Source organism: Equus caballus, chromosome 13 (genome assembly GCF_041296265.1).
Source record: "Equus caballus isolate H_3958 breed thoroughbred chromosome 13, TB-T2T, whole genome shotgun sequence".
NCBI lineage: Eukaryota > Metazoa > Chordata > Mammalia > Perissodactyla > Equidae > Equus > Equus caballus.
Genome location: NC_091696.1, coordinates 9,085,459 through 9,153,052, shown reverse-complemented (window position 1 = coordinate 9,153,052; position 67,594 = coordinate 9,085,459). Strand labels below are relative to the sequence as shown.

Here is a 67,594-nt window from a genome sequence, read left to right as displayed (position 1 = left end):
AAAAAAAATAATCTAGAGTCCTTAAAAAATAGAGGTGGCATTATGGAGGAAAGAATTAGTGATTTAGAGGATAGAAATATAGAAATGCTTCAGGTGGAGGAGGAGAGAGAACTAAGATTTTAAAAAGAAAGGAATTCTTTGAGAAATATCTGACTCAATTAGGAAAAGCAACATAAGAATTATAGGTATTCAAGAGGGAGAAAAAATGGAGAAAAGAGCAGAGAGCTTGTTCAAAGAAATAATAGCTGAGAACTTCCCAAACCTAAGGAAAGAACTGGACTTAGAAATACATGAAGCCAATAGAACTCCTAATTACATCAATAATAAAAGACCTTCTTCAAGGCATGTAATAGCAAAGCTGGCAAAAGTAAATGATGAAGAAAAAATATTAAGGGCAGCAAGGCAGAAGAAAATAATCTACAAAGGAACCCCTATCAGGCTTTCAGTGGATTTCTCAGTAGAAACCTTACAAGCTAGAAGAGAATGGAATGATAGATTGAAAATACTGAGAAACAAAAACTTTCAGCCAAGAATACTCTATCCAGTGAAACTGTCCTTCAGATATCATGGAGAAATAAAAGCTTTCCCAGATAAACAGAAGCTAAGGGAGATAGCCAGTAGACCTCCCCTACAAGAAATGATTTAGGATGCCCTCATACCTGAAACAAAAGGGCAAAAGTCTACAAAGCTTTGAGCAAGGAGATATATAGGCAGACAAAATCAGAAAACTACAGCTCTCTATCAGAACAGGGTAGCAAATACTAATTATAACTTAAAAGATAAAGGGATGGAAAGCATAAAAAATAACTATAGACACTTCAACTTAGTGACAAACCAACAACATGAAACAGAATGATTTGTGATAACAATAACTCAGAAGGGGAAGAGGAGAGGTATGGAACCTACTTAGGCTAATGGAGATAAGAAGCTCTCAGAAAATGGCCTATCTCATCTATGAGATCTTTTATACAAACTTCACGGTAACCACTAAACAAAAAATCAGAACAGAAATACAAATGATAATGAGAAAACCATCATAGAGAAACATCAAACTGAACTGACAGAAATACACAGGACAAGAAACAAGGGAAATATAGAAAAACCAGAAAACAAGTGATAAAATGGCAGTATTAAGCCCTCATGTACTAATAATCACTCTAAATGTAAATGCATTGAATTCTCCAATCAAAAGACACAGAGTATCTGGATGGATTAGAAAACAGGACCAAACAATATGCTGCCTCCAAGAAACAAATCTCTTCTCTAAAGACAAAAATAGGCTCAGAGAAAAGGGATGGAAGATGATACTCCAAGCAAACGGCAAACAAAAGAAAGCAGGTGTTGCCATACTTATATCAAACAAAGCAGACTTCAAGATAAAAAATGAGAGACAAAGGGGGCAGTATATAATGATATAAGGGACTTTCCACCTAGAGGGCATAATACTTATATATGCAGCTAACACAGGATCACCAAGTATATAAAGCAGCTATTAACAGATATAAAGGGAGAAATTAACAGCAATATGATAATAGTAGGGGACCTCAACACCCCACTTACATCAATGGATAGATTGTCCAGACAGAAAGTCAACAAGGAAATAGTGGATTTAAATGAAATACTTGATCAGATGGACTTAACAGATATATAGATAGCATTCCATCCAAAAACAGCATAATAAACATTCTTCTCAAGTGCACATGGGGCATTCTCAAAGACAGACCATATGTGGGAAACAAGGCAAGCCTCAACACATTTAAGACTGAAATCATGTCAAGCATCTTTTATGACCACAATGCTATGAAACTAGAAATGAGTTACAAGAAAAAGGCTGAAAAAGTCACAAATATATGGAGATCAAACAACATACTACTGAACAACAACTGGATAAATAAAGAAATCAAAGGAGAAATTAAAAAATACCTGGAGACAAATGAAAATTAAAATACAATATACCAACTCCTGGGATGCAGCAAAAGCAGTCTTAAGAGGGAAATTCATGGCAATAAAGGCCCAGCTCTACAAACAAGAAAAATATCAAATAAGTAAGTAATCTTAAACTACACCTAACAGAACTAGAAAAATAAGAACAAATGAAGCCCAAAGTCAGCAGAAGAAGGAAAATAATAAAAATTAGAGCAGAAATAAATGAAATAGAGACTAAAAATCAGTAGAAAGGATCAATGAAACTAAGAGCTGATTGTTTGAGAAGATAAACAAAATTGACAAACTCTTAGCCAGACTCACTAAGAAAAAAAGAGAGAAGGCGCAAATAAATAAAATTAGAAATGAAAGAGGAGAAATTACAATGGATACTGCAGAAATACAAAAGATTCAAGAGAATACTATGAAAAACTATACGCCCATAAATTGGATAACCTAGAATAAATGGATAAATTCTTAGACTCATACAACCTTCCAAAACTGAATCAAGAAAAAATAGAAAATCTGAATAGATCAATCTTAAGTAAAGAGATCAAAACAGTAATCAAAAAACATCAAAAAAAAACAAACATCCAGGACCAGATGGCTTCTCTAGAGAATTCTACCAAACATTCAAAAAAGATTTAACACCTATCCTTCTCAAACTATTCCAAAAACTTGAAGAAGATGGAATGTTTCCTAACTCATTCTATGAGGCCAGCAAAACTAGGCAAGGACAGCCCAAAGAAGGAAAATTACAAGTCAACATCACTAATGAACTTAGACGCAAAAAATGCTCAATAAAATATTGGTAAACCAAATACAGCAATACGTTGAAAGGATCATACACCATAATGAAGTGGGATTTATATGAGGGATGCAGGGATGGTTCAACATCCACAAATCAATTGATGTTATACACAACATCAACAAAATGAGGAATAAAAATCACATGATCACCTCAATAGAGAAAGCATTTGACAAGATCCAACATTCACTTATGATACAAACTCTTTCAATAAAATGGGTATAGAAGGAAAGTATCTCAACGTAATAAAGGCCATAAATGACAAATCCACAGCCAACATCATACTTAATGGTGAAAAACTAAAAGTCATCCCTCTGAGAATAGGAATAAGACAAGGGTGCCCACTCTTGCCGCTCCTATTCAACATAGTACTGGAGGTTTTGGTCAGAGTAAGTAGTCAAGAAAAAGAAATAAGAGGAATCCAAACGGGAAAGGAAGAAATGAACCTTTCATTATTTGCAGATGACATGATTCTACATATAGAAATCCCTAAAGAATCCATCAGAAAACTATTAGAAATAATCAACAACTACAGTAAAGTTGCAGGGTACAAAATCAACTTACAAAAATCATTTGCATTTCTATACACTAATAACGAATTAGCAGAAAGAGAAGTCAAGAATACAATCCCATTTACAATCACAACAAAAAGAATAAAATATCTAGCAATACATTTAACCAAAGAGGTGAAAGACCTATACACTGAAAACTATAAGACATTATTAAACGAAATCAAAAAAGATATAAACAAATGGAAAGATATTCTATGCTCATGGATTGGAAGAATAAACATAGTTAAAATGTCCATATTACCTAAAGCAATCTGAAGATTTAATGCAATCCCAATCAGAATCCCAATGACGTTCTTCACAAAAATAGAACAAAGAATCCTAAAATTTATATGGAACAACAAAAGACCTCGAATAGTCAAAGCAATCTTGAGAAAAAAGAACAATGCTGGAGACATCACAATCCTGGACTTCAAAATATACTACAAAACTATGGTAATCAAAACAGCATGGTATTGGCACAAAAACAGACACACAGATAAATGGAACAGAATTGAAAATCCAGAATCAAAAGCACACATCTATGGTCAGTTAATCTTCAACAAAGGAGCCAAGAATCCACAATGGAGAAAGGAAAGCCTCCTCAATAAATGGAGTTGGGAAAACTGGAAAGCCACATGAAAAGAATGAAAGTAGACCATTGTCTTGCACCATACACAAAAATTAACTCAAAATGGATTAAAGAATTGAATGTAAGATCTGAAACCATAAAACTCCTAGAAGAAAATATAGGCAGTACACTCTTTGATGTCAGTCTCAGCAGCATCTTTTTGAATACTATGTCTGACCAAGCAAGGGAAACAAAAGAAAAAGTTAACAAATGGGACTACATCAGATGAAAAACTTCTGCAAGGCAAAAGAAACCATGAACAAAACAAAAAGACAACCTACCAACTGGGAGAAAATGTTTGCAAATAATATATCCAACAAGGGGGTAATTTCCAAAATATGCATTGATATTTTGATATCACACTGATATTTTATAGCAGCTTTATTCATAATTTGCACTACTCACACAACTTAACAACAACAACACACAAAACAAAACAAACAACCCAATCAAAAAATGGGTAGAGGATATGAGCAGACATTTTTCCAAAGAAGATATACAGATGGCCAACAGGCACATGAAAAGATGTTCAACATCACTAGTCCTTAGGGAAATGCAAATCAAAACTACGATGAGATATCACCTGACACGTGTCAGAATGGCTAACGATTAGCAAGACAAAAAGTACCAAATGTTCTCTTTTCTGTGGAGAAAACCCCATACACTGCTGGTGGGAATGCAAATTGGTGCAGTCACTATGGAAAACAGTATGGAGATTTCTCAAAAAATTAAAAATAGAAATACCATACAATCAGCTACCCCACTACTGGGTATTTATCCAAAGAACTTGGAATCAACAATTCAAAGAGATTTATGCACCCCTATATTCATTGCAGCATTATTCACAATAGCCAAGATATGGAAGCAACCAAAGTGCCCATCAACTGATGAATGGATAATGAAGAGTGGCATATATAAACAGTGGAACACTACTTAGCCACAAAAAAAGACAAAATTGTCCCATTTGCAACAAAATGGATGGACCTTGATGGTATTACATTAAGCAAAATAAGCCATACAGAGAAAGACAAACATTGCATGATTTCACTCATATTTGGAAGATAAACATATACATGGATAAAGAGAACAGATTATGGTTACCAGAGAGGAAGGGAGTTGGGGTGGGCAAAAGGGGCAAAGGGACATATATATATATATATATATATATATATATATATATATATGGTGACAGATAAAAATTAGACTATTGGGGGTAAGCACGATGCAGTCTATATAGTATAGAAACTGATAAATAATAATGTACACCTGAAATTACACAATGTTATAAACCATTATGACCACAATAAAATAATTGGAAAAAATAAAGAAAAACAAATGACACATCTGATAAAGTGACCGTTATCCAAAATATACAAATAATTCTTAAAACTCAGCAATAAGAAAACAATCCAATTTAAAAATGGACCAGGGGCCGGCCTCGTGGCCAAGTGGTTAAATTCACATGCTCCGCTTTGGCGGCCCAGGGTTTCACTGGTTCGACTCCTGGGCATGGACATGGCACCACTCATCAGGCCATGCTAAGTCAGCGTCCCACATGCCACAACTAGAAGGACCTACAACTAAAAATATACAACCATGTACTGGGGTGCTTTGGGGAGAAAAAGGAAAATTTTCTTTTTTACTCTTTAAAAATGGACCAAATAGGTCAGCGAGGTGGTGGACTCTCTCCCTTCCAAACTACAACCAAAACCGGGAACAACTGAATTTCAACCAATAACTCTAAAAATACAGAGATTGTCAGAGACCCACAGCAGCAAAACGACAGAGGGTGGAGAGGCTGGAGCTGCCCTCAGAGGAGTTGGAATGGTGTAAGAGAGAACTTCGCTCCCTCCCCTAGAGACTGGGATCCCGGCCACGGGGGAGGGAAGGAGTGGGGGAGGGGTCGCGCATCCAGGGGATGTCCAGGACTCCCACTGCCAGTGCAGCAGAAACCTGCTAACGAGGGAAAGCTTCTGCATGCAGGGACCCCATCAAGCCAGGGCCCCGGGAAACCAGAGAGTGAGAGCTGATCGGAATCCAGGTTGGCACGCGAGAGAAAGTGCCCCTCCTCCCCAAACCTGCGCTGCACGCCGCCATTGCAGCTGAAGGCGGAGGGCTCAGAACATGTGGCTCTTGATGCCCATCTAGTGGAGACAGGCTGTAACTGCAACCGAATAATACCATCATGCACAAAAACTTTTCCTCTACCATTCAGCAATTTATAAAAGCTCCAGACCAGAAGGAAAACAATAAAAACACATAATTAAGTCCTGAGGACTTGGAAATAGGTAAACTAAGTGAAAATGAGTTCAGAGTAGCTATCATCAAAAAGCTCAATGAGGTAAAGGGAAATATAGAGAAACAAGTCAACGAGCTCTGGAGTTACTTCACAAAAGAGATTGAAACTATAAAGAAGAATCAATCAGAAATACTAGAGATAAAAAATACAATGGATCAGATAAAACAGAATACGGATTCCCTGAATGCCTGTGTAGACACCATAGAGGAGAAAATTAGCATAATCAAAGATAGACAGGCTAAATGGCTCCACACAGAGGAAGAAAAAGAACTAAGAATTTTTAAAAAATGAAAATAATCTCCGTGAAATAGCAGATTCAATGAGGAAATCCAATTTAAGAATTATTGGAATCCCAGAGAGTGTGGAAAAGGAAAATGGAGCAGAAAGTGTGCTTAATGAAATTATGGAAGAGAATTTCCCAAACCTAGGTATTGAGGGAGAAATGTGTGTGGAGGAAGCTTTCAGATCTCCTAGATTTGTCAATGTAAAAAGACCTACTGCAAGGCATATAGTAGTAAAAATGGCAAAAACGAGTAACAAAGAAAGAATACTCAGGGCAGCAGGACAGAAGAAAATAACCTACAAAGGAACTCCTACCGGACTTTCAGTGGATTTCTCTACAGAAACCTTACAAGCTAGGAGAGAATGGAACGACATATTCAAAACTTTAAAAGATAAAAATCTTCGGCCAAGAATACTCTATCCAGCAAAAATATCCTTCAGATATGAGGGAGAAATTAAATCTTTTCCAGACAAACAAAAGTTAAGGGAATTTGTAACCAAAAGTCCTCCACTACAAGAAATCCTCAAGAAGGCTCTCATACCTGAAAAAAGAAAAAAAGGGAGAAAGGGGTCACAAACCACAGAGTAGGGAGACAGATAGAACCAGAATAGGATAGCAAATATTCAGCTACAGCATTAGGATAAAGGGAAGGAAACCACCAAAGCGAGGATGATCTTATCACTCTAAACACAAACTCATAACACAAGTTGGAATAAGAGATGAAAATAATAATTTAGGAGGGGAAGAGGAAAGGGACTAAATCAGTCTAGGCCAAGCAAGTAAGAGACCACCAGAAAATGGACTATGTTATACACGAGATTCTGAATACAAACTTCAGGGTAGACACTAAAATAAAAAACAGAACAGGGACACAAAACATAAATAAGGGAAAATCTAAGAAACCCAGCATAAGAAATTGCAGAAGTCAATGGGTAGACTAAAACACACAGGACGAGAAACAAAGGTAACGCAGGAAAACCAGACAACAAGTGACAGAATGACAGCATTAAGCCCTCATGCATCAATAATCACCCTCAACGTAAACGGATTGAGCTCTCCAATAAAAAGACACAGAGTGGCAAAATGGATTAAAGAACGTGATCCAACAATTTGTTTGCCTCCAGGAAACACACCTCAGCCCCAAGGACAAACACAGGCTCAGAGTGAAGGGATGGAAGACAATACTTCAAGCTAAGAGCAAACAAAAGAAAGCAGGTGTCACAATACTTATATCAGACAAAACGGATTTCAAAATAAGGCAGGTAAAGAGAGACACATAGGGACAATATATAATGATCAAAGGGACACTTCATCAAGAAGAAATAATGCTTATAAATAGCTACGCACCCAACACAGGAGCACCAAAGTTCATAAAGCAACTATTAACAGACCTAAAGGAAGATGTTAAAAACAACGCAATAATAGTAGGGGACCTCAACACCCCACTCACATCCATGGACAGATCATCCAGACAGAAAATCAACAAGGAAATAGTGGAGCTACACAAAAAGCTAAAACAATTGGACTTAATAGACATATATAAAACAATTCATCCCAAAACAGCAGAATACGCATTCTTCTCAAGTGCACATGGAACATTCTCAAGGATAGACCATATGTTGGGAAACAAGGCAAGCCTCTACAAATTTAAAAAAATTGAAATAATAACAAGCATCTTCTCCAATCATAATGCTATAAGGCTAGAAATTAATTACAAGAAAAAAGCTGAGAAAGGCACAAGGATGTGGAGACTAAACAATACACTATTGAACAAGCAATGGATTATTGAAGAAATTAAAGAAGAAATCAAAAAATACCTGGAGACAAATGAAAATGATAACATGCCATACCAACTCATATGGGATACAGCAAAAGCTGTATTAAGAGGAAAATTCATTGCAATACAGACACATCTTAACAAACAAGAAAAATCCCAAATAAGCAATCTTAAACTACACCTAACTGAATTAGAGAAAGAAGAACAAACAAAGCCCAAAGTCACCAGAAGGAGAGAAATAATAAAAATCAGAGCGGAAATAAATGCTATTGAAATGAAAAAGGCAGTAGAAAGGATCAATGAAACAAAGAGCTGGTTCTTTGAGAAGATAAATAAAATTGACAAACCCCTAGCCAGACTTACAAAGAAAAAAAGGGAGAAAGCTCAAATAAACAAAATCAGAAATGAAAGATGAGAAATAACAACAGACTCTGCAGAGGTACGACAAATTATAAGAGAACACTATGAAAAACTATATGCCAACGAAATGGATAAACTAGAGGAAATGGATAAATTCTTGGACTCCTACAATCACCCAAAGCTCACTCAAGAAAAAGCAGACAATTTGAACAGACCAATCACAAGGAAAGAGATTGAAACAGCAATCAAAAACATCCCAAAGAATAAAACCCCAGGACCAGATGGCTTTCCTGGGGAATTCTACCAAACTTTCAGAAAGGATTTAATACCTATCCTTTTCAAGCTATTCCAAAAAATTAGAGAGGATGGAACACTTCCTAACACGTTCTATGAGGCCAGCATCATGCTGATACCAAAGCCTGACAAAGACACCACGAAAAAAGAGAACTACAGGCCAATATCACTGATGAACATAGATGCAAAAATTCTAAACAAAATTTTGGCAACCAGAATTCAGCAATTCATCAAAAGAATCATACATCATGATCAAGTGGGATTCATATCAGGGACACAGGGATGGTTCAACATCTGCAAATCAATCAACGTGATACACCACATCAATAAACTGAGGAATAAAAACCACATGATCATCTCAATAGAGGCAGAGACAGCATTTGACAAGATCCAACAGCCATTTATGATAAAAACTCTGAACAAAATGGGCAGAGAATGGAACTACCTCAACATAATAAAGGCCATATATGACAAACCCACAGCCAACATCGTACTCAATGGGCAAAAACTGAGCGCCATCCCTCTGAAAACAGGAACGAGACAAGAATGCCCTCTATCACCACTCTTATTTAACATAGTACTGGAGGTCCTGGCCAAAGCAATCAGGCAAGAAAAAGGAATAAAAGGAATCCAAATAGGGAGGGAAGAAGTGAAACTCTCGCTGTTTGCAGACGACATGATCTTATATACAGAAAACCCCAAAGAATCCATTGGAAAACTTTTAGAAGCAATCAACAACTACAGCAAAGTTGCAGGGTATAAAATCAATTTGCATAAATCAGTAGCATTTCTATATTCTAATAACGAACTAACAGAAAAAGAACTCAAGAACACAATACCATTCACAATCGCTACAAAAAGAATAAGATACCTCGAGGTGAATTTAACTAAGGAAGTGAAGGACCTATACAAAGAAAATTACAAGGCCTTTCTGAAAGAAATGGATGACGACATCAAGAGGTGGAAAGACATTCCATGCATGTGGATTGGAAGAATAAACATAGTTAAAATGTCCATTCTACCTAAAGCAATCTACAGATTCAACGCTATCCCAATCAGAATCCCAATGACATTCTTTATAGAATTAGAACAAAGAATCCTAAAATTCATATGGGGCAACAAAAGACCCCGGATTGCTAAAGCAATCCTGAGAACAAAGAACAAAACGGGAGGCAACACAATCTCTGACTTCAAAACATACTACAAAGCTACAGTAATCAAAACAGCATGGTACTGGTACAAAAACAGGTGCACAGATCAATGGAACAGAATTGAAAGCCCAGAAATAAAACCACACATCTATGGACAGCTTATCTTCGACAAAGGAGCTGAGGACATACAATGGAGAAAAGAAAGTCTCTTCAACAAATGGTGCTGGGAAAACTGTAAAGCCACATGTAAAAGAATGAAAATTGACCATTCTTTTTCACCATTCACCAAAATAAACTCAAAATGGATCAAAGACCTAAAGGTGAGACTTAAAACCATAAGGCTTCTAGAAGAAAATGTAGGCAGTACACTCTTTGACATCAGTATTAAAAGGATCTTTTTGGACACCATGTCTTCTCAGAGAAGGGAAACAATAGAAAGAATAAACAAATGGGACTTCATCTGACTAAAGAGCTTCTTCAAGGCAAATGAAAACAGGATTGAAACAAAAAAACAACCCACTAACTGGGAAAAAATATTTGCAAGTCATACATCTGAGAAAGGCTTAATACCCATAATACATAAAGAACTCACACAAGTCAACAACAAAAAATCAAACAACCCGATCAAAAAATGGGCTGGAGACATGAACAGACATTTCTCCAAAGAAGATATACTCATGGCCAATAGGCACATGAAAAGATGCTCATCATCGCTGATCATCAGGGAAATGCAAATCAAAACTACACTAAGATATCGCCTTACACCCATTAGAATGACAAAAATATCTAAAACTAATGGTAACAAATGTTGGAGAGGTTGTGGAGAGAAAGGAACCCTCATACACTGCTGGTGGGAATACAAACTGGTGCAGCCACTATGGAAAACACTATGGAGATTCCTCAAAAAATTGAAAATAGAACTACCATACAACCCAGCTATCCCACTACTGGGTATTTATCCAAAGAGCTTGAAGTCAGCAATCCCAAAAGTCCTATGCACCCCAATGTTTATTGCAGCATTATTCACAACAGCCAAGACATGGAAGCAACCTAAGTGCCCATCAACAGATGAGTGGATAAAGAATATGTGGTATATATATACAATGGAATACCACTCACCCTTAAAAAAGAACAAAATCGTCCTATTTGCAACAACATAGATGGACCTTGAGGGAATTATGTTAAGTGAAGCAAGCCAGATAGAGAAGGACAATCTCTGTATGACTCCACTCATATGAGGAATTTAAAAATGTAGACAAAGAGAACAGATTAGTGGCGACCAGGGGAAAGATGGGGTGGGAGGTGGGCACAAAGGGTGAAGGGGTGTACCTACAACACGACTGACAAACAATAATGTACAACTGAAATTTCACAAGATTATAACCTATCATTAACTCAATAAAATTTTTTTTAAATGGACCAAATACTTTAACAGACATCTCAAAGAAGATATAAAGATGGCAAACAAGCATAAGAAATGATGCTCCACATCATAGGTCATCAGAGAAATGCAAAGTAAAACAGCAATGAGACACCACTACACACCTATTAGGATGGCCAAAATCCAGAACACTGATAACACTAAATGCTGGCAAGGATGTGGAGCAACAGGAACTCTCATTCATTGCTGGTGGGAATGCAAAATGGTACAGCCACTTTGGAAGGCAGTTTGATGGTTCTTATAAAACTAAACATACTCTTACCATAAGATCCAGCTATCACACTTCCTAGTATTTACACAAAGGAGTTTAAAGCTTATGTCTACATAAAAACTTGCACACTGATACTTATAGCAGCTTTATTCATAATTTGCAAAACTTGGAGGCAAGCAAGATGTCCTTCAGCAGGTGAATGGGTAGAAAAACTGTGGTACATCCAGACAGCGGAATATTATTCAGCACTAAAAAGAAATGAGGTATTAAGCCGTGAAAAGACATGGAAGAACCTTAAGTGTATATAACTAAGTGAAAGAAGCCAGTCTGAGAAAGCTATATACTGTTTGATTCCAACTTTATGACCTTCTGGAAAACGTAAAACTATGGAGACAATAAAAAGACCACTGGTTGCAGGAGACGGGGTAGCAGTGAGCAGCAATGAATAGGCAGAGTACAGAGGATTTTTAGGAAAGTGCCAATACTCTATATGATATTATAATGATGGATATATATCATTATACATTTGTCCAAACCAATGGAATGCACAACACCAAGAGTAAACCTCAGGTAAACTATGGTCTCTGGGTGATTATGATGTGTCAATATGGGTTCATCTTTGGTAAATGTACCATTCTAGTGAGTGAATCTGATAATGAGTAGGGGGAGCTATGCATGTGTGGGGGCGGGGGGTATATGGGAAACCCTGTACTTCCCTCTCAGTCTTATTATAAATTTAAAACTGCTCTTAAAAAATACAGTCTTTAAAAAAACTATCAGAGAAATTTAAACAGTGAATAGATATTTGACGATATTAAGGAATTATTGGTAAATCCTTTAAGTGTGATAATGGTATTGTGGTTATGTTTTTTTAAGGTTTTCTTAGTGCGCACTGAAGTATATGCTTGTTACACGTGTATATGTAAGTACACACAGTGTATATGTACTCAAATGCTTCCAGATAAAATAATATGGTTTCTGGAATTTGCTTCAAAGTAATATATGCTTCCAGATAAAATATATAAATATTACATGCTTCGGGATAAAATAATCTGATGTTTGGTATTTGCCTCAAAATAATATAGAGAAGAGGGAGAGGAAGTGGGTAGACATATAAATGAACTGAGATTGGCCTCAATTGATAATTATTGAAACCCGTTGATGGTGGCTCATTGAATTATTCTTTCTTTATTTGTATATCATGAAAATTCCATAATAAAATGTTTGGAAAAGAATAGAGCTATGTTTTGTTTACAAGAGACAAACAAACTGCATAAAAAGAGGGAAAGCCTGGAGTAAAAGAAAGAAAAAATATGTCAGGCAGACTGCAACCAAATAAATCTGACTTAACTATAGCAATACAAGAAAAAATTGACTTTAAGACAAAAGGAACCACTAGGAATAGTGTAGGTCATTACAAAATAATAAAAATTCACTTCACTGAGGGTATATTACAATTCTAAAGAATGCATTAATAAAATAGCATCCAAATTTAAAAAGCAAAAAATTTTTAGAATGACAGGGAATAATTTATAAGTCCACTACCATAGTGGTTATTTTTAATATCCTTCTCTTAATTATTAAATTAAATAGACAAAAAAATCCACATAACTATAGAAGATATGAACAACACAAGCTATTTCTCTAATATAAGAGCAAGCTTGCATTTCTGAGATAAACTCGACCTAGTCGGGATGCGCTATCTTTCTATACATTGCTAAATTTAGTTTCCTAATATTTTGTTTAGAATTTGTGCATCTATGATCATAAGGAAAGGTATCCTGTAATTTTCCTATTTCATAATATCCCTGTTAGATTTCACCAGGGCAATGCCAGCCTTATAACAGGACTTGGGGAGTTTACCCATCTTTTTTCTCATCTCTGGGAGATGTTTGCAATTTTGGAATTACTTGTTTCTTAAATTTTAGATGGCACTGACCAGTGAAGCCAAGTGAGCCTATAGTTTTTCCTGTGGGAAATGACTACTGGTTCATTTTTTTTTTTACTGGTTATAATAGGTTTTCTACTTCATTGTGAGTCAGTTTGGGCACAGTTATCTAGAAATTTGTCTACTTTGTTTAAATATTGAAATTTATTGCCACAGACATTATGTTTTTTTATATCTGCACCAGCTACAGTTATGTCTCCTTTCTCATTTCTGACATTGGCCCACTCCTGCTTTCTTTATTTTTTTCTTGATAAATCTTGTCAGAAGTTTGTTAATTGTGTGAGTCTTTTCAAAGAGCCACATTTTGGCTTTGTCTATCCTTTCTATTTTATGTTTGTTTTCTATGAAATTGCTCATTTTGTATTTGTTATTTACTTCTTTCCATTTCCTGTGGATTATTTTGCCCTTTTTTCCCTAACATTTTGAAATAGATATACAGCTCAGTCCATTTCAGCCTTTCTCCTTTTCAAATAGAAGCATTAAGACTACAAAATTTCCTCTAAGCACTGCTTTAACTGCATTCCCCCAAGTTACCATGTGATCATAATGTTATCTAATATCCATTTGTATTTCTTCTTTGATCCACGCATTTTTAGAATTGGGTTTCTCAATTTCCCCAAATGACTTTTTCTTGTTATCTTTTTGTTATTGTTTTTTGCAGGTGAGAGGGAGATATTGGAAAGCAAGAAGGCCATTCTTATAAGAAGGTAGAGATGATACCATTGTTATTTTTCTTTCTTTTATCCAGAAAAAACCTATGGACATAAATTTTTCCTTCATAAAGAACAGCTATGGGCCAGTCCCAGTGGCCTAGTGGTTTAGTTCAACTCACTCTGCTTCAGCAGCCTGGGTTCAGTTCCCAAGTGTAGACCTACACCCTTTGTCTGTCAGTGGTCATAATGTGGCAGCAGCTCCCATACAAAAAGAGGAAGATTGGCAGCGGATGTTAGCTCAGGGCAAATCTTCCTCAGCCAAAGACAAACAAACAAACCCCATAAAGAACAGCTATTACCTTCAAATCAATGAGGTGGTGACTCAGACACAAGGCTGATGAGTGACAGACAGCCTGTGCAGGCAGGACAGGACTTCTGGGTCCTACCTGGTAGGGGGACTAGCTTTGGTAAGGCAAAATCTCCTTCCCAGAAAAAAGTGAGGGAAACACAAACCACTGATAGATTCTTCTTTATCTATGCACAGATCCTCTATTGCAAGTTGTCCTAGCCTGACAGTACTATCCACCAGCCCCCAGGACCTCACTCTTTCTCTAAATCTCTCTCCAAATCCACAGAACCTGCCTCTCTCTTGAATTGTCTCCCCCAAGAGCTCTCAGACTTGACCCATCTTCTTTACTGGCCTCTGACTCTGGGAGATAAGGGTAAACTTCGGACCTCCACCAGCCCCCAGACCTCCACCTAACACCTGAGAGGTCCTGCCCAGGGCAGCAATGCCCTGGGAGGCTACCTGGAGGCCGTACTTGTGACCAGACACCACCAGGACAGACCCAAGATCCACAGTGGGGATCTGTTTTGGGTACAGGTGCTGGGACCTGACCTGCAGGCAGGGATCCCTGGGGATGTCTCGGATCTGGAGAATGGCACATACCTGTTGTCCTTCTCCCAGCTCTGGGCTGCTCAGGCCCAGGTGCAAGTGCCACTGGTCCACTCCAACAAGGCAGTTGGGACTTTTTAGAGAATCTAATGAAAGCAGGATGCCGCAGTAGATTTCAAAGAGTATTTCCAGGAAATTGAAGATAGGTCCCTAAAAAAGTAGCATAACTGAAATACAAGAGGAGAGAGAGAACAGAACATACAAGAGCTGTGGTCAATAATCAAAGGTCTAACATACAGGTAATTGGAATCCCAGAAGGAAAAGAGAGAGAAGAGCAGTGCAGAAGTATTTGAAGAGACAATGGCTAAAAAATTTCCAAAAATAAAAACTATTAACCCACAGATCCAAGAAGCTTAGTAAACTCCAATAATAACACATATAACACAAACACACATATACACCTAAACACATCATACTTAGACCAATGAAAACCAAAGAGAAAGAGAAAAATCTTGAAGATAGCCATAAGAAAAATACGACACCTTACATAAGGAGGGAACAAAGATATGAATTACAACAGAATTACAGCTTCAGGTCAGAAGCTAGAAGAAAAAGGAATAACATCTTTAAAGTGCTGAAAGAGAAAGGTACCAACCCAGAGTTCTATACCCAGTAAAAACGACTTTTCTGACAAACCAATGCTGGCGAGGATGTGGAGTAACTGGAATTCTCAAACATTGTCGATGGGAATGCAAAATGGTACAGCCATTCTGAAACAGTTTGGCAGTTTTTATAAAATTAAATGTACACTTACTATACAACCCAGGAATCACACTCCTGGGTACTTGCACCAAAGACATGAAAACTATGCTCATACATAAAAGCCTGTGCATGAGTGTTTATAGTGACTTTATTCATAATCACTCAAAACTGGGAATGACCCAAATATCCTTCAAATACAACCCCAATATAAACAAACTGATACATCCTTACAATGGAAAACTACTCAGCGATAAAAAGGAACAGATCACTTTTAGATGTAACAACATGGATGAATCTTAAACATATTGTGCTAAGTGAAAAGAAGCTAAACTCAAAAGACCACATTTTCTATGATTCTATTTATATGACATTCTGGAAAAGGTAAAATTCTTTTAAAAGGAAACAGATCAAGTGGTTGCTGGGGGGCTGGAGATGGAGGGGGAGAAATGACTACAAAGGATCATGAGGGAAGTTTTTGGGGTCATGGAAATGTTTTATACCTTGATTGTATTTGCAGTTACATGACTACATGTGACTGTCAAAATATGTAGTTATGACACTAAAAAGAGTAAATTTTACTGTATGCAAATTATACTTCTATAACTCCAAAAACATTTTTTGAAAAAAATATTTTTCATATCTTTAAATGTATTAATAACCTGTCAAATTTTAAAGGAATTATCACAAGGCAAAAACTTAGTGAGACTGGGAACCTAGAGACCAGAGTGGTAATAGACCACTGAAGCTTGCTTTCCCCTTTGGGGGCATTTACCAAACTCAGCAAACTTGAGATGGGTGTTCAGGAAGCCAAGAGCAGGAGACAATGTGGGGAGCCTTGGACAATGTGGGTAGTCCTACAGGAGACGGCACACCGGCATAAAGCCAGAGTCTCCAAATTCTACTCTTTCAAACTGTGTGACCTAGAAACCACCACCCTACACCTAACCAGAAGACAGCAAAGAACCTGACTGTCGTGGACGGACCATGGTCCAGAGTGGTTAGAAAAATGTCTTCCTAGAGAATTGATACCCACGAGCCAGCCCTCAGGTGGATGTGTAGCCCAAATTCACAAATCAGAGTGGTCTGGAAAATCTCAGGCTGTGTTAGTTTAACAGGGTCTAGGAACTTATTGGCCTAGATTTTTGGCAGAAGCAAATACTAATTTTCCTTGGAGAATCCCACTATTGCCTGGGATTCTTTCATGCCAGTTTGGTAACCTCTGAATCCAGTACCAAATTAATAGAAAATTCAATACCAAATTAATGAACAAGGGATCTCGTTTGTGTCACATTTCGATTAACCATAAGGTGTTAGTATTAATAGAGATAACTTACCCAGAACAAAACATGTTTATGACTTAGATCCATTATCTGTTCTTTACATTCTTTGGGGCCTTACAACCATCTTTCCCATAGGTTACTGTTTGGCCTTCTTCTTTCCAATTTCTTCTTTTAGTCTTTTGCTCTTGTTAGCAGCTTTGAGTTGAATTTGTTATTTCAATACCTAATATTAAATAAACTCTGACTTGTGTTTGTTTTTTTATTCTTTTTTCCCCCAGGCATGATTGACAAATGAAAGTTGTGTATATTTGGGTTGCACAACATGATTTCTTTTTTTTTAAGATTTTTTCTTATTTTTCCTTCTTCTCCCCAAAGCACCCCTGGTACATAGTTGTATATCTTTAGTGTGGGTCCTTCTAGTTGTGCTATGTGGGATGCTGTTTCAGCATGGCTTGATGAGTGGTGCCATGTCCGCACTCGGGATCCAAACCAGCGAAACCCTGGGCCCCCAAAGTGGAGCACGCGAATGTAACCACTCGGGCATGGGGCCAGCCCCCAACGTGATTTCTTAAGGTGTACAACATAATGACTTAATATATGTATGCATTGTGAAATGATTACCACAATCAAGCTAATTATCCTATTCATCACCCCACATAGTTACATTTTTGTGTGTGTGGCAAGAACAAAGATCTACTCTCTTAGCAAATTTCAAGTCTGGATAAAGTATTATTAACTATAATCACCATGCTGTACATTAGATCCCCATAAATTACTCATAACTGAAAATTTGTACCCTTTCGCTAACATCTCCTCATTTCCTCCATTCCTCGGCCCCTGGAAGTAACCATTTTACTCTCTGGTTCTATGAATTCGACTTTTCAGATTCCACATATAAATGAGATCATACAGTATTTGTCTTTCTGTGTCTGGCTTATTTCACTTAGCATAATGTCCTCCAGGTTCATCCACGTTGTCACAGATGGCAGGATTTTCTTTTTAAGGCTGAGTAATATTCATGTGTACGTGTACATACACACACATAAACAAACACACATATATCTCACATGTTCATTATCCACTCATCTGTCAATGAACACTTAGGTTGTTTCCACATCTTGGCTACTATGAATAATGCTGAAATGAACATGGGAGTGCAGATATCTCCTTGAGATACCGATTTCATTTCCTTTGGATATATACCCATAAGTGGGATTACTGGATCATATGGTAGCTCTATTTTTAACTTTTTGAGGAAACTTCATACTGTTTCCATAATGGGTGTACCAATTTACATTCCCACAAGCAGTGTACAAGTGTTCCCTTTTCTCCATATTCTCTCCAACACTAGTTACCTCTCGTCTTTTTGATAATAACCATCCTAACAGGTGTGAAGTGATATCTCATTGTGGTTTTGATTGCATTTCCATGATGATCAGTGATGTTGAGCAACTTTCCATGAACCTGGGCCATTTGTATGTTTTCTTTGGAAAAACGTCTATTCATGTCCTTTGCCAATTTTTAAATTGCATTTTTTGGACTTTTCGCTATTGAGTTGTATGAGTTCTTTATAAATTTGGGATATTAAGTGCTCATGAGATACATGGCTTGCAAATGTTTTCACCCATTCCACAGGTTACCTTTTCATTTTGTTGATTGATTCATCTGCTGTACAGAAGCTTTCTAGTTTGATGTAGTCTCACTTATTTATTTCTGCTTTTGTTGCCTTTGCTTTTGGTGTCATATCCAAAAAATCACGACCAAGACCAGTGTCAAGGAACTTTTTCCCTATGCTTACTTCTAGAAGTTTTACAGTTTCAGGTCTTACATTTAAGTCTTTAATCCATTTCAAGTTAATTTTTGTGTATGGTAAGATGAGTCCAATTTCACTCTTTTGCATGTGGATATCCAGTTTTCCCAACACTGTCATTACTCATGAAAGTGAATACTACGCATGCGAAAATAATAAATGAACAAACCTCAGGATCATAATATTGAGTGAAAAAAAGCAAGTTGTAGAAGAATATTTACAATACGATTTCATTTATTTTAAGTTCAAAAACATACAAAAACAATCCTTGTGTAGAAATGCAAATACATATGGTAAGACCACAAAAAAATTCAAGAAAATGATAAACATCCCAGTCAAGATAGTGGTTGCTTCTGAGGGACCAGGAAAGGAATAGGATTGGAGAAAAAAGTAAGGAGACTTCAAAGTAATGACAATATATTTTTCTTAAATTGGGTGGTCTGTTGCATTATGGTTCTCCATACATTTTATTTTATAGATGTTCTTATGACCAATCAACAACAAAAATTTTTATTTAAGGTGCATGAGGAGAAAGAAGAGCCCCCAGTATGGACTGAGAGGGAAGTGGGCAGTAAGTGCAGAACAGAGTAGGGTATGGTCAAGGAAGCCAAGGGGGCATGTAAGTTTCAAGACGGAATGTCAAGTCTGCTGGGCAGTGAAGTAAAATGAGCACTAAGTGTCCTGTGGAGTTGGCAATTATGACGTTCATGAGCAACTTCATCCAGAGCCCTTTCAGTGGAGTGGTCAGGGTCGGAGCCAGACTGAGCGAGCCAGAGAATGGAAAATGCTGAAAAGGAATCAGCGAGGATATAAAGAAAATGTCTGGTAGGAGAGTGGGGGACTGCTCCTCTTCTGGAGTACAGCCTGGGTGCAGATACTGATGAGTTTTCTGGTAAGGTGTCTTAAGCAGAGAAGGCTGAGACAATGGTCTTTGCTTTCTCTGTGAAGTCAGAAGTGCTGCTCTCTTCTGGGGCTGAGGAGGGAATGGTGTGGTGTGATTGACAGGACTGCTTTGGGACATGGGAGAAGGCATAAAAAGATTGCATTTAAGACCTACCTAAAATTGGAGATGGTGAACTTTCAGCATCACCAACTCATGAACAGCCATTAGGGTAGATTGCAACAACGAAAATGGCCACAGAACTTTTGGAGCTCCTTCTGTCAAGAGGTAGAGGCCGTTTCCTTATCCCTGAGTGTGGGCTGGCCTTACGACTTCCTCTGACCAACAGAATGTGAGGTAAGGGATATTGTGCAATTTCTGAGCCTAGACCTCAAGTGGCTTTGTAGCTCCTGCTCTAACACTGGGAGCACCTCTGCCACCATGTGAACAAGCCCAAGCTGGCCTACTGGAGGTTGAGAAACCATGTGGAGAGCAGCCCCAGCCATTCCACCAATTCCAGCTGAGGCACCTGATGCATGGGTGAGGCCGTTATGGACCATTCAGCTCTCACCAAGACAATCCAGATGAACCACAGAATTGTAATAAATAATAAATATTTGTGTTTTTAAGCCACTAGGATTTGCAGTGGTTTGTAACACAATAAAAGCTAATTGATACACCATTCATTCATTGACTTTTTTTTTTTTTTTTTTTTTGCTGAGGAAGCTTAGCCCTGGGCTAACATCAGTTGTCAATCTTCCTCTTTTTTTTTTTTTGCATAACAATGATTAACCCTGAACTAACATCTGTGCCAATCTTCCTCCACTTTACATGGGGGTCACCACCACAGTATGGCTGACAAGTGGTGTAGGTCCATGCCCAGGATCTGAACCCCTGAACCCACACCACTAAGCCCCTGAACCCACACTACTGAAGCAGAGCACACTGACCACCAGCCCTCATCATCTTCATTCTTGTCACAGACACTTGTCTCTTCAGGAATGTGACAAAGCTCTCCTTCAGAGCCTTTCTCTGATCCACAGCCAGATGGCAGCCAAGAGAAGCAGCAACTTGAGTGAGTGCATCTGGGATAGTTAGGGGTGGAGGTTAGCCCACCTGGAGGGTTCTGTCCATAACTGAGATTAGCCTCTCCCTGCAGTGGTTAAGGGATGGGCAGTGGAGTCTGGAAGCCTGCATTCACATGCATGCTCTGACATTTATCAGCTCACCTCACTTAATTTCCCCATCTAATATAAGAGGATGGTTAAAGTACATGCACCTGGCACAGAGTAAACACTCAAAAAATGTTAGTTCTTTTTATTAATTTAGCTGTTCCATTTTTCCCTTTCCTATAGCCCTGTCCCCATGGCTCCCATGCAGCTCTGAGCTGGTCTCAAAACTCTCTGGCTTCTATCACTGAAATCTGTGGTGCTCACTGTCCTGCTCCAGATGCTCCTCCTCCACTGTTGACAGCATCCTGGGCTGCCTGGCTGGCTGCTCAGATCCACATGGTGGGGAACTCCACACTTTGGCAGTGGTGGGAGTATCTGAAGGAGGATGCAGGCGTGTCTGGAAGGCAGCAGGCAGTCCAGCCAAACTGGAGTGGAGAGTCTGCCTTGAAGAGGACTGGGTGAGAGTTTGGGTTATTCTACAGGCCATGTGGAGCCATTGAATATTTGTGAGTAGAGGAATCTAATCATACAGCTCAAGTTTCCCTAAGAGTTTTCCAAAAAAGAAGCTTGAAAGGAACTTCTAAGAGGACAGTCGCTCTGAGCCCAGTCTCCTAATATCTTAAGCACTGCTTTCCCTGTTATCAACCCTTCTCCACAGCATCCTCACTGCCTCCTTGTAATGGATCATTTCCTCCAGTGTTTGCATCCATTCAACTCTTCTTGTTCTAAGTGACTGTCAAAGCAGCTTAGGCAGGAAAGGAGTTAATTGGCCCAAGTGACTAAAGAGTTAAGGAGTGGATCTGGCTTTCAGTGCCCAATCTGGTCATCAGGTCTGTTTCTCTCAACTACTCACTTCTGCCCCCTTCTGTTTAGCTTCATTCCTGGTCTCCATTTGGTGGCCCCAGTAGCAGTGGCTCTTCCAAGGTGGCAATATGACCCATCATCCCATGTCAGTCTTGCAGGAAAGAACTATGCTTTTTTCCACTAGCTCCAGCAAAAACCCTAAGATTACCAAAACTGGACTAACTTAGACGACCTGTCCATCCGGGAGACAATCAGTGTGGCCAAAGGGATGTATTGTTCCAGATGACAAGGCCTGAGTCATGGGCAGAATACCTATGTTCTGGGAAGTAAGTCAAAACTGGAATTTTTGTTTGTACATGTTGAGAGTGCATAGCTCTAAATAACCGATCTCCTCTTCTCTCAGCCTCCCCACAGCCCTGAACCTGGTGGATCCACATGCCACATATCAGCTGAGGCCCCTGACAGCCGTGAAGACCACTCAGGGCATACTGCTGCACTAGCTGGCCCCTCCACACCCCAGTAGCCTCCCTGCACACCATGGCCCAGGAGCTGGGGGGCCTGGCCAGAGGCCTCCACTCCATGACAGTGCACCCACTGCACCACTTCCCCTCCATCCATCTTTGTGCAATGACTGGCAAGGACCCAGGCAGCCGTGGCTGTGCTTCTGGCCCAGGAACCGACACTCCTGTGGTCATCAAACTGGCCAATATCAGCGACCAGTCCATGTACAGCAGTGACTGGTTCACCCTCCAGGTGAACCAGCCCCTCCAAGCTGCCTTTACTGATCTCCGTGCGGCCTTTGTGGATGCCTGGGAAACGCTGGCAGTCTGGCCCTGCCCAACATCCACCCAGGGCAGTTCATCATCCACAATAAGGTGGACTTCCTCCTCTCCTTTGTCTGCCCCACCTGAGTGCTTCTGCAGGTGTGTTTGGAGGGCCTGGGGACTGGGACACAGTTGTGAAGAGGCCACAGCCATAACAGGACTTCTGGAATAAGGGGAGGTGCCATCAACTTCTCTCACCTGGAGGAGTGCAATAGCTTCCCATCTAGTACAGCCAATTCTACTCTTGCCCCATTCCAACCACTTTTCCACTCAGAACAAATGGTAATTTTAAAACATGTGAGATTAGGTCATTAGCCTGCTCAAAAGTCAAAGGCTTCTCAATATAAATGGAAACCCCTCCCCATGGTCCACAAGGCCCTGACTAACTCTGCAGCCTCATCTATTGCCACTCTTCCCTGGCACTCTGCAGTTGAAACCCACGGTCTTCTCGCTGCTCAAGCAGGCCAAGCTGTCCTGCCTCAGGGCCTTTATACCTGCTATTTCTGTGCCTGGAAGGCCTATCTTCCAGATCCTTGTATGGCCTGCTTTCTTCTCGTTCAGTTCTTATCAAACCTCGACTCTGCTTTTCCTGACCACCCTTCCACCCCAGCACACTCTCCCCTTCTCACCCTGCTTTCTTTTTTCATATCTCTAACCACAACCTGTAATTATATGGTTTACTACTGTCACTGTTGTTGTTTACTTGTACATCTCAGTAGAACATAATCTCCATGAGGGACAGGAGTTTCTCCAGCTTGCTCACTCTTTTATCTCCATGACCTAGAGCAGTGCTTGAGACATTACAAGTGTCAAATACTCATTGAATGAAGGAATGTATGAATAAATTAAAGTCAGATGCCTTAGGTGTTAACCTTTTCTCAGCAACAGCATCCTAGGAGAAATAGACAATCGGCCAAAGCGACCCGTTGAAGTGTTGCAGCTGCTGATTACATTTGCATGATTATCGCTATTAATACTTCATATTTACATTAGGGCAGTACGATTTTCCATGCAGTTTCCTGTTTTTATTTTAGACGACCCTCCCAAGAACATTCTCTCACTTTTACTAATGAAGCCCCGAGAGGGGGCACACAGCTGAGCCAGTCCTTGGGGTCAGTTTGGTTGCAGAAACAGTGACATTGGCGACAGCACTGGCAAGAGCACTGTATCCTCGCTGCAAAGCTGGCCTCCTAGAGGAGCTGGAAGTGACCACCTTGAGTCCTCTGATTGGCTGTCCGGGTCCTCTCCGTCTCCGGGACGTCAGGTCCTTGGCTGAGTGGCTTCCCTGACAGGAGTCCAGTCTCTCCCAGGGCTTATCCGTGCATTGTGGGCTCCTTGTCTCCAACCACGGAATCCTGCCGGCTGTTCCCTGGATCCTTTGTCTCTGGCTGCGAGGCTTCCCTGACCACCCTAAAGGGGGCTCCGTGACCAGGCACAACCACATCGGCAGTGTCTAGGACCCTCTTCCGGCTCCGCTCCTGGGCCACCGGGTCCTCGCTCAGCGCCTGCCAGGAGTCCTCGTCCCCTTCGCGTTCAAACACATCGCCCACCACCATCACGGTGCCCAGGGCTGTGCCCGCCACCACAACGCTGACGTCCCGCTGGCCCCCGTGGCCCGGCGTGGCCCACACCTCGAGCCCGGGCCCCAGACGCAGGGGCCGCTCCTCCCCCAGCCCGTGGAGGAGATAGCGGCCCCCGGGGAGGCAGAAGTCGTGCGAGACCAGCAGAGACGCCGCGGGAAACAGCCCCAGGTTCCCGATGTGATCCGAGTGCCCGTGGGTCCCCACCACCAAAGTCACATCTCCAGGGGCCACGCCCTGCCCCGCCAGGGCCCCCAGAAGCGCCTCGCGAGCCCAGGGGCCCCCGGTGTCCACGAGGATGGGGCCACGGGCCGCCTCCTCCAGGGCGCTCTTCGCCTCGCCACCCGTGGGCGGGGGCTCTTCGTGGCTGGAGGCAGGGCCCCAGGCCTGGGGCAGGACAAGAGTCACGGAGCCGTCGGCACGCACGGCGTCACCCTCCTCGGGCTCCGCGTAGCCCTGCAGCAGAACCACCACGGAGTATGGGCCGCCGGGCACCAATAGAGGGGTCTCCCCACGCAGCGGCTTGGTCTGCACTAGACTGCTCATGGCAGGGGAGGGACGGGCTGGGGAAAAGAAATGGTGCTGTGGGCGACTGTGCACTCCCTCTGGATTCCCACACAGGCCCAGCCTCGGCCCAGCGGCACCTTCCAAATCTCAGTTCTTGACCACCCCCCCCCCCGCCTCCTTACGGTGGTATCGCCCTCACCCCCCTTTCGAAGATGGTATCGCCCAACCTTCCCTCCAGCGTGAACGCACGGGGCCCTAGGCGTCTGTGGTCCCCGCCTCGCTCGTCTCGGGTGGTGCGTCCTCACCCGTCACCCTCCAGAAGCTATCGGTTTTGCTTATACCTCACTCTAACAGAAGCTGCTCTTTACCTTGGACCTAGCTTTATCGCCTTAGGTCTTGCCTCACTCCGGAAAAAATAAAAATCGGAAAAGCGCGCGCGATTTTGTCCTCTGCGAGCTCCCGTAAGCTCAAGTATGGCGGCTGAGGAGACGCCAGACGCTGAGTTTTAATTCCGACGCACTTTGTGGCATGCGCAGACGGGCTGTCTGACCCCAACCTGAAGACCGCGGTTCTCAGCCCGCTGGGCCCTGCCAGCCTCCTTGGACTGCAAAATTGGCTTCTTAAAGGACGGCGGCCAACGGCCCTATTCTCAGGGCGCTGCCATATCGGCCTGCTATGATGAATGCACGACACTTCATACTTTGGGCCCAACTGATTTAAAAAAAAATTTACTAGCGATATAGAAAATTTGGCACCTGCGAAATTATGTGGTGGGCCCTCGGTGAAATTAATATGAAGTAGACCAAGTATCTACGCCACGTAAGTTATCAACATCGCCCTGTCCCCATCCACTGTCCCTTCTTGTTCACAGTTTGTGGGCATATAGCCTCCTGGACGCAGGCGGTGTGTCTAAGTCATAGAGAATGTCCTTTCTGGCTTTTTCCCTTGTAAAAGTCTGAAAAACAGACCCCCGAGGGGCAAAGTGACTTTCCCAAGGCCTACAACTCCTGTGCCATCGCTGACCCCCGGGGGGTGTGGGGGGGGGGCGGGATGTAGTAGAGATATTTAAAGGGGAAAGGCTTCAATACTGTCACCACACACACCTGACAATTAAGGGGCTAGACGGCAGGCAGAGGGCTCATCTGTTGGGGCAGGGCTTCCACCTGCTGCTCCCTCCTTTGTCCCCATAGCCATGCCATGCTGTACCCCCGGATCCTGCCTGAGACCAGATGGGAGAGAACAGCTACAAGCTCTGCGGTCACTCACACGTACACACACACTCTTAAAGCTGTGGGGCAGGGAGAGCTCAGACTTCAGAGGCTTCTCTATGACTGCTGCCCCCGTGGGGGCTTCAAAGGCAAGGGTCAAAGATCCTCTGGGTCGTGCTTGGGGTAGCTTGGTGTGTTGGTCAGGTTCTCCTCTTCCTCCTCCTCCTCCTGATCTTGCTCTTCCTCCTCTTCTGTCTTCTCTTGCCCATCTGTGATCTTCTCCTTTCCAGTCCAAGTTTCCCGGAGACATGCTAAGTTGGATGATAGAAAACAATTTAGCCATTGGTCCTGGGGGTAGGGGAGGGTGTGGTCTGGCAGGAAAGGGACCAGCTCACACACTTACCAGTTTCAGCAGCTGGGAGCACATGACCTTCACAGAGAAAATGCTGTAGGGGCTTCTCCTGATGGTGGAAATACCAGTCTCCCACGACATCTTCAAACTCCTCCAGCATCGTCTCACACTGGTCAAGTGGAAGGGTCAGAAGGGTATCTGCTTTGCTGGGTTTTGGAAACCCTCCTCTCTGCTCTTCACTCCCTGTCTCCCCACCCCACCCTGAAGAGGCAGGTAAACCAGGAGGTTAAACTTGGCTTACTAGATGTGTGATCCTCATTCATTCAACAAACATTTACTAGCACCTACTGTGCCAAGTAGGTTATTAAACTCTGAGTCTCAGATCCTTGCCTGTAAAATGAAAAATGGTAATAGTACCTACCACGTCAGGTTGTTGTGAGGGTAAAATGAGGCAGCAGCTGGAAAGTATGTGGCCCTAAATCTAGCACATAGTAGCTGTTCAGTAAGTGACAGTCCATATTATTAGCCTCTGTAATTAGTTCTTAATAGGCTCCTGGCCTCACTTTAATCGATGGCAGTCTTCACTCTGCCCCCTCTCCCTGCTCAGAGGTGGACCTCCCTAGGATCTAGCTCCCTGCTCAGGTTCCCTTCTCTCCTCCCTAAGCAGTGCAGTATCCTTCCTACCTGCTTCTTAAGGAACGTGACCTCCACGCTGGGTTCGTCCCACAGCTCCAGAGGGATCCCCAGATCCACCTTCACCCCCTTCTGCACCAGGCCCTTCAGCGTTGCCATGGTCTGACTCTGCCCCTGAGAGATGGGAATTTGGGATCAGCCCAGCCCACTGCCCCACCTCCTCCTTCCCCATTCTGCCAGATCAGTTTTGTCAACTACTGGAGACTCAGGCGAGTTGCATGAAGGTGACATGAGGGAGTCTACAATAGGGAGAGGATACTCCAGAGCTGGGGCCGGGGTCGGGGGGAATAGGCGTGAGGGGATAGAGGTTGTTGTTTCTGAGAAGTGGGATCCTGCCGTGGGGAAGAGTCTGACCTTAGCATATCTCAGTGAGCCCTTGCGCTCAGCATGAACACTGTAATCCAGGATCCGCTCACATAAGTTCTCCAAGGCCTCTTCTAGCCTTGTCTCTCTGTAGGAAGAGGGGAAACAAAGACACCTTTGGATGCTGTGGGAGCTCCCAGGGCTCCTTCAGGGCTTGGAAGGTGGAGAAGCACCAAGAAGGACTCACGAAACGCTGTAGGGGACGTGTCTCTTCCTCTTGCCTGTGTCCAGCACCTGCCCCAGCTCCAGCACCTCGCGAGATCGGCCAGTGCGACTCAGCTCTTCCTGTAGCTCCAGGCTCAGCAGCTTACACACTAGATGTCCAAGAGGATGTGAAAGACAAACAAACATACCAACAACTCATTCTGCAGATGAGCAAAGGCAGCAGAGCATGATGGTCATAAGTGCAGACTCTGCAGCCAGCATGACTGGGTTGGAATCCTGAGTCAGCCACTTAGTAGCTGACAATCCTGCTGGGCTTTGGTTTCTTCACCTCTAAAATGGAGATAATAATAGTACCTCCTTCTCAGGGGTGTGGTGAGAATTAAATCAGTCAATCTATATAAAACTCCTATCATAGTACCTGGCACCTAGTGAGCAGTGTACAAGTGTGTGCTGCTGTTCTGCAGCTATTTATTGAGCTCCTTCTGGATGCACAGTAACAATACAGAGAGCAGTAAGACCCATGATCCTTATCCACAGGACACTGCCATGTAGTTGGGGACAGCTAAAAAGATGATGACAATATGGTATGAGGGGCCCTACGCTAGGGGTTAAGAACAAGAGACTTAGTCTCACTAGGAAACACAAAATTCATTCAGTGGTCATTTATTGACTTCCTACTAGCCTGCGATTTCCTTAAGGGTGAGCAGTGCATCTGTTCCACCACTGTCTTTCCAGCACCCCCAGCACATGTCCTGGCACATAGTGGGTCCCAAGACAAGGAGTGGCCTATACAGAAGAGCCAAACAAACTAAACACAGGGGCAAGTAACAAAAGTGTCTAAAACGTGCCAGGCACTAGGCTAGGACCTGGGAGACACAGGTACTTTCCTTCCCTCCAAGACCTTACAGTATAGTGGGAGGTGACAGAAAAGGAAGAAGGCTTCCAAAGGAGGTGACATTTAAACTATCTCTTGAAGAACCAAATACAGAAGGGAGATGGTCATTCCAGGCAAAGAGAAGAGCAACCTGTAAAGGCAGAGACGTATGAGGGGGTAGGTCAGGCTCGGTGACTCTGAGAAGTTCAGTGTGGCTGAGGCCTGGGCTTTTTGGGGATGGGAGGTGGGATATGCAAATGTAAGAAAGATGGGGGCCATACAACAAAGAGACTGACACTATGCCAAAAATGTTGGCTGTATGCTGATCACAGCAGGAGGCCTGCAGAGGTGTTAGGACTCAACTGGGTCCCTTTAGAAACACTGGCAGAGGTAGGGGGAGAAGAGTGGGGACACAAGTGAAAGGAGAGGAGAGATTAGGACCAAGTCATGGGGAATACTGATAGTGAAATGCACTGTGGACTGAGGTGAAGGGAAAAAGAATCCAGGGAAGAAATTAAAGTCAGGAAGGCAATAAACTGGGGAGCCAGGACACTGAATGGCCCAGCTCTGAAGTGCGTTCTCCCAGCTGGGCCCAACACTGATGCAGCCCAGAAGATGCTGCTCGCTGTAAAATCCATACAGTACCCACCCTCTGCAAAGCCTCACACGTATGGGGAACCTCTCCCAGTTGTGTGGCCTCTTCTTTCATTTATGAGCGTCAAGGGCTGATTTACTCACTCCAAACCCCCTCTGGAGGGCGTGGGGCCTGTAATTTGGGAGCGTCTCTGCCAGGGTGGAGCAGAGGATATTTACAAGGTACGAGCCTTACAGGCTGTTCCAGCAGGCTCTCCAGATTTAGGTCTAGCGGCATGGGGGAAATACGAACACACAGAGGCACTAAAGATGCTGTGTAGAGTGGGCGGTCCTGAGCAGATAGTCCCTTAACTACAATTCCCACAAACTGTTGGGGCCCAAGCCAACAAGAAAAAGCGGGCTCCCTCTGGATGTCTCATGGGAATTGTAGTGCCATAGTTTTCGGGTAGGGCTATGCATTCCTTCCCTTGACCCCATAGGGATTCCACCAAGCTCCACCAGAATGTCCCTCAGGCCTTCAAGGAGATCGAATAACCCAGCCATCACAGTCCATCTGGCTCGGCCTAGACGAAGGAGGTGGGACAGAGGGAGGCGAATAGAGGCTACTCCCTTTAGATACCTTCGCATTTGCTGGGCAAGCGTTCTGTGTCATCGTCCTCCTCCTTCGGCGTCCCAGCCCAAGCACCGTACACAGCCAAAATGAAAAGCAATATTCCCAGCCGCACAGGTCCCATGACAAAGTGCTGTCCACAACCAACCACCCCTTGTCTTCAGACCAACTTCGGAAAGGCAGCGGGCCCTTTAAATCCCGAAGCGTTCGGCGGCAACTTAAATCCAGCTTGGCAGCGGCGGCGCACGCGCAGTGCCGGCCCGAAAGGGGGTGGAGTCTCACTGCGCTCCAGGCTTCCCCGCCCGGGTTTGGTGGCGCCTCCGGAAGGTCCTGGCCGCTGGGTGGTAAAGGAATAAACTGAAGTAATTGCAGAAGGAGGGTGTGCTCCTTACACGTGGACACAGAAACAGAGTCTTTTATAGCATTTCAAGCCGTGGGCCTCGAGGACTTACTCCGGCTCGAGGAAGGGACACTGACTTGCTCTCCTTCCCTGCCAGGACCTGCTCCCGGGAGGGGGCGGGGCCAACATGGCGCCGAGCGCCGGGTGAGCGGCGCTTTGGCGGCGGTGAGAGACTTTTCCTGCCCGGGACGCTCGGCTGGCGGGGCGGGTCTGAGTGGTACCCGGGGCTAGACCCTTTGAAGGGCCCGTGTGGGCACCAGGAGGAGGACGGTTGGTTGTGTGTCCGTGGCGTGGGGACTCCGTGTGTGTGTTTGCATAGGAGGGATGCTGGGGGGATGAGCTGGGCTCTGCGCCTCCTTTCGCGCTGGACCCATTGCCTGGGGACCTCCGACCCGCATCCCTGCTGAGGAGGCTCCTATACGGATGTAGTTCAAGTTCCCCCTCCTCTGTGAAGCCTTCCTGCCCACTCCACTGGCCTGAGGGGTCCCTGAGGTGGTAGAGTGTTTTATGAGCGTTTGCTGGCAGAGGGTACCGCAGGATATTGAAGGATTAGTAGGAGTTCGCCAGGGAACTGCGACACGACTGCTTCTTGTATACCCGGCTTCAGGCACAGAGTATGTGTTGAATAAATGTGTTCCCTGCAGATAAGACTTATAAACGTGGGGGAGGAGACCTGGGATGGTATGAGAAAACCAGATTCTCTTTCGCTTCCATCTTCCCACCCCTCCAGCACGCCCCACCTGTCCCCCACCTAACACCCGCAGTCAGTCCTAAACACTTTGACATTAGTCTTAGTAATGCCGTCCTCAGGCAAACCACTTTCCTTTTGGCGGCAAAGTAGATTCCAAGCTTGGCCTTTATCTTGTTCATTTTGATAATAGTGGTACCTAGTATTTATTGAGTATCTCCGTCTGTAGGCCTTACAATTCATTCATTTACTCAACAAATATTGAGTATCTCCAGTGTCTCAGGCACCAGTCTGGGGTCTTGGAATACATCAGTCCACATAACAAAGATCTCTGTCCACAGAGTGTGGGAAGGGGAGCTGTGGTGGTGATAAACAGCAAGAAATGATACAGTATACATTAGCAGATGTTAAATGCTGTGGGGAATAAGAGGGCAGAGTGAGGGTGGGGTGCGGTATTAAATAGGGTGGTAGGAGTGGGCAGCCAAGCTGACATCTGGGAAAGAGCATTCCAAGCAGAAGGAACAGAGCAGAAGCCATAAAGCAAGAGTCTGCCTGTCAGGTTGGGACAGCGAGGAGGACAGTGGGGCTGGATCAAGGTGTAATAAGGAAGGAAAGGGGGTCGAGGATGTAATGGGGAGAGGGCAAATCACGAAGGGCCTTGTAGACCATAGTAAGGATTTGGGGTTTTACTCTATGGCAGCTGGGGAGCAGAGAAGTGACCCAATCTGATCGACATTTTGACGGACTCACTCTGGCTGCTGTTTTGGGAATAGATGTAGGGGGCAGGGGTGGAGCAGACAGACCTTGTCAGAAGGTACCCAGATGATAGAGGATGAGAGTAAGAGAATCAGGTTGGATTACCTGTGGGTTTGATGTGAGGACTCACATAAAAAATGAGCCCCTTATTGTGAAGATGAGGAAAGCCGAGGCTGGAGCAGGTGGGGAGTGGGGGATCAGGAGTTCAGGTTCAGAAGAGATTTTATGTAGACAGTTTGCTCTATGAGTCTAGAGTTAGGAAGAACACCCTGGGCTAGGGATATAAATTTGGCCATCATCGGCCTATAAGCTATATTGAAAGCTGTGAGAGTGGTTCAGGTCACCAAGGGAGTAAATGTCACTACAGAAGAAGACCGAGGACTGAGCCCAGGACACGCCAGCATTACGGAGATGAGAAGATGATGAACCGGTAAAGGAAACAGAGGGAGTGGTCAGTGAGGCCTCTAGGAGGAAAACCAAGAGAAGGTGGTGTGGCAGTGGAGTAAAGAAAGTGTTTTCAGAAAGGACTAGTCAGCTATGCTATATGCTGCTGAGAAGTCAAGTAAGATGAGGAAGGAGAATGGCCCTTGGCTTTGGCAGTGTGGAGTCATCGGTGACCTTGATGAGCAGTTTCAGGCACCAAGTGGAGTCAGAAGCCTGATTGGAGTAGGTTCAAGAGAGAAGGAGAGGACAGGAATCAGAAACAGTTAAGACAACTCTTTCAGGGAGTTTGGTTGCAAGGAGGAGCCGAAAAACGGTATAGCTTTTAGAGAAAGTGGAATGAAGAAAAGATTTTTTTTTCAGTTTTTAATTTTAGTGAAATACACATATCATAAAACTTACCATCTTAACCATTTTTAAGTGTACAGTTCAGAAGTGTTTAAGAACATTCATATTGTTGTGCAACCATCGCCACCATCCATCTCCAGAACTTTTTCACATTGTGAAACTGAAACTCTGTTATCTGTCAAACAGTAACACCCCCTTCTCCCCTTTTCCTAGTCTTTGGCAGCCACCCTTTCTGCTTTCTGACTCTGCATTTGTCTACTCTAAGAACCTCATATAAGTGGAATCATATGGTATTTGTCTTTTTGTGACTGGCTTATTTCACTCAGCATAATGTTTCTAAGGTTCATCCATGTTGGAGCGTGTTTCAGAATCGCCTTCCTTTTTAAGGCTGAATAATGTCCCATTGTATGGATAGGCCACTGTTTTGTTGTTTTACATGGGAAAAATAACTGCATTTTGTAGGCTGATGGGAATGATCCGGCAGGTTGAGAAACTGATAATGATACAAGGAGATGGGAGAAAGGCTGGAGCAAGGCTTGAGTTGGTGAGGGGCATGAGCAGTTTCTCTGCAGTTATGGGTAGGAAGGAGGAGTGTGGACACTGGTGCTGCTCACTGGGTAGATGTGGTGGTGGGAGTCTGGAGGTCTCTTCTGATGGCCAAAATGAGGGAGAAGAGGTGTCAGATAAGACAAAGGGAGACTGGGGCCAGCCCCCTGGCTGAGTGGTTAAGTTTGCACGCTCCACTTCGGCGGTCCAGGGTTTCACCAGTTCGAATCCTGGGCACAGACATGGCGCTGCTCATCAGGCCATGCTGAGGCGGCATCCCACGTGGCACAACTAGAAGGACTCTCAACTAAAAATATACAACTATGTACCAGGGGGCTTTGGGGAGAAAAAGGAGAAATAAAATCTTTTTTTAAAAAAAAAAAGAGGGCCAGACCAGTGGCACAGTGGTTAAGTTCACACGTTCCACTTCGGCCGCCTGGGGTTCACCCGTTTGGATCCCAGGTGCAGACATGGCACCACTTGGCAAGCCATGCTGTGGTAGGCGTCCCACATATAAAGTAGAGGAAGATGGGCATGGATGTTAGCTCAGGGCCAGTCTTCCTCAGCAAAAAGAGGAGGATTGGCAGCAGATGTTATCTCAGGGCCAATCTTCCTCAAAAAAAAAACAAACAAAGGGAGACTGAGTGCACTGAGGTGTAGTATGATTGTCTGGCAGCATTAAGGGCCCCTTTGAAGTTTGTGGCCATGAATTTAAAGTGGGAATTGGTCGAGATGGTTGTGTGTTTTCTCATGTTCAATTGTACGGGTCTGTAGAGCGAGAGAGTTGTAGTTAATCAATATTGTGTTTTCGTCAAGCATGAATAATGGTGCAAGAAGGGGCAAGAGAGATGAAGGTATGCACATTAACAATCATAGGAAAAAAGACATTTTCCACATTTGCAAAGAAGAAACCCAGAGCTGGGAGAATTTAAGTAACTGGCCCAGGTAACACAGCTCGGTAGTACTAGGGCTGGGATGTAGACTGAAGGCCGAGATCATTCTGCTGTGCCTCCCTTGTCCAGTGCCTGGGATAGAATCTAGAGATTCTACAGTAGAATCAGAGCTCAATATTCTATTGAGCTCAGGAGAATCAGAGCTCAATAAATGGTGTCGAATTTGATCGGATTGCTACCTCCTGTTACACCCAGTGCTGACTCACGTGGGGATGGACAGAAGGCACCCCTGAGTCCCTTCCCCCGCTCACATCTCATTGTCCTCCTTCTGTTGTTGCCTCTCCTGACCCGACAGCCCCTCTTCTTGGGGTCTCACGTTTTCTCTCTTCTGCCTGCCCCATCCCCCTGCCAGGGACTCCATCTCTCCACCCTGGGGCATCATCCTTCAGGGGAGGGGAAGAGGGGCTCCAGAATGGCTGAGGAGAAGAAGCTGAAGCTCAGCAACACTGTGCTACCCTCGGAGTCGATGAAGGTGGTGGCTGAGTCAATGGGCATCGCTCAGATTCAGGAGGAGACCTGCCAGCTGCTGACAGATGAGGTCAGCTACCGCATCAAGGAGATTGCACAGGTAACCTGGTCCCTCTGCCCAGTCCTGCGTTGTATGGATGATGCTGCCTGGGCCACCTTCTTCCTCAGGGTCTCCAGCTGATGTCTGTTCTCCCACCCCCAGGATGCCTTGAAGTTCATGCACATGGGGAAGCGGCAGAAGCTCACCACCAGTGACATTGACTACGCGCTGAAGCTAAAGAATGTCGAGGTGATTGGGATGCACAGGACTGAGACAGGGACAGGGTGGTGAGACACTGTCCTCCCAGACATTGCATCTGCCTTCAGCAACGCCCCCACAGGCTACCTTCTCATCCCAGTGTCTCTCTCTTCTGATACAGCCACTCTATGGCTTCCACGCTCAGGAGTTCATTCCCTTCCGTTTCGCCTCTGGTGGGGGCCGGGAGCTTTACTTCTACGAGGAGAAGGAGGTTGATCTGAGCGACATCATCAATACCCCTCTGCCCCGGGTGCCCCTGGACGTCTGCCTCAAAGGTTGGCGGAAGGGAGAGCAGGGTGGCAGGGAGGAGGGGAAGGAGGAGCCATGCATATGGGTCTGAGGAAGCTTACCAGTGAAGCAACTCAGTGTGAGATCCCTGGTGAGTGCGTTGCAGGAGATGGGGACAGGAATGAAAATATACATTCCTTAGTGTGGAGTGACTCCCTAGTGTCCAGGTCCAGCAATTCACCTTGACACCTCCCTTCCTTGCAGCTCACTGGTTGAGCATTGAAGGCTGCCAGCCAGCTATACCGGAGAATCCACCCCCAGGTAACCCTCTCCGTGCCCAGAGCCCGCCCCTTCCCTCTCTCCCTTCTTCCTTTACATCTGCTGCTCTCATCACTCCAGCTGTGACTGCTTTCCCACCAGCTCCCAAAGAGCAGCAGAAGGCTGAGGCCACAGAACCCCTGAAGTCAACAAAGCCAGGCCAGGAGGAAGACGGACCCTTGAAGGGCAAAGGTCAGGGGGCCACTCCAGCTGATGGCAAAGGTCAGTCCTGCTAGGCCAGGCCTCTCCTGGCTCTTGCCCCAAAGCCAGATGGTCATTTGTGAAGTGGGGGAGGTCAGGGCCAGGGACGAGACCTCAGGCCAGAGGTCCCCAGGAAGGATCAAGAAACATAAGGCGGGTCTCCCTCGGTGGGGGAGTGGAGGGTCAAGGTTTGTCTGGTACTGATGCCTCTTCTGGAGCTTTCTTTTTCAAACCCATCAGGGAAAGAGAAGAAGGCACCACCCCTGCTGGAGGGGGCCCCTTTGCGACTAAAGCCCCGGAGTATCCACGAGTTGTCTGTGGAGCAGCAGCTATACTACAAAGAGATCACCGAAGCTTGCGTGGGGTCGTGTGAGGCCAAGAGAGCGGTGAGGGCCCCCTGTCCTGCCTCTACTCCAAGACTCCTCTTTTACTCCAATTCCTCCCCCCAGAATCTGGCCCCATTTCACTCGCTGCCCTCCTCCCACAGGAAGCTCTGCAGAGCATTGCAACAGACCCAGGGCTCTACCAGATGCTGCCACGATTCAGCACCTTCATCTCAGAGGGGGTAAGAGGATTTGGGAAGGCCAGGAGCTGGGATGAGGTTCCGGGGGTGAGGAGGCGTGAGGACGTGGCAGAGGGAGCTCATCTGAGGGGTCTCGCCACCCCGTCACTTACTTCTCCTTCCCACAGGTCCGTGTGAATGTGGTGCAGAACAACCTGGCCCTGCTCATCTATCTGATGCGCATGGTGAAGGCCCTGATGGATAACCCTACACTGTATCTAGAAAAATACGTGAGTGGTCCTGCACACCCACCTCTCATCCCAGGGGCTGGGGACCTCGCTGCCACCAACAGCAAGCCATGTGTCAGAATTAGCTGACTCGCCACTTCTCCTTAGGTGCATGAGTTGATTCCGGCTGTGATGACCTGCATCGTCAGCAGGCAGCTGTGTCTGCGGCCAGATGTGGACAATCACTGGGCGCTCCGAGACTTTGCTGCCCGCCTGGTGGCCCAGATCTGCAAGCATTTCAGCACAACCACTAACAACATCCAGTCCCGGATCACCAAGACCTTCACCAAGGTGAGCCAGGAGAAGAAGAGTGTAAGCTGTTTTACGTCACTCCCCAGGGTTGTCACCAGAACAATGCGAGCTTCACCCAAACCAGTGGGGTCAGCTGTGGCTGGGGGAAATGACACTGAAAACAAGGGGCCGAGGGCAGAGGGACTGAGACTTGAGCTGCATCTGTAGTGTCTTAGCGATCTACAAGGGAAGTGTGTTTGTCAGAGACTTAGGGCGTTACCAATTAGCCTTTCAGACCCCGTTATCTGGGTCTATTTTCTGTCCCCTTACAGAGCTGGGTGGATGAAAAGACTCCATGGACAACACGTTACGGCTCCATTGCAGGCCTGGCAGAGCTGGGACACGATGTGAGGCCCCGGGGGGAAGGGGAGGCATCATGAGGTCACAGCCGGCAACAGCCCCCAACCCGGGAGACCCTGTGTTGACCCCAGGACGCTGGTTCTCCCCTTCCTTTCCAACAGGTGATTAAGACTCTGATTCTGCCACGGCTCCAGCAGGAGGGGGAGCGGATCCGCGGTGTCCTGGATGGCCCCGTGCTGAGCAACATCGACCGCATCGGAGCTGACCATGTGCAGAGCCTCCTCCTGGTGACCAAAGCCCCCTGTTCCTGCCTTTGCCCAACTTCTTCCCACCAAACGCCCCTCCCCCACCCCCACCCCCACCCCCACCACCCCGACCACACACAACACGGGTACAACGTTCAGCCAGCACATGGTGTCTTTTATTCACTTATCCCATCTTTGCCTCATATGTTCAGAGCATGCCTCGGAGTCCGATACTGTTTTGCAGATGGAAAGACTGAGGCACCCAGGAGTTAGTAAGAGGTCAGAGGTCTTAACTCTCAGCCTGTGACTTCTAGACCGCACTGCCCCCGGGGCTTCTGCATCACTCTGTGGCCCGCTCTGTGCAAGGCACACGCCCTCTGGACCAACCAGCCTTGAGTCACCAGTGTATTCAGCAAGTTCTCCACTCACACCAGTGGATGCCCGCATTTTCTTAGGAAGAAAAACAACAGCATTCCTTACACACACTGCTGTCCCAGCACAGTTTGGCCTCTAAGAGGAACATACCTGAAAGAATGAGTAATCTTTTTCACCCCTTCTCACTACTGAGAGTCCCAGCCCTCTCTACCTGCCTTTTCTTTGCCTTCTCTCTGCAGAAACACTGTGCCCCTGTTCTGGCAAAGCTGCGCCCACCGCCTGACAATCAGGATGCCTATCGTGCAGAATTTGGGTCCCTCGGACCCCTCCTCTGCTCCCACGTGGTCAAGGCCCGGGCCCAGGCTGCTCTGCAGGCTCAGCAGGTCAACAGGACCACTCTAACCATCACTCAGGTCAGTGACCCAGTGGAGAGGAGGGGTAAGGTGAAATGAAGAACTCAGGGCTGGGACAGGGCCGGGGTTCCCCTCGGGGCAGGAACTCACAAACATGCACACGTACTCACTTGTAAAGCACAGTACCCTGCCTCAGCAGTCTTGGGGGAGTCCAGGCCCTCTTAGTGAATGAAGCCCCGACCCCAGGGAGATCCACTGAGGAGGAGCCAGAGGAGCCCTTCTTTTCTTAGACACTGACATTTTCTTCTTGCCTTTTCTTCCTATAGCCTCGGCCCACGCTGACCCTCTCGCAGGCCCCTCAGCCTGGCCCTCGGACCCCTGGCTTGCTGAAGGTCCCTGGCTCCATCGCACTTCCTGTCCAGACACTGGTGTCTGCACGAGCTGCTGCCCCACCTCAGCCTTCCCCTCCTCCCACCAAGTTTATTGTAATGTCATCGTCCTCCAGTGCCTCATCCACCCAACAGGTATGTGGAGCCGTGGGGGACCAGGGATGAGGGGGAGCATGTCACCATGCTGCCCCAAGGGGCCAGGTTACCTCAGAGAACCCTGGGTGGCCCGAGTAGAACCCAGTCACCACTGGGCTCAAGGACAGGAGCTGGAAAGGGCACTTCCCAGGGGCCTGTCAGGCCATAGCTGCTTATCCTGAGCAAGGCTCTCGAGCTGGCAGCAGCCTACAGGCTCAGAGGGTGGGAACTAATTATTTGGTCGGCACAAGTATTCCCCCACGCCTGGGGAGTGGGGAGGGCACAAGGCAACCGGACTACCTTTCCTTTCTGCCCCCAGGTCCTGTCCCTCAGCACCTCAGCCCCTGGCTCAGGCTCCACCACTACCTCTCCCGTCACCACCACGGTCCCCAGCGTGCAGCCCATTGTTAAGCTGGTCTCCACCGCCACCACCACCCCACCCAGCACTGCTCCCTCTGGTCCTGGCAGTGTCCAGAAGTACATCGTGGTCTCTCTTCCCCCGACAGGAGAGGGCAAAGGAGGCCCCACCTCCCATCCTTCTCCAGCCCCTCCTCCATCCTCAGCCCCTTCCCCACTTGGGAGCAGTGCTCTCTGTGGGGGGAAACAGGAAGCTGGGGATAGCCCCCCTCCAGCTCCAGGGACTCCAAAGGCTAATGGCTCACAGCCCCCCGGATCTGGCTCCCCTCAGCCTGCGCCTTGATGCTGTCACACATCTGCTGACCTTCTCTCCCCCGATTCACACACACACACACGCTGGGTGGAAGGAAGTAGTACTCTGCTTCCGCCACATTACTTTCTTTTTAGATATTGTATAGCTAGTTCCTCAAAATAAAAGTTTGATTTGTAAGTTCTGATCCACCTCAGTCCTTCCTGTGTCAGATCCACAGGAGGGTCAAACTCTACAAGTCCACCTGGTCTCTAGGACTCAGGACTCTTCCAGCCAGATCCATAGCCACGGGCCAGAAGGCTGGAAAAGACGTATTGTCCCTCTGCCGATCCACAGACCACTGCCTTTGCTGCTCGTGTCCTCGTGGGGGGAGCCTCAGATCCGAATGACATAGGCATCACTGTGGCTTAGGTGTCGCACCCACTTGTGGGGGTTGGCATTGCCGCAGGGTCTGAACGCCAGCCTGAGGAAGCGAACCTGGAGGCCAGAGCACGTGTGCCGAGGAAGTTCAAAGGAGAGGCTCGCGGGGCCCAGCCCCAAAGGAGGGGCCGAGGTGGAGGGCCCTTGGCCAGGAGGCCCTGGGAGGCCTGGGACGTCCATCTGTGAGGGGCAGAGGCAGGGGGAGGGGTGCTGAAGGCACAGAGAAGAAAGAGGGCAGGGAAGCCAAGGGACCAGGAAGCTGACCACGCTGGCAGGAACAATGCAGCAACTGCATTAGGAGGGGTGGGCCGGGGGGGCTGGAAATGGAGGTGGAAGGGAGGGCCTTACAGAATCGGTAGCCGGTACCTGGAAAAGGGCTGAGAGCTGAGAGCCTCCTTGCACCCGAGGAAGGTCCCAGCGAAGGGCGCCCTCGCCCAGCTCTGCCTTCTGCTCTGGGCTGCTCAGCTCCTGAGACAGGCTGGAGTTTGGAGAGGAAAGGTGCTGGACTCAGCCCCTGCCTTCCTCAGGAGCAGGCCAGTCCCACCCCGAGCTTACTCCTCCTCAGTGCCATCCTATTGTCCCGGGAAGCTGGTAAAACCACCCAAGCCCCCACGGTGCATACAACTAACCTGACCACCCCTCGCGGTAGGGGAAGATGCAGCCTGACGTTAAGAGCCTGGCTGCAAAGAAAGGAACAGTCAGACCCAGGTAAGTAGTGATTTGTTCATATTCTTCGTTTATGTCACAACTGGACATCTGCACAAGGACCACCCCAACCCCTTCCCAAACTCTAGAGCCTCTAACTAAACTGGATTCCGAGGCTGGTGATGCATCTGAAGGCGGAAGCAACAATAAGTGGGCCTGGTCTCCCACCCTACATAGCTGAACTAGGCTTAGGCACCCCGACTTGTACCTCTTTGGGGGCAGGTCACATCGTAACTTCAGATAAACCTGGAGCCTGGGTGAGAGGGTACAATACGGTTACTCGGGCCATACCCTCACAGCATCTTACCATCCCCCACCCAGGGCCCCCATGTGTGGCTGTGTTGGTGCCCCAAGAAGGCGAGAGAAGGGCTCCACTAGCCACTAGCGTTCACAAGGCTGAGTCCACTTTGGGGGAGAGTGCCTTTTTCCAACTTGCACCCTATTACCTTGACCACCACCACTCACCCATAAGTCTTGGGAAAATGCAGGTATTAGCTTGGGCTCCAGAGAAGTTCTGGTACAGGGGAAATGGTCTCACCTGCCTGAGCCTCGGTCCCACTGCACAGAGGGAAAGAGCCGGAAAGGCAGCGGGGAGGGGAGGTCATCTGAGAGTTGGTACCGCATCACAGTCAGCTGAGACCAGAGAGGAACGGAGGTCAGTCTGGTCTCCTCACATTTGAACTGCCTCCCTTCCCCACGATAGATGGAATATGCTAGGCCACCCTGATCCTGACCTCGCCCTGAGGTGGCTGCAAGCGGAGGATTCGATGAGACTCAAACTCATCCAGATGCACCGAGCTGTGAAATGAGACCTCATCCACCCGAATTCCTGGCCCATAACCTGGAAAGACAGACAGACTCCTCTCCATATCTTGGGGGAGAAGAGTGGGAAGTTGGGGATAATCTGTCTCTAACTTCGCTCCATGAAACCTCTGGCACTGACCTATATACACTTAGAGAAAGACCAGTTTCTCCTCACCTCTTAGTTCTGACTTCCCCACACAAAATTCTTCGGTCAAGCCAATGCGCATCTCTGTCAGAGGAAAGAACATCAGAGAAAGCCACCAAATACTGCCATACACACCAGCAAGGAGCCTGTCCCAAACCCCACCCTGGCTCCCGCCTATAAACTCCTCACCAGAGCCGCTGGGAAGAAAACTCTTCAGCCGGATCTCTCCCTGCACGTCCACCTTTAGCAGTGAGCCCTGAGAGTGGCAGGGAGGTTCATGTCCAGAGGTGACCGCACCAACATGGTTCCCAAATACCATCTGTCCTCAGCTCCAGGGCTGGGGGCCTAAACTTACGTTAGATGCTATGAGTACGGACAATCTTTCCACCACATCCAAAAACACTTCATTCTTTTGGCTCTGAGGAAGAAAAGGGATTTACATGGTTGGAGGCTGAACGGCCTGTGTTCTAAAGTGGACAGGCAGAAAGGACAGGGCAGTGGAGGCCAGGGCCCGGGGTGGGGACACAGGGGTAAGGGTGGTGGAAAGATACACCGAGATCCTGGACTCTGGGGTCCCAGAAAAAAAAGAGGGTCTGAACCCCTCAATCCCTCCCTCACCTGGTCAGTGCGGCTGGACAGGACAGGGCGGCTGGCTGCACTGCTGGGGGCCACTTTGCTCTGTTGTGTCTCAGCCCCAAACTGTAAAGCACCCAAAGCCATCAATCCTCAGGTTTGATACTCCCTGCCAACCCTCCTCCCTCCTCGTCCTCTTCTTTCCTTCTACTGACCAAGCCAACGCTGCTGAGGTCAAAGAGGCTGAAGGGCTTGCTGACCACAGCCTCTGTCTGAATGAAGTTCCTCAGCATCTCTGTGGATGTGGTCTGTACATAGCCATAGTCCTATGGGCAGAGGAAGGGAGGAAGGACAGTCTTTGGGTGGTCAGTGGAGGGAAGGGGTGGAAATGAGTGGACTTAGCCTTGCAACCACACGATATATCTTCAGGGATCATAGGACAGTGAGGGAAATCCTGGGGCCTTACCAGCACTTCATCCAGGAGTTCATAGACAAGAGCCACGTTGCGGGAGATGGTGCCCTCACCCAGGGAACCACAGTAATCGCCCAGGAGAGTGGCTAAGCTGAAGGAGACAGGACAGTGTGCATATGCCCCTCCTCTGAGACCCCCACGCCCAGGTACCCAGCCCTGCCCTCCTCACCGGGAGAGCAGCTCTAGGAGGCTGAAGGGAGAGATGTTTTCTGAAGTCGTGGCCACCAAATAGAGGCCGCTGTGTCTGATGTGAATAAAATGACGGTCATCGTGGTGCTGAGGCAGAGGCGGGGAAACAGCATTAGGAAAAGAGAGTTGCCGTGCTTTAGGGCCCATAAGCCTGGGGCTCCTTTTCTGATTCCCCTACTGACTATCCGTGAGACTTCGGGCAAGATAGGAAACTTCCCTAGGGCCCAGCTTCCTAATGTGTAAAGGGAGTTAATGATAGTACCTACCCCTGAATTGCTGAGGATCGAGACGCGTGAGGAGCTGCGCCTGGTACATTGCCAGCGCTAAATAAACTTACGTTAATATTATTTGGAGGAACGTACTCCCCCAGGTGGAAGCTCTTAGGGAAACAGCCCTGGGAGGAGGCGGCCCCCCTACCCCGACCCGTCAGGCGCACCCCCTAGTGCCCCTCCCCCGACCAGCGAGTGGTTACCATGACAACCGGGGACTCGTCTCCAGGCAGTCCCGTCAGCTTCCGGTAGAAGAGCTCGGCCACATCCCGGCCGCCACTGTCCCCGCGGACTGACCGAGTGGAAGGACAGCTAAGGAGCGGGTAACACAGGCTAGCTCTGGGGCACTGCTCCACCCAGGCTCTCCAACCCCCGTCCCCCGCCTCGCGGGTCAAGGATACAGTCCTTGTAGATGAGCGGGTCCCCTTTGGAGGACAGAATGAAGAACTGGGAAATCATGGCCCTTCGGAAGAGCAGACAAGGAGATAGCGAAATGCAGGCCCGCCCCGCCCGGCGGCCCCGGAACAAAAGGACGCGCGTACTGGCCCTTTAAGAGCGATTCTCCTCCGACCGCGGGAAACCCGGCGCCCGCCCCGCCTCGCCCAGTCTTCCCCTCCCGACACCCGCGCAGCTTCCCCGTCACTCAGCCCAGACTCGCCCGGTGATTGGCCGAGGCGGGGCCTGAGGCGAATGGGAGGGGTGGAAGATCTCTTCTCTGATTGGCCCTCACGCAGTGGCGCCGGTCACGTGAGGGGCGACGTTTCGCGCCAATTTCGGTTGGTCGGCCGCAGTCCGCCGCGCGGGCGTTTTCTGCTACCCGGGGAGTGAGATCCTTGAGCCCGCCAACTGCTGCGGCACGGCCCTCAGCAGCGATGGCGCTTAAGGACTACGCGCTCGAGAAAGGTAAGGGTGTACAAGCCTGGGAGGGGCGTCCTGCGCGGGAAGCCTCCCGGCCAACACCTGTTGGTGTGAGCTGGGGTCCTGGGGGGCCGGGGCCGGCGGGCTCTGGGCGCGCGAGACCCGAGGCGGGATCGGGAGGCGGCGGGCTGCGGCAGATGGTGCCTGGGAGGCTCGCGGGGCACCGAGGGCGAGAAGAGCTGTAAACGTGTCCAGGAAAGCAGTGGGGGATCCTGATCGGAGGCAGGCAGCCTGGCTGGGGCTCCAGAGGGGAGATTCGCGCCCAGGAGAGGCCGGGACATCAGGGGACGTTGGCTGAGACTCAGGCAGCCACCGACCCCTTCCCCCCGCGCCCTTAGGCATTCCGAGTGCCCGCGTTCTCCCGAGACGCGCCGAAGCCCCGGGGGCGGGCAGTCTCGGGCCGCTGCGCGCCAGGATTGGCCATTTTAGGCCAACCTCCGAGCGGAAGTGAAGGCGGGCGGAAGTTGCGCGACGAGGCTGGAGGGAGTGTCGTGTGTAAACAGTGTCCTTCCGCGCGGCGGCCTCGGAGAGAGCTACCGAGGGTGGGGGCGTGCCTCGAATTGGGGGGTTTAGCGAGAGGCCCAGAAGGGCAATAGTAGTGGGGGGACAGAGTGGCCTTGGACTAGCCCGCCAGTTGCCAGATGGGCTCCCGCTCTGGGCGGAGGAATCCCGGGCTGTGAGGCGGCGGCATCGGGGCCCATGTGCTTCTTTGTTTACTAAGAGCGGAAGCAGTGGCGGGAGAGCGGGTGGAGGAAGGGCCTAGTGGCCGCGATCGCAATGAGAGCGGAGGTTTAGGGGACCGAAAGAAAAGGGAGTGTCGTACGCGTGGAAGAATAGCTGAGAACCTTGAGAGCTGAGTATGTTGCTGGGTTTGAGAGGCCCTTGGGAAAGGCTACAAAGATTTCTAACTAAGGCAGAGACTGGAATTCCCCGGGGAGGAGGGCGTTGGGTAATACTCTTAAGTGCCAGGGGCGCCTGATTCTTCCCCGGCTGAAAACAGACTTGTGAAAAGGAGTTCTGCCCAGTCGGGGGAGAATTTCCTAGGCTTATTTAAGTGTTCACATGATTAACTAGTTGACATTTCTTGTTTTAAATAAAAGGGGGTTTCTTAGATTTCTATCAGAGGAGTTTACAGTAAGGGATGTGAAAGAAGGAAAGCTTGATCCTCATGATTTTACATATATGTTACAGAAAAGGTGAAGAAGTTCCTACAAGAGTTTTACCAGGATGAGGAATTTGCCAAGAAGCAGTTCAAGTATGGGAACCAGTTGGTAAGTCTAAGACTAGGTAGAGGGAAGGGGGTGGTTGCTTAAGGAGCTCTAAGAGGTGGCCCGGCTTATTTCAGCAGTTATGTTTGTCTGTAAGTGACATGCGTTTAGCACCATACCTGATACCTGGTAAGTGAATAGAACACTATGTTCGTGATAACTAAGGTGTTTTTAGGAGTTGGGAGGCTGTGTTTTGGAGGCTGAGAAGTGAGTATTGCTCTGTGTCACATCACTCTTTGTCCTCTGTGGAGGCCTGGAACCTGTGTGCTCAGCTTGCAGTGGTGGGTCCTTGCACGTGAATACTGGTGAGCACAGTAAACTTGGCTCTGTTGCTGTCTCTTCCCCGCTGCAGGTTCGACTGGCTCACCGGGAACAAGTGGCAATGTACATAGACCTAGATGATATAGCTGAGGATGACCCCGAGTTGGTGGACTCGATTTGTGAGAACGCCAAGCGCTATGTGAGGCTCTTTGCTGATGCTGTCCAGGAGCTGCTGCCTCAGTACAAAGAGAGGGAGGTGAGTGGTTGCAGAAAAATACAGGGCAAGGAACTTCGGTTTCTGTCAAGAGGCTCCTCAGAGAGTGTTTTCTGAGTTAGCAGAAAGAGGGGCAGTGATTTCTGCCTGGCTCTGTCTTTTCCCCATCCTGCCGCTCATTTTTCCTATCTTTTCCCTCTTTTAGGTAGTAAATAAAGATGTTCTGGACGTTTACATTGAACACCGGCTGATGATGGAACAGCGGAACCGGGACCCTGGGGCAGCCCGAAGTCCCCAGAACCAGTACCCTCCTGAACTCATGCGCAGATTGTAAGTGGTGTCAGTGGACAAGGGTATGGGAATTTATCCTCCAGGACCTTGCTGATGATTATCTTCTCCCTTAGTGAGCTGTACTTCCAAGGCCCAACCAGTAACAAGCCTCGTGTCATCAGGGAAGTACGGGCTGACTCTGTGGGGAAATTGGTAACAGTGCGTGGAATTGTCACTCGCGTCTCTGAAGTCAAACCCAGAATGGTGGTGGCCACTTACACTTGTGACCAGTGTGGGGCAGAGACCTATCAGCCGGTATGTGTAGAGCAAGGAACAGGAACATGCTTAACTCTTACTGGATTTTGAAAGAAATAATCTTGTCTGCTGGTGTTTATCTGTCATGTTCACTGTTCATTATGAAACATGCCTCTGTGTTCACTTTTTATTCTTTTTCTGGTATGTGCTGGTCTTTCCATTCATTCTGTGTTCTTGGTGCCTATTGATATTGAAGAAAAAATGGGGTTTGAGTGACTGATCCTAAGGGGCTCATTTCCTTCTGATTTCTTCTTTGTTTCCTTTCTTACATCATAGATCCAGTCTCCCACTTTCATGCCTCTGATCATGTGCCCGAGCCAGGAGTGCCAGACCAACCGCTCAGGAGGGCGGCTATATCTGCAGACACGTGGCTCCAAATTCATCAAGTTCCAGGAAATGAAGATGCAGGAACATGTGAGTTTGTGGTATGTGGCCCAGGGAAGGTCAAGCTTGGGAGTCCACTGAAATCCTGCAGTCACTCATGGAGTGGGAGAAAGGAGAACAGAAGCGGGAAGAGCTGAGGCAGAGAAATCGCCAAGGGCAGGAGGAAGGTTTAACTGGAACTTTCTGATTAAGCTGGGAAGAAGTCAAGGAGATCTCAGCTTCCCTCTGCCTGGGCAGGCCAAGAAGTAGAAGAGTGGTAGGCCTAGGGAGGGAAGGTCAGACCCTCGTAGGCCTCGTGTTCCTTTCTCCTAGCCTCATGTACCCTCCTCCCCCATAGAGTGACCAAGTGCCTGTGGGAAACATCCCTCGTAGTATCACGGTGCTAGTAGAAGGAGAGAACACAAGGATCGCCCAGCCTGGGGACCACGTCAGCGTCACTGGTATCTTCTTGCCGATCCTGCGCACTGGGTTCCGACAGGTGGTACAGGTAAGAAAGGGAGTTTCTGATGAGGGGGAGATGTTCCCCTTTCCTCTTCACCCGCACACTCTCAGCAGCCCCACAGAGAACAATCAACAGCAAACCACCAAACAAAATAGAACAAAGGGTTCTGTCAGGCACTCCTGGGGGGTCTCAGGTGGATGAGGGACTCACATGGATGGGCAAGTTAAAGGGACTTCATTAGTCTCCTGGCATTTTCCTGCCCAAGGGTTTGCTCTCAGAAACATACCTGGAAGCCCATCGGATTGTGAAGATGAATAAGAGTGAGGATGATGAGGCTGGTGCTGGAGAGCTGAGCAGGGAGGAGCTGAGGCAGATTGCAGGTGAGAGGCCAGGGGGAACACTGGGCGTGTGAGTTTCTTCTAGAGCTCTTCCCCCGCCCAAAAAAAATACTCATTCATCTTCACTTTCTCACAGAGGAGGATTTCTATGAAAAGTTGGCAGCTTCCATTGCCCCAGAGATATATGGGCACGAAGACGTGAAGAAGGCGCTGCTGCTTCTGCTAGTGGGGGGTGTGGACCAGTCTCCTCGAGGCATGAAAATCAGGGGTAAGAGGAAAAATAAGGGAGACACTTGGGTGAGTGAAGGCATTTGGGTAGAAGAAAGGATAACAAGGACTAGTGTCCTGTAGGTCGGAGAATAAAATTCAGCATTTTGGCTTCATGGACACAGGGTGGGATCAGAAGAAATAGTGCTGAGTATGGTGGGGAAGCAGACCTGAGAGGTATTTTTCTCTGTTGTTGAACAACGTGCCTTGAAAGAATAGTCACCTAGGGGCTTCCTTCCCTTCCTCAGGCAACATCAACATCTGCCTGATGGGGGATCCTGGTGTGGCCAAGTCTCAGCTCTTGTCCTACATCGATCGCCTGGCCCCCCGCAGTGAGTAATCGGACCTGGGAGAGGTGAGCGTAGAAGACAGGGATAGGGCCACCATGTTTATTCTCTTCCTTGAGGCTTGGGAAGGTGGGGAGGGTTGGAGAGGGGAGGTGTTGCCAGTGCCAAGACCCCACAGATCTTCGCCTGCCTGGAGAAGGCCTGGACAGGTAGGCAGAGCAGTTCAGTGCAGGCCTCACCTCACTGACCCCATTTCTTGTGTTCTTTGCCCTATGCTTGTTTCCTTCCTTGTTCCTTTCCCTCTTCCTAAACTTGTCTGCTTATTTTCTCTCTTCCCGACCCTGCCGTTCAGGCCAGTACACAACAGGCCGGGGCTCCTCCGGAGTGGGGCTTACAGCCGCTGTGCTGAGAGACTCTGTGAGTGGAGAACTGACCTTAGAGGGCGGGGCCCTTGTGCTGGCTGACCAGGGTGTGTGCTGCATTGATGAGTTTGACAAGATGGCTGAGGCTGACCGCACAGCCATCCATGAGGTCATGGAGCAGCAAACCATCTCCATTGCCAAGGCGGGCATTCTCACAACACTCAACGCCCGCTGCTCCATCTTAGCTGCTGCCAACCCTGCCTACGGACGCTACAACCCTCGCCGCAGCCTGGAGCAGAACATACAGCTTCCTGCTGCGCTGCTCTCCCGATTTGACCTCCTCTGGCTGATCCAGGACCGGCCTGACCGAGACAATGACCTACGGTGAATGAAGCTCAACACTCAAGGAGACATCCTTTAGTAATGATTTGGGGAGGATTAGAAAACCCCTTAAATTCTCTGCTGTGGAAACTCAAGAGTCGAGAGCCTTCCTCTTATAGCAGGGGCTGGTCCACAGTTCTTAGGAGGGGAGTCAGGGCTGAAACGCTGAGCATTTCCTGGGAAAAAGTGTCCCTGCCACGCTGTGAGGAGATGGTGGAGCTAAGGGAAGAAGATATAGAGTTGGGGCACAGGGTGTGTGGCACCAAAACGACTGTTAACTGCTTACTTCCACTCTCCCAGGTTGGCGCAGCACATTACATATGTGCACCAGCACAGCCGGCAGCCCCCCGCCCAGTTTGAACCTTTGGACATGAAGCTTATGAGGTAGGAGAGCTGGGTAAGGACCAGTATACTTCACCAGTCACCACATGTGGCAGTGTCTTGGGCCATGCGTGCATCTCCTGAAAAGCTTTCAGCCTTAGGGTGTGTATTTTTCACCCCTCCCCCTCCGGCTGTGTCCTGGATCTGAGAACAGTGAGTCTGGGCCCACCCCCAGCCCAGCCACACGAGAAGAACATGGCATCAGAACCTGCTTTCACACCACCTCTGCCACCTGCCTGTCTCAGGGTTGAGGCAGGTTCAGATTTTAGGCAAAGCTGGATCCTGTCCCACAGTTACTTGATATCACTTTTCTCCACGGGGTCTGTGCGAGGCCTTCTGGTCATCTCTGAAGTTTTTCTTTTACCTATCTCTTAAAATATATTTCTGCTCCTTTTAGCCATGTCATAGAATCAGGGGAGGGGACTTGACCATCTCTTAAGACGGGCAGCTTTGTCTTATTCATGCAAAGGCCATTTTCCTGAAAAGTTGGAAATAATTTGAAATGCACCATGTGGAGAAGCCATCAGTGATATTCAAGCCAAGCAAATAATCATCCACTAGTTTTTCTTACTTAAAAGCCCCCCGTCCCCCCGTCCCCCCGCAAGAGTTTCCTTAAACCGAAAACTCACACAGGAAAAACACACACTCTCCCCATCTCCCTTTTCCACTTTCCCACAAACCTTCTCTCCCGCAGACGGTACATAGCCATGTGCCGGGAGAAGCAGCCCGCAGTGCCAGAGTCTCTGGCCGACTATATCACAGCAGCGTATGTGGAGATGAGGCGAGAGGCTTGGGCTAGTAAAGACGCCACCTACACTTCTGCCCGGACTCTGCTGGCCATTCTGCGACTGTCCACTGCTCTGGTGAGTGCCAGGCCCCGTTCTGTTGGAGGGTGGTCTGTTTGGACCCTCTCTGGGCAGCCTGCCTTGATAATGTCCTCACTCATTGCCTCCTCCCTCCCACTCAGGCCCTGCCGGGGCTAAAGTGCTGACAGTGCAGATAGTGGTCCTCTCCATGCTACCGCACTGTGGGTACTTGCTGCTCCAGTAGGGCACGCACAGCGTCCCTGGAGGGAAAGGCCTTCTCCCTGCTTCTCAGACCTCACCAAGGGGATGGATGGGGTTAATTTCACTCCCTATGTCCTAGATCCTGTGCTAGAAACCTTCATTTCTGTCCTCACATCTTGGACCTTAGTCCTGGGGGCTCCAAAGTGCTGTTCGTGCAGGTAGTGTGATTACCTGACCTACTGCTGAGCTAGCACTTCCCGAGCCCCAGGGACACAGCCTCTCTGCCAATCGCCTTCTTGGCTGAGCTCCCCAACCTCCATCTGTCATGGTGGGGAGCCCAGTGGAGTTCAGAAGAGTCTGGTCTCCCTCACAGGACAGCTGAACACCGGGACTGGCCAGTGTTGAGAGGCGGAGACTTGGGCAATTGCTGGACGCTGCCCCGGGCATTGCACTTGTCTCGGTCTGACAGTGCCGGCCCCACACGGCGGATGTTTGGGGGGACGGGAGGGGCCTCCACTCGTTTTGTGAGTAGGCAACACATGGGTTGGCCAACCTTAAAGCTGGAGCAAGGGGGTTCCCTGACTTTGTTCCACTCCCCTCCTCCTGTTCCCATCTCTCCCCACCTTCCCCTTAGGCGCGTCTGCGAATGGTGGACACAGTGGAGAAAGAAGATGTGAATGAAGCCATAAGGCTAATGGAGATGTCAAAGGACTCACTTCTGGGTGACAAGGGGCAAACAGCTAGGTGAGTGGTTTAATGAAGGATGAAATCAGGAGTCACCTTGACTTTCCTTGAGCAGACAGACCACTTATCCTTGTGGCTTCTGTATCCACACGTGTATGATCTTGGCCTCAGAATTCTAACACTGACCACTGTTCTTTGCTCACGTTGGGTATTCTTGTTTGTACCTGACCTTTCACACCACGCCTGTTTCCTTCAGGACTCAGAGACCAGCAGATGTGATATTTGCCACTGTCCGTGAGTTGGTCTCAGAGGGCCGGAGTGTCCGGTTTTCTGAGGCGGAGCAGCGCTGTATATCTCGTGGCTTCACACCTGCCCAATTCCAGGCGGCTCTAGATGAGTATGAGGAGCTAAACGTCTGGCAGGTCAATACTGCCCGGACACGGATCACTTTCGTCTGACTCCAACCTGCTTGAGACAGTGGGGTCTACGCTGCACACCATGCTTAACCCTCTTCAAAGGTCTAACAGTGCCCTGGAGGTCTAATGGAACCAAAAAGGCGCTGCGCTTGTTTTTCCAGAGCTGCACTTGTTTATTCATTTCTTTTGCTAATAAAGTGTTTGTAGATTGCTGCCTTCTGTTAAAATGATATTGTGAATTTTCTAGATCCATACCTTGTTCCCTTTATGCTTGTCTTATTCCATCCACTCAGCAAATTTACTGAATAAAGTACCTGTTCTACCTGCCAGATACCAATGCGGACCCAGGGGTACAAACAGGAAGGAGAAGCCTCCTGTATGCAGATTATGTGGGTGATGGAGCTCCACTCTGATCCCCCCTCCTGCCATCTCAAGTATTTACTGGGCCTACTTCTGTGTGTCCCTCAGGTTCTGGGGATCCAGAGCCTCTCCGAGCCAACTCTCCTTCATTTCTACGTCTTGACATCAGACTCTCATTTTTCATACTTCCCTAGTCCCAACTCCCACTCTGAAGCCTTATTTAGGGGGTGATGAAAATTGGGGACCTGGAGGGTGGCACATGGAAATATGGTACCCGGCATAAGTAACTATGTAACACTCCCTGTATTGAGACCATCTCCTGACCTCTGAAGTACAGGCTGCTGCCTGCTAGGGTTGAGGGGCCCTATGGGTCAGGCACACTCAATAAATGTTAGCAGTAATTGAGAAACGCCTGCCTCTTGGCAATACGTGGTGCCCATAGTCCTTTATACAGATGTGCTTAATATCCCGCTTCCTCCCACTCCCCTTTTTGTGTGTGAAAAACAATTTAGCTTGGGCAAGTAGTCATCTGTCTTATTTACAGGGTTGGTCTTTGTAAGTTGATGTCATAGGCTGACAGCTCTCTTAGGTGGAAGCTGCCAGCCTTTGGCTCAATATAAAGACAGTCCACCTGACTGGACATGGGGCCACTTCAAGTGGCAGTGAGCTCCCAATCACTGGAGGGTGTCAAGAAGAGTTGAAGATGGGGCTCGTGCCCCTGAGCAGGTCTGGAACCAACACCCTCTAAGATCCAACTTGAGAAACCTGTGTGGTGCCTAACAGAGAGGACAGAGCCACTGGAAGGGGTGCTGAGGGGCTGCTCCCCCTTTTATTAATGACAGGTTTCTGTGAAGGGAGTACAGCACCCCTCCCCTCTGGGACAGCTACTGTCTGACCCCTGTGCATCATTCCTTCAAGTACCCCATCAGAAGAAGAGTCCCCGCATCCGCCTGCCGATGCCTTGTCGATCATAGAGGACGTTGAATTTGTTCACAAACTGGTTCATGGTGTTGCACGTTTTGGTGATGGTACCAAGGTAGGCCATGAGCCCCACGTCATTGCATTGCTGAGAGGGAACAGAAAAAACCAGTTGCCCGGAGAAGAACAACAGTCTGATAAGCCCCACCTCCCCATCCTGGGTTTTACACTCACATCGTAAAAGTCTGTCTTGAACTTGTCTGTGCTGAGCACTGGCAGGCAGTGACACAGCGCATAGGCCTCCCGCAGGATCTCATGATTAAAGGGGACCTCTCCTAAAGGCACAAAAAGAGGTTGTGTTAATGTAGATGCTGTCACTTCCCCAGGAGAGAGGAAAAGTGGTATAAAGTGCCAGGCAGACACCTATCCTACCCGCTTCAGAGGCCTTGACGTACTCCAAGATGAGCTTGACACGGCTATGCAGCATCTTGATGGCGCTGTGCTGTGCTATCAGGTGTTCAGCTACTGCAGGGGGACGGGGGACAGGCCAAGGGTGAGAAGGCGTGTGGCCACACCTCCCACCCCCACTTCCAAGAAAGCCCCTCCAGCCTCCATTACCAGTGGAGTTCTCTCCACTGCCTGTTGCTGTCATTCGGGCCACGTGGTCTACACCAATGCGTTCAGCTTCCTCTGTCGCCAGAGTGTAGGTCAGCTCAGCAAACAGCATTGTGGCCTACAGGGCACGTAAGGAGAGTCAAAAGCCAGAAATGCCAGGAGCAGGATCTGAGAAGTGAAGGGGAGGGCATTACCTCTCCATTGATTATATCGATGACAGACTCAAAAACGCTGACGGGAAGCTATAAAGAGGAGGGAGAAGAGCTCTTACTAACATCAAATGCACCTCAGCCTATACTATGAGCCAAAAACTGGGCTAGGCCCTTTCCCATTAGATTTTCTCATGTAATCATCCCAAGGACCCAGTGAAATAGGGATTACCCCATTTTACACTTGAGGAAAACGCAGTGTAGAGGTTACATGTCTAACCCAAAGTCACACAGCTAGTAAGTGGCAGAATGGAGATTCAACTCAATAGAGATGTCATACAGTAAAGGAGAGCAGGGGATGAGGATAAAAGGCACAGTGACAGACAAAGCATGACAACTGGGCGTGGGGTCAGTATAACTCACATCTGTGTGCTTGGTCATAGGGTTCAGCTTAAGAAAGAGGGGGCTCTCGATGATCTCGCACACCTGGAAGAGGGGGAGGATGGACAAACGTGTCAATGCCCATCTTTCTTCTCCTCATCCTCTATTCTCTGTCCCCCAGCACGCACATGTGGCAACATGTATACCTGCTTATGGACGTGGATGTCGGAGGGGTCAGGCGGCCCCCCTGTAGTATACCAACCCAGAAACTCCAATTCCTTGAATACCTGTTTAACTGGAGAGGAAGAGGCCAGAGCACACAGTATTGCTTTAAACCAACCTTCCTTAAGTTGAAGCTCCCGGTGTATTTTCACCAGTTTCTCACCTCCCCACTCAAATCCCGGCTCAATTTAGAATGTTTTCTTTTTCTGAGATCTCTTCAGCTACTCTCTCTTCACTTTTCTCCGTTCTCATCCTATTGTTTGCTTCTTCCCAACCCTCCCCACCTTCCCACTCTGCTTTTTTCCACTCCCACTCGTCTCCCCCACTTCTATTCCCCTCTCACACTGCTCCTCCTTGGTGTAATAATATTCCTTGTCAATGATAATCTTCTCTTCCACGGTGTGGGACAGCAGCTCAAAGGAGTTCATCACCTCGATATTTCGGCCCTCTTGCTTCCCGATCAGAGCCCCAATCACTGGGGGAGAGAACAACACACAGCGGCGAAGGTAAGAAACCCCGAAACTTTTTCCGAATTATTATAGCCTGAGGGTGTGAGGTCGGTCCGAACCAAGTACTGGGGATACAGTGATTTAGGGGAGGGAGAGCTGGCTTCAGGAAAGGAAGGGGAAGAGACCACTATTTGAAGGAGGTGACCAAGGACAGGACGTTGGAGAATTATGCCCAACACTCACCCTGCATGGGCCGCCCCTCCTGGGAGCGCATGCGAATCCAATGGTCTGAGATGTTGAGAATGACGAGGGGATGAAGAGCGACTGAAACACTGCCAGTCACCCCGGAGGCCATCACGCTTGGGACTACTAAGAGTGGAGGAAAAGGAAGGAAGGTGAGATCCCGGGCCTCACGTTCTTCCCGGGAGATGAGAGCGGGCACAGCAGAGCCGGGGCCATACATCCCTCCTGCAAGTTATCCCAGGAGCGATGCTGCCGTCCCGCCCTCCTGACTTCTCGGCGGAGCCCAGCAAGGCCTTGACGCCCCGCGAGGGGGGTCTCCAGAAGCCGCCCCCGCGGGGCCCGTTACCTGCTGCATCCACCTCCATCCCGCTGCTCCCTCCGGTCCCGTTCGTCGCAACCCCCGCCGACGCCATTTTCCCCGCGCCCGCCAGCCTCGGCCCCGCCCCCCCTCCCGGTTTCCGTACGGAGGCGGCGCATGCTCAGTGCCCCCGCGGCGCACGCTGCCCTGGCGCCGGTCCGCGGCAGGCGGCGCAGGCGGCCGGCGACCGGGAAAGCTCCAGGCCTTCAAAACCCCGGAGCAGACAGATGGTCGTGGAGGTTGATCCCGCCTCTTTCCTGCGGCTGACCTTGAACAAGTTACTTAACCCCACCGCATCCTTATAGTTCAGTAGAATTGGGATAAGACTGCCTAGTTTCTAAGGCTGTTGCGAAATGAATGAAATATCATGTAATTGCCCCAGAATAAGATCCGAGCTCCCAACCACGGCCCGCAAGGCCCTGCATGATCCAGCCCTGCCTGCAGGCGACCCTGCAGCCACACTGGCCCTCACGTCTGTTTCTTTCACACGTACCCCTTCAAGGGTCTCGTGTCGTTCATCGTTGTATCTCCTGTGACCAACACTGTACCTGACGCTGCGGCACCTAAATATTTGAGCGAGTGAATGAATGAATAGTTTGGGGTGGAGCCTGGTCTTGAGTGGCTCCATCTGCATGTCCTGTCTTACCTCCTCCTAAGCAGTGACATTACCTTCAGTACTAGGAACATCCCGGGCATTTTCTAACCCTTCCCAACCTCCCTCTCTATCTTCCATCGCCATCAGCCTTTCAAAGCTCACCTCCAGCAAACCTAACTCACTCCAGCCGTCTCTGCACTCCTACACGCAAGCGAGTTATGTACACTGCCTTTACCCCTCCTGCTTCCCCCACATGTCTGGCTGGCTCATTTAGTATATGTCTGTACCTGACCCAAAGGGTAAGCTCTAGAAAGCAGGTAGAGACCTGTGTCTTGATCCTGCAGAGCCTATTCTGGTACCTAGAACTAGCAGATACCAGGAGATGTTTTCTGGTGATAACGGTGATTTATGTGAATTAAGCAATCTCTCCATTTAGAAGCCCAGATGAAGGGAAGTGGAAGGCCCAGCAATCCTCAAAGGAAGGGGCTGGAGAAATCCTGCGGGAGAGGGGTCTTCTGGCCAAGGGGAAATTAAGAAAGAGTTTGTCTCATTCTAATCCCCAGGGGAAAACCTCTCAGCCAATTGAGATGGTTATGGAAGAAAATCATATATGCCTCACTTAGGAAAAATGAAGTCAGAAAAATGTAACTCTTTTCAATGGTAGGCAGCTTCTAAGGAGTACAATGCTTTTCAGCTAGACTGAGTGCTAAAATAAAACCAAGAATTATTCTGGTGTTAATAAAGTTGATAATTTGCATTGCTGTTTCACATGCTAAAGAACTCCTTTGTCTTTTTGTTGTTTCAAATGCTTTTAAGAGCTAGTCCCAATGGCCTAGCAGTTAAAGTTCCCTGCTTTCCGCTTCAACAGCCCGGGGTTCGGTTCCCAGGTGCAGAACCACACCACTCATCTGTCAGTAGCCATGCTGTGGTGGTGGCTCACATAGAAGAACCAGAAGCACCTAAAACTATACACAACTATGCACTGGGGCTTTGAGGGGAGTGGGGGGGGGCAAGCAAAAAAGGAGGAAGATTGCCCACAGAGGTTAGCTTAAGGCGAATCTTCCCCTGCAAAAAAAAAAAAAAAATGCTTTTGAAACATTGTTGAGATAATTTACAACTCATAAAACAATGGTTATTGTGAAATTTAAAGATGCCTTTGAGATTGAATCAGTTGCTTATACATGCTTTGGAAGTAAATTCATTGAGCATTTCTTAAAGTGCATTGTATTTTAAAACTACAGAAAAAAATTCAAGTCCCTCTGTTCCCATTGTCACACTGCATTCTGTTGTCAAATCTTTATTTCCCTCCTATAAGGACACTTGGGATAACATTTAGTGCCCACTGGGATAATCCAGACTAATCTCCCCATCTGAAGATCCTTAACTTAATTGTAAATCCAGGATGATCTCCCCATCTGAAGATTCTTAATCATATCTGCAAAATCCCTTTTACCCTATAAAGTAACATTCACAAGTTCCAAGGATAAGGAGCTGGATATCTTTTGGGAGCCATCGTTTGGCCTGCCACAGCATGTGCGGGCCACTGGAGGGGAGCTGGAGAGCAGTGTCTTCAATCAACTGGTCATTGTCTTCATGATCTAGAACCATGTCAGTCCAACAAGAGAATCCTTGTGGCTGCACTGGATTTAGGTTGGAATTCCCTAGGCTCGCTTTTCGGCAGGCTGTACCCAGTGGGTCTACCAACCAGGCTGGCCTGGGATAGGAAAAAAAAAAAAGAAATGTCATCCCAAGGAATGGTCAGGGCAGAGTCTTTAATTTTCAAAATAAGTCTGGACAGCTCCCCACTCCTTTCATCATGATCATTGCCCAAGAGATGGCTGACCAAGAGGAGACGAACTTTTTCAGGGAAAGTCACATTCGGTGACCAGGCTGCCTTACTAAGGTGTGTGGACCCAGGAGGAGGGCAGGGAGGTAGAGATGACTTGGAGGAGGCTGTTCCAGTGCTCGGCAACCAGATGCTGAGGATGGTAGGGAGCGTGGATTGTCCATCCAACACTCTGACTATTGGCCTATTGGGTGGCTTTTGTGACAAAAGGCGCACCATTGTCAGACTGTAGAGGGTCTTCAAAGCCTAAAACATGACATAGTTTAGTTTCAAGGGCCGTAATGATGTGGCCTGAGTCAGCAGATCAGACTGGAACAGGGTCACCGGCACCAGGAAAGCCCCTAGAGAGTGTCAAAGGTTCGATGGTGTCCGTTTACCAGAAGGGAGACGGAGCTTCTGGAAGGTGCAGGTTTGATCAACAGCTTGGTGTCAGTCAGTCTTATCAGAGACCAGGTCCCCACCATAAGCATCCACATGAATGACCCAATTGTCAGATAGAGACAAGGGGTGTTTGCATAGTTCGCTGCCCTAAAGGGTGTCTTTAATTTTCCATATCTGTCATCTTCAAGGCGGCAAACCGAACAGCCAGGCCATTGGCTAACAGCCCAAGTCAGTAAAATGTAACAAGGTCCATCAGGGGGAGTGCTGGCCAGACTTATGTTGAGAATGGCCTTTAGCTCTGCCCCCTGAGCACAGTGGTGATGTCTGCTTTCAGTTTTACATAGCTGGCCCTGAGCCTGGAAGCAGCAGCCACCCAATGGCCCACAGAAGTTTTCAACTTAGTTAAGACATCAGTAGACAAAGCCCAGGCGTTTAGGGGAACCTCTGAGATTTGAGGGACCCATTGATCCACATCTTTGCTTTAGGTGATTTCTCCCCAAGCAGTAAACTGCCATTTTTTCGTGAAAAACCCTTCTGGGGCCAGGCTGACCATCCTCTTTAGTATACCATTTCTACTTGACTAACGAGGCCTTTTAGGCTCTTCTCATCTTCTTGGTCATCAGGTCTGACTTGATTCACCCCCAAATAGGGGTACCAGGCTGGAGAGTTACAAGCCTCCTGGGTCTGGTGTTCTTCAGTAGCAGGTGTACGTGTGTCTGCATCCGACAGACGGCGCTATTGCACTGAGAAATGGCCTCTCTGCAAATACTGGCAGCAATCAAGTTTTTAAGTGAAACTGTGATTTAACCTTATATTCTTTATTGTTTCTGCTGGATCATCTGGGAGGGGAAAGAGAGGTGGGTTGGGGAGTGATCTGCATGTCCCACTGTCACCCTCTACATACAGCAGTCCCTGAATGGAAAAACCCCCTCTAACCCTTAAGGGACTGGAAAAGTGCAAGCGTATAATCCATCAGTTCCTGTGATGTATTCAGGTGTAGAAGCAGCAAAGACATCGGGCTCCACACAAGATCCCATTAGCTTCATTTCTCCACTGCAAACCTTGTCCAACCCCATCAGCTGAATTCAGGCACCTCTTCCCCTACAGGAACAAGGACCAAGAAATCTAACTCATGTTTGTCAAGGGCTACAACAACAACCTTCAGGACCCCGCTCTAATCCCCCTGGCTGAGGGTGCAGGGCAGAGGGGGAAGCCAGCCTGCAGGGCATGGCGGAGGCAGCAGAGGGGAAACTTAACTGTCAGCCTTTTCCCTTCTCTGGCCTTGCGCTCCACAGTCAGCACCCACAATTCAGTACTGCCTCCTCCCTCGAGGGGAGGGGTGGTACCTCCTGGCCTCCTGTAAATGCCCCAGCCCAGGGCACCCTTTCTTTCTGCACCCATGCATGTTGCTTCATTTTACCCTGTAGTCCTTGGCACCTTGGCCCCCCCCGTGCCCAGCATCCTGTCCTTACGGACAGTTGTGGCAAGAATCAGGTATTGCAGCTGGGTTGTGAGTGCAGCCCAGAGGACATGCAGGCCACTGGTTTATGCAACACTGGCCAAAGGTGACTGTCCAGACACCCTCGCCTTGCATAGAGGGGCGACGTCTCACAAGATCCCCTGTGACTGCCTCCTACAGGCCCACATTAATGAAAACTAGTGACCTTGTTAGTGGGCTGACACTGGACAGGCCTCCTGAATCAGTCACTTTGGCAGTGCCCCATGTGGCAGGAAGAGAGGATGAGCCAGCCAGCTGCAGCTCACAGTCCCTGTCCCAGGTACCGGCCTCGAGTACGTTCCTTTAACCCATAATGGCCTGGTCATCTGTGGGCATCCACATCCTGTTGGCACTTTCTCCACCCAAACCACCACAAGCACCATCACACACATGCACACACGCCCGCACACACATATGACTCAGCTATTTACCCAGGAGGATGGGCTGAGAAAGAAGAAAGTGTTCACTCTTCATTGAGGCTTGGAGGTGACCAGAAGAGTTTCATCTATGAATAAACCACCATTAATTTTCTAATTGATTAAGGCTCTAAGGTGCAAAGATAATTTTGTCCATATGCCTCTCCCATAGGTGTTACAATCTAGAAAAAGAGAACGGATAGTGTTTGGGTGTTGCAGGAACTACTAGACTCTGAGCTTATCCCAGTGCACTGAGGTCACAAAATTATCTCCTCTCGTCCTCGTGTCTCTCGTCCTGGGCATTTAACCAGTTGTCAAGTGCTCTTGCTTCTACCTCTATGAAATCTCCCATACCAACCCCCTCCTCCCTGTTTCTGATGATACTGCCCTAAAACCACACAGCCTGATAGGCCATCTTGAGTGCCAAGGACGTCTCCGCTCCCCTGTAACTCATCCGAGGCACCCAGGCTGGGGCACCTGGTGGGAAGCCCTGATCTTCACACCCCTGACCTCTCCCCTCTCACCCTGCCTCCAGCTTAACAGAAAATTGAGGCTCTCAGGTAAGACTTACCTCAACTTCCTGGTCTCTAACCTAACCTAGAAGGCATGTCCACCTATATCCATCTTCTTACCTATAGCTTTAGAGGATGAAACTTACCTGTAGTTTCATCGAACAGCTTGCAGGAGCCAGTCATGACTCAATGGTTAAGGGAAAGCCTGGTGGAACAAGCAGCAGCGGCGGAGATAAAGGGATGGGCCGCAGCCCAGTGATGACCTGCCCAGAGCAGGTAGGCCACACTCTCCACCCACAAGAAGCTGAGAGACTCTGGGCCACAGCTGCGCAGACAGCCGTTCGTAGGATGTGCCATCACAGGGGCTTTGGCTCTTTATCCAATATTGAAAATTTCATTTGCGTCAAACCCATATGAATTTTTGCCGCAGCTGAAAATAACTGTCTGCCAGGTGAGTCGAGCTCACCTGCCAGCCCACTCAGGGCACAGCACCCACATCCCAGCTGAGGCCTCCCTGCCCTGTGGCCATCAATGGGAGCCGCTCCTGGATAAAAAACTGACATTCCTCCCTTCCTCTAGCCTCAGAGAAGCCTTCCTTATAGACAAGAAGGGTCTAATTGTAGCTCCAAATGTATCCCGGGGTCCTGTGAGCATGCCTGTGAGTTAGCAGAGAGGGCTTGTGTGCAGAGGAGAATGGAATGGACCCACAGAGGAGAAGCCTAGGTCAGATCGCTTAGAGAGTGGCCGCTTCCCTTGCAGTCCCGTGAGCCCCGACTCTGATTAGGATCCTGGCTTCGGATTCTGCGAGCTCTCTGTGGCCCTACGTCACCCTCCCTTCCCCTACTTCTCACTGGAGTTAGTCTGGAGCGGCTAAATTATAAGCGCTGATGAGGTACTGGATAGCAGCGCTAACAACTCCCTGGCACCATCAACCTTCGATTACTGGGCAGGAAACACTTACGCAGTGATGCCCCGGAGCTGCTGTTGCCATGGGGATGCGCGTTGTAAAGTGGAAATCCAAAGGAATTAGCACGGCAGTTCTGACCAAAATATAAGGATTAAGAGGCCCCAATTATTCCAGGTTTTGCAGCGAATGCCATCCCCATACAGAGTCTCAGGGCACTTGGTTTAAAGGTGAGAAAGAACTATAGAATCCTGCATCCGTTTCCAACAACAGCAAAAAACTAACTGGGGTATCCCTCTAATTCCATTTGGGACCCAGGTCGATCCTTGACTGCAATGCTAACACCCACAGAGCTTGAATAGAAGGACGCCCAGACGTCCTGTCTGTCTTTCTCTGTAGCTTCAGCCTGCACCCTCTCTGCATAGCCAGGATTCCTGAGTACTTAGATCATGTCTTGAGTCCTCTTGGGTCCTACAATGGGTTGTTGGGCAGGAGGGGCCAGATAATGAGAAGAGATTGGCCTAATGGTGGGGGTTCCCGAGTGCAAGGCTGGAGGGAGGTCCTGCCTCTGGCTGGCCTTGCGGCAAGCACAGGGTCTCGCCATCAGGGCAGCAGCTCTTGTAAGCCAGCTGCCCTCTCTACGGAGTGTCACTCAGTGAAGGCAGTTCCCAGACAAAAGGGTTAAAGCTCTTTCTTTTTACATCCAGGGTGCTAGACTGCCCTGGAGATGTGGAGTCGGGGAGGCTTCCATGTCAGTTGTCCCTAAGGGATGGGGTGCAGGTTGAGGAACGTGGTTGACTCTCTCCCAAAGGAGACACAAACTGCATGAACAACGACATTATTCCGAAAGCTGTGCTTGGAGTGTGGTCATAGAAGCTGGTGATTGGCTCAAGCAGCTACTTCCGGAGCCGAGGTGCCTTTCCTCATCCCCAACAGTTCTTTGAGGGAAGGCAGCCGTCCTAAACTAAGCTCGGGGAGAGAATTTTCACCCCAACCCAGTGACTCTCAAGTGGGAGCAATTTTGTCCTTTAGAGGACATTGGTAATGTCTGGAGACATTTTTGGTTGTCACGACTGGCAGTGAGTGCTACTGGCATCTAGTGGGTAGAGGTCAGAGATGCTGCTAAACATCTACTATGCACAGGACAGCCCCCCACAGCAAAGAATTATCCAGCCCCAAATCGTAGCATCAGCCCTTCCAGAACGCACGCACACACGCGCGAGCACACACACACACACACACACACACCCTTCCCAGGACTCAAGGAGGCCTGGAGAGGACCAGTTCCAGTGTTTTCCACCCCAGAGAATCCTACCCCCTCTTCTTCCTTTCCCCAATGGCCCTGTTCTAACCAAACCAAAGTGGGTTTGCTTCTTGGTGAGTTGAAATCAAAGCCTTCACCAAAAATAGTTGTCAAGCGAAGTGTAATTTGTTTGCAGCAAATAAGGAGACCATGGGGAATTATTTCCAAAGCCGTGGCTCCCTGAGCAAGAGAAAGCAGGGGCCTTTTATTTCAGATGGGGAATGAGTATTCGAACTGCAGGCGCAATTTGGAAACACGCTTCCACATACATCCCGGTGTTGTGGCAATAAGGCCTAAGCATCTCCTGGGGTGGAGATCGTAACATTAAAACAAAGCAGAGGTAACTCTTGGCCTGTGGCGTTTAGACAGGTTCAGGGAGGTTGGTGATTGCATCTCTTAACAAAACTAAGAAACAATTTTGCAAAACAATTAAGCGCTTTTGAAACCTCCTTTGAGTTACTTGGGACAGTTAGTCGGGGACACTGTGTCTCTCCAACTGTTCTAGGTTTATTTCAGGGGCCCAGTGCCCTTTCCCACCAACGAAACCTGATAGGTCTCCCTAAGTTGGAACCCTCTTGGAAAGCAGGCAAGGATGGAGGCCCAGGGCTTCTTATCCAAACTGATCCACTTCCTCCCCTGCAACCGGCTCCTCAGGATGCAGGGAGACCACTCTAGGGCTTTCACTGAACAAAGACCAGTCATTGACAGGGATTTTCTGTACCTAAATGGCACCTCTCTTGCTAAAGAAAAATGACAACAAAAATGTTTTTTAAATCTCTCTTTGGGGAAATACTCCAAAGAATTGACAGCAGGGACTTGAACAGATACCTGTCCACCTGTGTTCATAGCAGCATTATTCACAATAGCCAACAGGTGGAAGCAACCCAGATGTCCATTGATGCACGAAAGGATAAACAACCTGTGATCTAGCCATACGATGGAATATTATGCAGCCTTGAAAAGGAAGGAAATTCTGACACATGCTACAGCATGGATGAAGCTTGAAGACATTATGCTAAGTGAACTAAACCGGTCACAAAAGGACAAATATTGTATAACTCCACTTATATGAGGTCCCTAGACTGGCCAAATAGAAACAGAAAGTAGAATGGTGGTTGCCAGGGGCTGGGGGAAGGGGAAGGAGGAGTTGTTGATCACCGAGTGCAGAGTTTCAGTTTGGGAAGATAAAAAGTTCTGGAGCCGAATGATGGTGATTGTCACACAACAATGTGAATGTATTTACTTAATGCCACTGAACTGTACACTCAAAAATGGGAAATTTTATGTTATGTAACTTCAGTAAAAAAAATTTTTTTAATCTCTCTTAGGAGTGTACAGGAGCGGGCTGTGGACGTAGCTCCCGTGCTGCGGATGGGCTGTGACCTTCAGTGCGTCAAGAAGATCGCTGGGGCTACAGATTTTATTGGAAATAAGTAACTGGATTTCACCAGTTCACTGATGTCCTTTTTCTTTTCTTTTTTTTTTTTACTGCTTTTTTCTCCCCAAATTCCCCCAGTATATAGTTGTATATTTTAGTTGTGGGTCCTTCTAGTTGTGGCATGTGGGGCACTGCCTCAGCGTGGCCTGACGAGCGGTGCCATGGCAGCGCCCAGGATCTGAACCAGCGAAACCCTGGGCCGCCGAAGCGGAGCTCGGGAACTTAACTACTCGGCCACGGGGCCAGCCCCTGATGTCCTTTTTCTTCTTCCTTTTTTTTCTTTTTTGTTTTTTTGAGGAAGATTAGCCCTGAGCCAACTACTGCCAGTCCTCCTCTTTTTTGCTGAGGAAGCCTGGCCCTGAGCTAACATCCGTACCCATCTTCCTCTACTTTATGTGTGGGACACCTACCACAGTATGGCGTGCCAAGCGGTGCCATGCCCGCACCTGGGCTCTGAACTGGGCTGCCAAGAAGCAGAACGTGGGAACTGAACCACTGTGCCACTGGGCCAGCCCCTGCTGTCCTTTTTCTGATCCAGAATCCACATGGCAGCTTGGAGTGTTGTCTCCTGTTACCTCCGGCCTTTAATATTTCCTCAATCATTCCTTGTCTTTCACAACCTTGATGTACGCTTGTTTTTTGTAGTTCTCATGAAATTCCTATATATACACACTCACACACACGCTTGAGAGCGTATTGGAGGTAAACGAAGAATTCCATAAAGATTCACTTGCTCACTTGTCAGCCATTGAACAGCTGTTATTGAACGCCTGCTAAGTGTCAGGCAGGGCTCTAGATCATGGATGATTGCAGTGGTAACTAAGACAGTCACTGTCCCTGTCCTCAGGGCTCTCATGGGGGCTGGAGGAGGGGGAATACTGATAATGAAAAAGTAGATAGATACACAAAATAATTTCTGCAACTAATTTTGGAATATTTTTAAATAGGTTAGAAAATTGTATTCTATTTGTGCAGATTTGAGAGGCTTTATAGGTGACAATATTTTTTTATTATTGTTTGTTGAGGTATAACATACAAACAGCAAAGTGCACAAACCCTGTCTACAACTCACATATGGTGAGATAAAGTCTTTTATATATAGTAACCCTTCTGATGACAGCTGGCAAATGTTGAATGAAACAAAAATTAAAATTAAAATTTTATTATTTAAAATTCAGAAAACTAAAGAAGTGTAAAAGATATTGAATTAATTTAATTTTTTTTTTTTTTTTTTTTTTTTTTTTTTTTTTTTTTTTTGCTGAGGAAGATTTGCCCTGAGCTAACATCTGTGCCAATCTTCCTCTATTTTATTTGTGGGTTGCCACCACAGCATGGCCAATGACAAGTGGCATAGGTCTGCACCTGGGAACCAAACCCAGGACGCCAAAGCGGACCATGCCAAACTTAATCACTTGGCCACGGGGCCAGCCCCTAATTAAACTTTTTCTAGGCTCTGGTGTAGATCTAACTACCAATTTATAGGAAATACAAGCTACTGAGGAATGTGCTAACAAACAACACAGGGGAACAAGAGAGTCCAGACAGTGGGAAGCTCTGCAGGATAAATCATCCTTTTTCTTTTTCTTTCTTTTTTTTGGTGAGGAAGAGTCACCCTGAGCTAACCTCTGTTGGCAATCTTCCTCTTCTTTTTTTTTTGCTGGCAGAAGATTAGCCCTGAGCTAACATCTGTGCCTTGTGGGTGGGATGACTTCACAGTATGACTGACAAGTGGAGTAGGTCCATGCCCAGGATCTGAACTGGCAAACCTGGGCTGCTGAAGTGGAGAACATGGAACTTTAACCGCTCAGCCATGGGGCCGGCCCCTCATCCTTTTTCTTAAATAAATTACAAGGAAGAAAAATAAGATGAAGGGAGAATTCATAGATCAGAAGAAACTTAAGAAATATATCACCTGATCTCAATATCAACCTTATTTGGATCCCAATTCAAACAGAATTATAAAAAGTAAAATTAAAAATATTTTAAAAATTAAAAAATAAATAAAATTTTTAGGCAGTCAGGGAAATGTGGTCACTGGCACAATATATAATATTAAGTAGTTACTGTTAAAATTTTTTAGGGGCCTGCCCAGTGTCACAGCAGTTAAGTTCGCAAGCTTCGCTTCCGCGGCTCAGGCTTCACTGGTTTGGATCCTGGGCGTGGACCTATGCATCACTTATCCAACCATGCTGTGGCAGGTATCCCACATATAAAATAGAGGAAGATGGGCACAGATGTTAGCTCAGGGCCAATCTTCCTCAGCAAAAAGAGGAGGATTGGCAGTGGATGTTAGCTCAGGGCTAATCTCCCTAAAAAAAATTTAGGTGTAATAATGGTATCAGTTATCTTTTTAAAGAATCCTTATCATATAGGCAATTAGACTGAAATATTTACAGATAAAATGATGTTATGTCCAGGATTGGCTTCAAAATAATCAGGAGGAGGATGAGTGGGACCGTAGATGAAACACGATTGTTACTTTATTGATAATTGGTCAACAGTATAATTTGCTGCAAAAGAAATTGTATATAATTGAAATTTAATGAACTTTTTATTTTCTATACAGATAAGGCTTTAAGTATTAAATAATTTCTCCTAGATTGGGTTATCATTATAAGTTGTACTTTGCAATTGATCAAAATATAAATGCATAACAAATCTGATCTATGATTAAGACAAAAAGTTATTTTTATTAGAATTTATCTCAGTGAGATAGACAGGGACAGTCTTGTTTCTCTCAATAGATGGGCATTCCTTATTACTAGAATGAAGTATTAAATCAATTCCTACTTTTGTTTTTATAGGGGTAAATGTTCTGCTCACATAAGTGAGTAGAAATCCTGCTCACATAAATGAGTAGATGAGTGGTGAAAAGAATATAGTTGTAGCGACGCCAATTTTATCTGCCCAAATCACATTGTGATCAACAAATGCTTTTGTCCTCCTCTCATTTTATTGGCGAGAAATAACAGGAAACCACTTGAATCACACAAGATTTGTTCACTCAATATTGGCGGCAATATTCCAAATAAATCCTCTAGTTTGGTACCCCAGAAGCTCTGAAACCCCAGGGAAATGCACCGCTGTAAGATCTGGGGGTGAGAAGCTTATCTCCTGTCGGGTGGGGCAGGCAACATGAAAGATGGCAGCTTGACCACAGGGATGTGCACCAGAGCAGCTTTAAAGTGTGCAGGTAGTAAATAAGGATCCGGAAGTTGATTCTCTCCAAACCAGCTGTCTCCACACACTCCAGGAAGATTTGAGTGTTCTCCATCCCCATCTCTACCCTGTGGGTCCTCATACCCTCGTCTGAAGACTGCTACAGTCTGCCAGGATACCCACATGAGGCCACACAGCCCTTCCTTCTGTTGACTGTTGGTAAAGCTGACTTTTTAAATTCTATTTTTTTTCTTTCTTTTAGATAAAAGCTCTATGGAGGCTTAAATATCTTCTTTCCCACCTTGGTGCTCTGCCTTGAGCATCCAGAGGGACTCACGCCACTAGGGAGACCACACACTCAGAAGAACAATCATTAACAGGGTGGCTTTTGAGAACTTGCTGGGAATTAAGCAGGTGGCTGGGTTCTGGGGCAAACGCCAATGGTAAACTGCAAATTGACTTCTCACCCCCAAAGTAACAGAGTTAATCATATTGAAGGCGTTCCCTGACGGTTGTCGATTGTCCTTGGGAGAACATTTAGAAAACAAACAATCCCACTTTGAGGAGGCTCACTCTACTTCCATCCTTCCCTCCTCTCCTTGCCACTGCCTCCTCCTTTATCTCTGTTCGTCTTGTCCTGGAGTAGGACTGGAAGAATAAGGAACTGAGAAGAGAAAAACAAACAACGCCCAGTTTTGTGATGGGAATTGAGTTTATTGAGTGGCTTGGCTATTCCAAGTATTTGCTCAATTCTCACCAGGCTCTAGAAGGACTGGAGATGGGTCACACACCCACACCTCTCAGGCCACCCTCAAGTTTTATTAGTGCATTGGTGCATTTTATTGTGCATTGTTCTCTTGCCTGGGGGCCTTTGCACTGACTGTTCCCTCTGTGCAGAACACTTCCCTTCCCCTCAGCAGCCTCCTTCACTTCTGGAAAATCTTCTCTCCTCCCCACAGGGCCCTGTTCTTCGTCACCTTTTCCTAGCACATCCCATATTTTACTGGAATTGGTTATTTAATGACTGTCCTTAGACTGAAGTCACCAGAGAGTAAGGTCTACTGCATTCGCAGAGCTGACTGGGTGCGCTAAAAATACTGGATGCAGTAAAAATTGGGACCAAACGCGAGGCGTGGTTCTACGGGGACTCAGGAGGGCCTAGGTTACTCAGGACATCACAGGATTT

General features: G+C 47.3%; 6 protein-coding genes and 3 non-coding genes across 23 annotated transcripts; 5 read left to right on the top strand and 4 right to left on the bottom strand.

Moving 5' to 3' along the window:
- Positions 1 to 23,757: 23,757 nt before the first annotated feature.
- On the bottom strand, positions 23,758 to 25,347 carry MBLAC1 (metallo-beta-lactamase domain containing 1). Its single transcript, XM_005598616.4, has 2 exons — positions 25,210 to 25,347; positions 23,758 to 24,897 (listed from the first exon to the last, which is right to left on the bottom strand). The coding sequence occupies exon 2, from the start codon at positions 24,878 to 24,880 to the stop codon at positions 24,068 to 24,070; it is 813 nt and encodes a 270-aa protein (XP_005598673.2). The 5' UTR covers positions 24,881 to 24,897; positions 25,210 to 25,347; the 3' UTR covers positions 23,758 to 24,067.
- Positions 25,072 to 39,069, top strand: TAF6 (TATA-box binding protein associated factor 6). Of its 11 annotated transcripts, none has more exons than XM_023655310.2 (15): positions 25,072 to 25,660; positions 34,185 to 34,400; positions 34,503 to 34,589; positions 34,720 to 34,873; positions 35,091 to 35,147; positions 35,247 to 35,366; positions 35,586 to 35,731; positions 35,833 to 35,910; positions 36,036 to 36,137; positions 36,243 to 36,425; positions 36,698 to 36,772; positions 36,887 to 37,012; positions 37,585 to 37,758; positions 38,025 to 38,222; positions 38,542 to 39,069. In XM_023655310.2, the coding sequence occupies exons 2-15, from the start codon at positions 34,245 to 34,247 to the stop codon at positions 38,920 to 38,922; spliced, it is 2,037 nt and encodes a 678-aa protein (XP_023511078.1). In that variant the 5' UTR covers positions 25,072 to 25,660; positions 34,185 to 34,244; the 3' UTR covers positions 38,923 to 39,069. The 11 variants fall into 11 exon arrangements, with proteins under 11 accessions (XP_023511078.1, XP_070086838.1, XP_005598670.1 ...); XM_070230737.1 differs by having other exon boundaries at positions 25,637 to 25,660; positions 35,226 to 35,366; XM_005598613.4 differs by lacking the exon at positions 25,072 to 25,660 and adding an exon at positions 29,946 to 30,265.
- Positions 25,554 to 29,980, bottom strand: CNPY4 (canopy FGF signaling regulator 4). Its single transcript, XM_001505053.7, has 6 exons — positions 29,710 to 29,980; positions 27,645 to 27,771; positions 27,449 to 27,545; positions 27,086 to 27,208; positions 26,453 to 26,570; positions 25,554 to 26,360 (listed from the first exon to the last, which is right to left on the bottom strand). Exons 1-6 carry the CDS (start codon positions 29,822 to 29,824, stop codon positions 26,206 to 26,208), a joined length of 735 nt encoding a protein of 244 aa, XP_001505103.2. The 5' UTR covers positions 29,825 to 29,980; the 3' UTR covers positions 25,554 to 26,205.
- Positions 37,129 to 43,002, bottom strand: AP4M1 (adaptor related protein complex 4 subunit mu 1). 3 transcript variants are annotated; one of them, XM_001505048.6, is made up of 15 exons: positions 42,868 to 43,002; positions 42,670 to 42,758; positions 42,178 to 42,284; positions 42,003 to 42,099; positions 41,752 to 41,862; positions 41,582 to 41,662; positions 41,319 to 41,381; positions 41,153 to 41,219; positions 40,994 to 41,047; positions 40,749 to 40,855; positions 40,553 to 40,647; positions 40,223 to 40,267; positions 39,939 to 39,989; positions 39,676 to 39,787; positions 37,129 to 39,489 (listed from the first exon to the last, which is right to left on the bottom strand). In XM_001505048.6, exons 1-15 carry the CDS (start codon positions 42,923 to 42,925, stop codon positions 39,265 to 39,267), a joined length of 1,362 nt encoding a protein of 453 aa, XP_001505098.1. In that variant the 5' UTR covers positions 42,926 to 43,002; the 3' UTR covers positions 37,129 to 39,264. The 3 variants fall into 3 exon arrangements, with proteins under 3 accessions (XP_001505098.1, XP_070086841.1, XP_070086842.1); XM_070230740.1 differs by having other exon boundaries at positions 42,670 to 42,778; positions 42,868 to 42,989; XM_070230741.1 differs by lacking the exons at positions 42,003 to 42,099; positions 42,178 to 42,284.
- Positions 43,003 to 43,233: 231 nt separating this feature from the next.
- MCM7 (minichromosome maintenance complex component 7) lies at positions 43,234 to 50,888 on the top strand. 3 transcript variants are annotated; one of them, XM_001505047.6, is made up of 15 exons: positions 43,234 to 43,369; positions 44,576 to 44,655; positions 45,005 to 45,169; positions 45,333 to 45,457; positions 45,532 to 45,712; positions 45,989 to 46,126; positions 46,434 to 46,583; positions 46,804 to 46,918; positions 47,013 to 47,144; positions 47,392 to 47,475; positions 47,783 to 48,176; positions 48,474 to 48,557; positions 49,249 to 49,417; positions 50,196 to 50,305; positions 50,502 to 50,888. In XM_001505047.6, exons 1-15 carry the CDS (start codon positions 43,339 to 43,341, stop codon positions 50,701 to 50,703), a joined length of 2,160 nt encoding a protein of 719 aa, XP_001505097.1. In that variant the 5' UTR covers positions 43,234 to 43,338; the 3' UTR covers positions 50,704 to 50,888. The 3 variants fall into 3 exon arrangements, with proteins under 3 accessions (XP_001505097.1, XP_005598671.1, XP_005598672.1); XM_005598614.4 differs by lacking the exon at positions 43,234 to 43,369 and adding an exon at positions 43,776 to 43,926; XM_005598615.4 differs by lacking the exon at positions 43,234 to 43,369 and adding an exon at positions 43,855 to 44,241.
- On the top strand, positions 49,535 to 49,593 carry MIR106B (microRNA mir-106b). The gene has a single exon (NR_032925.1). It is a non-coding gene; the product is annotated as a microRNA mir-106b (primary transcript).
- Positions 49,761 to 49,819, top strand: MIR93 (microRNA mir-93). The gene has a single exon (NR_032932.1). It is a non-coding gene; the product is annotated as a microRNA mir-93 (primary transcript).
- Positions 49,955 to 50,038, top strand: MIR25 (microRNA mir-25). Its single transcript, NR_032929.1, is given in 1 exon segment — positions 49,955 to 50,038. It is a non-coding gene; the product is annotated as a microRNA mir-25 (primary transcript).
- A 935-nt stretch (positions 50,889 to 51,823) lies between the features above and the next one.
- COPS6 (COP9 signalosome subunit 6) lies at positions 51,824 to 54,583 on the bottom strand. Its single transcript, XM_001505046.6, has 10 exons — positions 54,345 to 54,583; positions 53,999 to 54,124; positions 53,650 to 53,781; positions 53,291 to 53,379; positions 53,127 to 53,189; positions 52,749 to 52,796; positions 52,558 to 52,672; positions 52,372 to 52,464; positions 52,174 to 52,274; positions 51,824 to 52,087 (listed from the first exon to the last, which is right to left on the bottom strand). Exons 1-10 carry the CDS (start codon positions 54,409 to 54,411, stop codon positions 51,947 to 51,949), a joined length of 975 nt encoding a protein of 324 aa, XP_001505096.1. The 5' UTR covers positions 54,412 to 54,583; the 3' UTR covers positions 51,824 to 51,946.
- Between the last annotated feature and the right edge of the window lie 13,011 nt (positions 54,584 to 67,594).

Excerpts from the sequence above, each read along its gene's own strand:
- MBLAC1 (XM_005598616.4), bottom strand. The coding sequence starts at position 24,880 with ATGAGCAGTCTAGTGCAGACCAAGCCGCTGCGTGGGGAGACCCCTCTA.
- CNPY4 (XM_001505053.7), bottom strand. The coding sequence starts at position 29,824 with ATGGGACCTGTGCGGCTGGGAATATTGCTTTTCATTTTGGCTGTGTAC. Across the intron at positions 27,772-29,709 it reads CTTGCCCAGCAAATGCGAAG|TGTGTAAGCTGCTGAGCCTG; the intron begins GTATCTAAAGGG and ends TTGGACATCTAG. Across the intron at positions 26,361-26,452 it reads GCTCCCAGCTGCTGAAACTG|CATGTCTCCGGGAAACTTGG; the intron begins GTAAGTGTGTGA and ends CATCCAACTTAG.
- TAF6 (XM_070230737.1), top strand. The coding sequence starts at position 34,245 with ATGGCTGAGGAGAAGAAGCTGAAGCTCAGCAACACTGTGCTACCCTCG. Across the intron at positions 36,773-36,886 it reads TGGCAGAGCTGGGACACGAT|GTGATTAAGACTCTGATTCT; the intron begins GTGAGGCCCCGG and ends CCTTTCCAACAG. Across the intron at positions 37,013-37,584 it reads ATGTGCAGAGCCTCCTCCTG|AAACACTGTGCCCCTGTTCT; the intron begins GTGACCAAAGCC and ends TTCTCTCTGCAG.
- AP4M1 (XM_001505048.6), bottom strand. The coding sequence starts at position 42,925 with ATGATTTCCCAGTTCTTCATTCTGTCCTCCAAAGGGGACCCGCTCATC. Across the intron at positions 42,285-42,669 it reads ACGAGTCCCCGGTTGTCATG|CACCACGATGACCGTCATTT; the intron begins GTAACCACTCGC and ends CCTCTGCCTCAG. Across the intron at positions 39,990-40,222 it reads TGTGACCTGCCCCCAAAGAG|CCAGGCTCTTAACGTCAGGC; the intron begins GTACAAGTCGGG and ends CTTTCTTTGCAG.
- MCM7 (XM_001505047.6), top strand. The coding sequence starts at position 43,339 with ATGGCGCTTAAGGACTACGCGCTCGAGAAAG. Across the intron at positions 47,476-47,782 it reads CGATCGCCTGGCCCCCCGCA|GCCAGTACACAACAGGCCGG; the intron begins GTGAGTAATCGG and ends CCTGCCGTTCAG. Across the intron at positions 48,177-48,473 it reads GACCGAGACAATGACCTACG|GTTGGCGCAGCACATTACAT; the intron begins GTGAATGAAGCT and ends CCACTCTCCCAG.
- COPS6 (XM_001505046.6), bottom strand. The coding sequence starts at position 54,411 with ATGGCGTCGGCGGGGGTTGCGACGAACGGGACCGGAGGGAGCAGCGGG. Across the intron at positions 52,275-52,371 it reads CGTCAAGGCCTCTGAAGCGG|GAGAGGTCCCCTTTAATCAT; the intron begins GTAGGATAGGTG and ends TTGTGCCTTTAG. Across the intron at positions 52,088-52,173 it reads TCAAGACAGACTTTTACGAT|CAATGCAATGACGTGGGGCT; the intron begins GTGAGTGTAAAA and ends GTTCCCTCTCAG.